This window comes from Crinia signifera, chromosome 5 (assembly GCF_055691185.1).
Source record: "Crinia signifera chromosome 5, ASM5569118v1, whole genome shotgun sequence".
Taxonomy (NCBI): domain Eukaryota; kingdom Metazoa; phylum Chordata; class Amphibia; order Anura; family Myobatrachidae; genus Crinia; species Crinia signifera.
The window spans coordinates 45988800-46060888 of record NC_139221.1 but is presented as its reverse complement, the minus strand read 5'-3'; the positions used below and the strand labels follow the sequence as shown (position 1 = coordinate 46060888).

Sequence of the window (72089 nt, the reverse complement as noted above, 5' to 3'; positions counted from 1 at the left end):
CCCCCCCTTTTTGGGGGTGCAGGGGTTTTCTATATATAAATAACTGTCAGTGCTGCTGCTGCAGTGTCATACAGTGATAGATAGTGATAGATAGTGATAGATAGTGAGAGGTAGAGAGATAGAGAGATTTGTGTCTGCTACCCCCCCTTTTTGGGGGTGCAGGGGTTTTATTTTATATATATAACTGTCAGTGCTGCTGCTGCAGTGTCATAGAGTGATAGATAGTGATAGATAGTGAGAGATAGAGAGATAGAGAGAGATAGTGACAGAGAGTGATAGAGAGTGTATATTTTGTGTCTGCTACCCCCCCTTTTTGGGGGTGCAGTTTTTTTTTATACATATAACTGTCAGTGCTGCTGCTGCAGTGTCCTAGAGTGATAGATAGTGAGAGATAGTGAGAGATAGAGAGATAGAGAGAGATAGTGACAGAGAGTGATAGAGAGTGTATATTTTGTGTCTGCTACCCCCCCTTTTGTGCTGTTCAGTATATCTGTGCTGATCAGCAACTTTTTGGGGGCGCAGAGGTTTTTTTTTTATATATATACCTGTCAGTTGCTGCCAGTTGCACTGTCAGTTGCACCAAAGGTTGTGCACCTGCTGTCCCTCACTGGTAATCAGTGTCGCATCACTGATCACCTTTTTTTTTTTTTGTGAGTGCTGTGGGGTCTTTTTTTAATTTTTTTTTTACACACACTGATTTTGTGGGTGTCCTGTGGCCACTGTGCGCCGATCAGTGACGTACATCACTGATCAGCTTTTTCGGCACAGGGTTGATCTATATTTTTTTTTTTTTGATCAGATTCCTGTTGCCTTTGAGCGCTGTTCAGTGACAGACGTTACTGACCAACATCTGTGCTCAATTTTTGGCGCAGGACCTTTTTTTTTTTTTTTTAACCCCTTCAATTTTTTATTTTTAACCCCTTCATTTTTTTTTTTTTTTATTGGTATAAAGTATTTTTTTTTTCTGCACTACATACACACTACACACTACATACCCCCCGGGTTGAAATAAAGTTTGTACCCCCCCCTACACTATACACGTGTTGAAACATTTCACTACCAGTAACACAAAAATAAAAATGGCATCCCAAATGTCCTCCCAAATGTCCTCCCAAATGTCCTCCCAAATGTCCTCCCAGTCATCCAGGAGAATGTATTCAGTGGAGGAGGCATATGCCATGCTTGCCTCTGACTCTGACACAAGCAGTGATGCAAGCGGGGAATTTGAAGGATTCGTCTTAAGCTCCTCTTCCTCCTCTGGTGATGAGGGACCCCCTCAAAGACGCCCCCGTAGATCAGCTGAGATTCCCCCCCCAATAATTGATCTAGTATGGACCCCACCACCAGACAATTTTGAGCCCCAGGTTCCTGAGTTTTTGGCCATGCCAGGAATCCAATTTGATTCCACAGGTCTCAGAGAAATTGACTTTTTCAAATTATTTTTCTCTGATGATTTTATAAATTTAATGGTGGACCAAACTAATTTATATGCCCAGCAGTTTATTGCTCAAAACCCCACGTCATCATTTGCTAGGTGGACCCCTGTAGATGCAGTAGAGATGATGACGTTTTGGGGTCTGGTGTTTCATATGGGCATAGTAAAAAAGCCAGAAATTAGGCAATATTGGAGTACAGATGTTCTGTACAGTACTCCATTTTACCGTATGGCCATGCCCCGGACTCGATTTGAGACAATTCTTAAATTTATACATTACACCGATAATGCACAGTGCCCACCCAGAGATGATCCCACCTTTGACCGGCTATTCAAAGTCAGGCCGGTCATTGATCATTTCAGTGCCAAATTTGAAGAGGTGTACATCCCTGAAAAATTTATTTGTATCGACGAGTCCCTTATACATTTTAAAGGAAGGGTTAAATTCCGCCAGTACCTTCCCAGTAAGAGGGCAAGGTATGGCATAAAAATGTATAAACTGTGTGAAAGCACCTCAGGGTACACCCACAGGTTTAGGGTTTATGAAGGGAAGGATTCAAGAATTCAACCGCCAGAATGCCCCCCCTCCCTCGTAGGTGTTAGTGGGAAAATTGTCTGGGATTTAGTGCACCCCTTCCTGGATAAAGGTTATCACCTCTATGTGGATAACTTTTACACTAGCATCCCCCTGTTTAAGGCCCTTGGTTCAAGAGGTACAGCAGCTTGCGGTACTGTGCGCAAGAACCAAAGAGGCCTCCCAAAAACGCACATTGCCCAAGTAATGAGAAGGGGTGAAAGCAGGGGAATATGCAACGAAAATATGTTGTTGGTCAAATATAAGGACAAGAGGGATGTCCTTATACTGACAACAATTCACGGAGACAGTACCACCTCCGTCCCTGTACGAGGTACCAGTACCCACACCTCAAAACCTAATTGTATCCTGGATTACAATAGGTACATGGGCGGAGTGGATCTTTCAGATCAGGTACTGAAGCCGTACAGTGCCCTGCGGAAAACAAAAATCTGGTACAAGAAGGTGGCCGTGTATATCATCCAGATGGCACTGTATAACGCTTACGTGCTATTCCGTTCTACCGGCCAGAGGGGGACATTTATGCACTTTCAAGAGGAAGTCATAAAGGGCCTAATATTTGGGAACCAGCAGGCAGAGGGCCCCAGTACTTCTAGTATTGGCCCCCGTATTGTACCAGGGCAGCATTTTCCTGATGAAATCCCCTCCACTGGAAAAAAGGGCAGGACACAAAAAAGGTGCAAAGTTTGGTATAAAAAGGGAATAAGAAAGCAAACTATTTTCCAGTGTGACACTTGCCCCGACAAACCCGGCCTATGTATAAAGGAGTGTTTTAAAATATACCACACATCTATGGAATATTAGGTTCATAATTTCACCGTGCTTCGGGGGTCTTGCTAATGCCACATAGCACCCACCATTCATTCCACCAGAATCTGAGCCGCAAAATCCAAAAATCACTCCTTCCCTTCTGAGTCCTGCCATGCACCCAACTGGTATTTTTTGGTCACATGTGAGGCATTGCCGTACTCGGGAGAAATTGGGGCACAGATTTTGGGGTGCTTTGTCTCCTTCATTCCTTGTGAAAATGAAAAATTTTGAGCCAGAACTGCATTTTTGTGTAAAAAAATGTAATTTTTCATGTTCACTGCCCAGTTTTATCAAAATTGGTGAAACCCCTGGGGGTTTGAAATGTACACTATACCCCTAGATGAATTCCCTGAGGGGTGTAGTTTGCAAAATGGGGTCACTTGTGGGGGGGTTCCACTGTATTGGTGCTTTGGGGGTCTTGCTAATGCGACATAGCACCCACCATCATTCCACCAGAATTTGTGCTGCAAAATCCAAATATCACTCCTTCCCTTCTGAGTCCTGCCACTTTTTGGTCACACATGAGGCATTGCCGTACTCGGGAGAAATTGGGGCACAGATTTTGGGGTGCTTTGTCTCCTTCATTCCTTCTGAAAATGAAAAATTTTGAGCCAGAACTGCATTTTTGTGTAAAAAAATGTAATTTTTCATTTTCACTGCCCACTTGTATCAAAATTGGTGAAACCCCTGGGGGTTTGAAATGTACACTATACCCCTAGATGAATTCCCTGAGGGGTGTAGTTTGCAAAATGGGGTGACTTGTGGGGGGGTTCCACTGTATTGGTGCAACATAGCACCCACCATTCATTCCACCAGAATCTGTGCTGCAAAATCCAAAAATCACTCCTTCCCTTCTGAGTCCTGCCATGCACCCAACTGGTATTTTTTGGTCACATGTGAGGCATTGCCGTACTCGGGAGAAATTGGGGCACAGATTTTGGGGTGCTTTTTCTCCTTCATACCTTCTGAAAATGAAAAATTTTGAGCCAGAACTGCATTTTTGTGTAAAAAATGTAATTTTTCATTTTCACTGCCCACTTGTATCAAAATTGGTGAAACCCCTGGGGGTTTTAAATGTACACTATACCCCTAGATGAATTCCCTGAGGGGTGTAGTTTGCAAAATGGGGTCACTTGTGGGGGGGTTCCACTGTATTGGTGCTTGGGGGGTCTTGCTAATGCGACATAGCACCCACCAAAATTCCACCAGAATCTGAGCTGCAAAATCCAAAAATCACTCCTTCCCTTTTGAGTCCTGCCATGCACCCAACTGGTATTTTTTGGTCACATGTGAGGCATTGCCGTACTCGGGAGAAATTGGGGCACAGATTTTGGGGTGCTTTTTCTCCTTCATACCTTCTGAAAATGAAAAATTTTGAGCCAGAACTGCATTTTTGTGTAAAAAATGTAATTTTTCATGTTCACTGCCCACTTGTATCAAAATTGGTGAAACCCCTGGGGGTTTGAAATGTACACTATACCCCTAGATGAATTCCCTGAGGGGTGTAGTTTGCAAAATGGGGTCACTTGTGGGGGGGTTCCACTGTATTGGTGCTTGGGGGGTCTTGCTAATGCGACATAGCACCCACCAAAATTCCACCAGAATCTGAGCTGCAAAATCCAAAAATCACTCCTTCCCTTCTGAGTCCTGCCATGCACCCAAATGGTATTTTTTGGTCACATGTGAGGCATTGCCGTACTCGGGAGAAATTGGGGCACAGATTTTGGGGTGCTTTGTCTCCTTCATACCTTCTGAAAATGAAAAATTTTGAGCCAGAACTGCATTTTTGTGTAAAAAAATGTAATTTTTCATTTTCACTGCCCACTTGTATCAAAATTGGTGAAACCCCTGGGGGTTTGAAATGTACACTATACCCCTAGATGAATTCCCTGAGGGGTGTACTTTGCAAAATGGGGTGACTTGTGGGGGGGTTCCACTGTATTGGTGCAACATAGCACCCACCATTCATTCCACCAAAATCTGTGCTGCAAAATCCAAAAATCACTCCTTCCGTTCTGAGTCCTGCCATGCACCCAACTGGTATTTTTTGGTCACATTTGAGGCATTTCCGTACTCGGGAGAAATTGGGGCACAGATTTTGGGGTGCTTTTTCTCCTTCATACCTTCTGAAAATGAAAAATTTTGAGCCAGAACTGCATTTTTGTGTAAAAAAATGTAATTTTTCATTTTCACTGCCCACTTGTATCAAAATTGGTGAAACCCCTGGGGGTTTGAAATGTACACTATACCCCTAGATGAATTCCCTGAGGGGTGTAGTTTTCAAAATGGGGTGACTTGTGGGGGGGTTCCACTGTATTGGTGCTTGGGGGGTCTTGCTAATGCGACATAGCACCCACCAAAATTCCACTAGAATCTGAGCTGCAAAATCCAAAAATCACTCCTTCCGTTCTGAGTCCTGCCATGCACCCAACTGGTATTTTTTGGTCACATGTGAGGCATTGCCGTACTCGGGAGAAATTGGGGCACAGATTTTGGGGTGCTTTTTCTCCTTCATACCTTCTGAAAATGAAAAATTTCGAGCCAGAACTGCATTTTTGTGTAAAAAATGTAATTTTTCATTTTCACTGCCCACTTGTATCAAAATTGGTGAAACCCCTGGGGGTTTGAAATGTACACTATACCCCTAGATGAATTCCCTGAGGGGTGTAGTTTTCAAAATGGGGTGACTTGTGGGGGGGTTCCACTGTATTGGTGCTTGGGGGGTCTTGCTAATGCGACATAGCACCCACCAAAATTCCACCAGAATCTGAGCCGCAAAATCCAAAAATCACTCCTTCCGTTCTGAGTCCTGCCATGCACCCAACTGGTATTTTTTGGTCACATGTGAGGCATTTCCGTACTCGGGAGAAATTGGGGCACATATTTTGGGGTGCTTTTTCTCCTTCATACCTTCTGAAAATGAAAAATTTTGAGCCAGAACTGCATTTTTGTGTAAAAAAATGTAATTTTTCATTTTCACTGCCCACTTGTATCAAAATTGGTGAAACCCCTGGGGGTTTGAAATGTACACTATACCCCTAGATGAATTCCCTGAGGGGTGTACTTTGCAAAATGGGGTGACTTGTGGGGGGGTTCCACTGTATTGGTGCAACATAGCACCCACCATTCATTCCACCAGAATCTGTGCTGCAAAATCCAAAAATCACTCCTTCCCTTCTGAGTCCTGCCATGCACCCAACTGGTATTTTTTGGTCACATGTGAGGCATTGCCGTACTCGGGAGAAATTGGGGCACAGATTTTGGGGTGCTTTTTCTCCTTCATACCTTCTGAAAATGAAAAATTTTGAGCCAGAACTGCATTTTTGTGTAAAAAAATGTAATTTTTCATTTTCACTGCCCACTTGTATCAAAATTGGTGAAACCCCTGGGGGTTTGAAATGTACACTATACCCCTAGATGAATTCCCTGAGGGGTGTACTTTGCAAAATGGGGTCACTTGTGGGGGGGTTCCACTGTATTGGTGCTTGGGGGGTCTTGCTAATGCGACATAGCACCCACCAAAATTCCACCAGAATCTGAGCTGCAAAATCCAAAAATCACTCCTTCCCTTCTGAGTCCTGCCATGCACCCAACTGGTATTTTTTGGTCACATGTGAGGCATTGCCGTACTCGGGAGAAATTGGGGCACAGATTTTGGGGTGCTTTGTCTCCTTCATACCTTCTGAAAATGACAAATTTGGAGCCAGAACTGTATTTTTGTGTAAAAAAAATAATTTTTCATTTTCACTGCCCAGTTGTACCACAATTGGTGAAACCCCTGGGGGTTTGAAATGTACACTATACCCCTAGATGAATTCCCTGAGGGGTGTAGTTTGCAAAATGGGGTCACTTGTGGGGGGGTTCCTAACTTTTAGCATCTTATGGTGCCTAGAAACCTACATGGTGCCTAAAAAATAATCTCATAAAAAGGAGGCTCCAAAATCAAGTAGGTGCTCCTTCTATTATGAAGCCTGTGGTTTGGTCACCGTGCACACTAGGGCCACATATAGGATATTTATGAAAACAAAAGAATTGGGGGAATCAATTTTCAGTCACATTTCTCTAGTAAAATGTACTGTGTTCCTTAGAAAAATGTATTAAAATTGCAAATCTGCAAAAAAAAAGAAATTTTGAAATTTCACCTACACTTTGTTTTAATTCCTGTGAAACACCTAAAGGGTTAACAAACTTCCAAAATGCTGTTTTGAATACTGTGAGGGGTGCAGTTTTTGAAATGGCATCATTTATGGGGGTGTCTCACATACAAGTCCCTCAAAGTCACATCAGAACTGAACTGGTCCCTAAAAAAATCAGTGTTTGAAATTTTCTTGAAAATTTGAGAATTTGCTATTCATATTGTAAGCCTCCTAGTGTCCCAAAAAATTAAAAGGAAGTTGAAATAATGATGTCAACATAAAGTAGACATATGGTCTATGTTAGTTATTCACTATTTTGAGTGGTAAGATTATTTGTCTCACAAGCAGAAAATTTAACATTTTGCAAATCGCTAAATTTTCCATTTTTTCACGATATTTTGGTATTTTTCACAAAAAAACACAGACTGTATCGACCCAAATTTACCACTAATTTGAAGTACAATGTGTCACGAAAAAACAATCTCAAAATCACTGGGATAAGTAAAAGCAAAAAAAAGTTATCCCCACTTAAGTGAGACATGTCAGATTTGAAAAAAAGGGCTCTGTCAGGAACGCAAAAACTGGCTCTGTCAGGAAGGGGTTAATACATCCCGCCCCTTATCACCCTTGCATTTATCTCTTGTTAAGGCTTAATACATCTGCCCCTTTATTTCATATAGAAACTGTCTTTTGACATCACTAGTTCATTGTGTCCTCTTCTGTTGACCTCTTAAACATAGAAGGTATATCATTTAGGGCCAGATGTATCAAGCTTCAAAAAGTGATAAAGCGGAGAGTGTTAAACAGCCAGCCAATCAGCTCCTACCTGTCATTTTTCAAACTCGGTATGTAACATGACAGCTAGTAGGTGATTGGCTGGTTGTTTATCACTCTCCACTTTATCACTTTTTGAAGCTTGATTCATCTGGCCCCTAGTGGAAATTTTTATTCCTACAAAAAGAAAACGGTCAAAATAAAACGGCTGAAAAAGTAGGTTTTCGTTGTTTTGATCAAACATTCAAGCGTTCACTTGAAAATCACTTGGTGAAATTATGTTTTTATCCACCACTGCCCCATTTTTTCTGTAACACGAAAACCAAACAAATTTATCACAGAACCTACTGTGCCTAAGTGCAGCAATACAAAAACACCAACAGAGGAATAGTTTGAATCATCCAAAGACATCCATACACAAAAAAAGTGGTGAAATTCTAATTGCGCACAGACAAAATATATCAAAGGGATGCAGTTATAATCCCGGCGGTCGGAAATCCCGGCGTTCAAAATCCCGACGCCGGAATCCCGACCGCAGAAATTCCAACACCCCTAGAGGGAGAATAAATAAGTGTGCCGAGCGCAGCAAGGCACCAGGCCCGCTGCGTGGTGAGCGCAGCGAGCCTGCAATGGGGGGTGATCCACGTCCCCCTTGTCAGGATTTTGGCGTCAGGATTCCGACCGCCGGGATTTCATATCAAACCCATATCAAAAATATGTATAGTTATGTATCAATATGCGGTGGGTTGAGATCAGAAAATTCTGTTTTTGCTCTATAATCCTCCAAGGTATTTCATACAAAAAAAGGAAAACAAATGCACATATAGTAGTGTAATACTGTTTACAATAAAGTAATGTTTTTTGATTATATTGTCCAAATGGAATAAATTACTCTTTAGTGGGGTCTGGTGATATTATTCCTATTAGGTTGAATTTAAGAGGACTATTCCACTTTTCTGTTGCATACGATATATAAATGTACATTTTCTATGTCATTGAGTACAATATGATAAATGTTTCTAACCACACCCAGGAAGGGAAGAATATCTTCCATTCTAGGTATAAAAGTAGCACCGAGCAGACCTAGAATTTACACCTTGAGAAAGACATCAATGTTGAAACGCATTGGTGTTTTTATCCACTTTTCAGGAGGCATTTCCCACTTTTGTAGTGAAGTTATCTGTGGTGAGTCAATGGTGGCGCCCCTTTGTTGCTCCTCAGTTTTTTGTGTTATTCACTCAATGTTCCATTTGTGGAGAAGTGCTTTCTGTTTTACTTTTTATACCAATAAATATCCATAAAACTTTTTAACCTGTTTGGTGCCGGCTACCTTTACATGTTTTCACTATCATTATGAATGTAAGCCTATTGTAAGCATCCATTTAGGAATACGGCACAAAGGTATAACCTGTTACATGAAAACATTCATATAAAACAGTTATATAAATAGTCGAATTATCCTGGAACACAAGGACTTCCGCCGGAAGTAGATCTCCGTGATTATTATACGTGTTCTACAAAGTAATAAAATGAATAAAAGGTATAATATGGACACCAAAAAGTGGAAGAGACACTATGGGGGTTATTCTGGTTGGTACGGTGAACCACAGTCCGCCCACAGAACAGCCGCACAGGGATGATCACAGACACCGACAATGGGAAGTGGCGTACACTTGAGCGTACGCCACCATGCACGGACGGACCTCGTCCATTTTCCCACCGTCACCTTCCGTATATCTGAGCGTACTGCACGGACGGGTCTCTTGCCTTTTTCAATGGAAAACTCAGCGTGTGTCACCGAACGTGAGAGGAAGCGTACGTCCGTGCACGGTGGCGTACCCTTCACATATACTGTATGGGCCTGCAAATATTCCCTTTGAAGCTTAATTGTGTCAATTACTTAATTTGTCCCAATTAAGCTCATGATTAATTTCTATCAACTAAATTGACTACCTTAATAAACACTGTGACAAAATAAAATTTTAACCCTCATAACATGTATATTTATTATGTTCTAATGTGGCACTTAACTCACTATCTATATGTCCCCACATTGTTTTAACTTTTAAATAAAGTCATGTTTGTGTTTGTGTGTATGTACTAAATTACCGTATGTCCATAATTAGAACAATGAGTTTCTCATGGAGTGGGTGAGGTAGGCAAACAAGGGGGAAAAGTGACATTTGTGTAGGAATGCATATGTGTTCTCCAAAAACAAACAGTGATGACTCCCCATAGTTCTTGGTACAGGTGTGTTAAAGATGTGCCAGTCGACCAAGCACGAAAAAATGGTTTGTGTGCAAACTTGTTCTAATATTGTTCAAAATAAGACTTTAGAGTGTGATAGGCAGATGTTGGGATCCTTTGTTAGAGATATGTGATTGCAATAATGTGCTTGGTGGCATCTTACATACAGAGTTCATAGCAGGTATGAAAGTGCATAATGTATGCTCTTGGGGAAAAAAATACAGATTGTGTGCAAAATAGTGGCCATGGCCTTAGGACGTTGCTCCACCATTGCAAGTAGAAATTGAGTCCATAAACATCATTGTTGCTCTTAGACGTGGTTTATGTGTCTTTTTCATAATAAAAAACTGGTATGTTTGTGTTACAGTAAAAAAAAAGTTCTCCTGTGAATTGAGTGTCCTGCTTTTTAAAGTAGAAAAAAACACTTTCTGAATGGGTGTAGATGGTTTGCAGGTAGTGAAATCATGGTATTCACTTAATAGCCTGCAGCATTACTTATTACATTCAGGTGTATGTGTTTGACTAGTAATCAGCGTTAATTAGCAGACCCAGGCGTCCGCTCTCATACGGTATCTCTAGGGGTGGTCTGGAGCACTCTTTGGCGTCCACCTGTTTTTGAGCCAAAATTCACGGTGCGTTCGCCGATCGAGGCGGTTGTGGCACCGTGCATTTTGTGTGCACACCCCCGTGTACACCCATGTTTACGCCCAGTTTTCCTCATTATTCCGGCCGCTCCCATAAAAACGCCCACATGCCACCCACAATGACTGAGCTCTTGCGGACAGGTATTTTCGCACGGAGAGACCCGTCTGTGAGCGGTGTGCGGTCGCCACACATGCGCATTGCGAAAGATACGCATGCGCAGATGATAAAAAAGCCAGATCCGACCGTATACAGTCCCACCATACCAAACAGAATAACCCCCAATGTGTGTCGACACCCTTTTTAATGTTGCAAATATGTTCCGCCATTCTTTCCTTCAGTTTCCTGGTGGTTCTTTCTATATATTGTTTACTACAAGAGCACTGTAATAAATAGAATATGCTCTTACTATGACACGTAATGAACTGCTCAATTTTGTACTCCTTTCCCCATTTTGTGGAAATCACTTCTGTTATCTTACTATTAGGGCAGTGTTCCCAAACTGTGTGCCGCGGCACCCTGGGGTGCCTCGGGACACTTACAGGGGTGCCTCGGGTTGGTGGTCCAGGACCAATTCAAATTATTTAAGATCAATTATTTATGGGCAAAACCAGTGCTGGTGGCTGGCAATCATAAAATATGTGTATAAATAGAAGCAAATCCTGCCCTTCACCCCATAACTGACCCTAAGAATCACATATAAACACAATCTACTTAATTTTATATTTATTTTTCTACACCTAGGGGTGCTGTGGAAAAATTCTGATACACTAGGGTGCCGTGATTCAAAAAAGATTGGGAACCCCTGTATTAGGGTATTTAAAGGTCCTACACATACTACATGGGCCACATCTGTAGAACCCTTTTGATTTTACAGTTCCCACGCTTTTGGAATCATTTATTACACTTTTCACCACATTATTCTTAATATTCTTGGCTTTTCGGTATATGAATTTAGGTTTTTCCTCTAACACTTTCTTTACGGTGTTGTCACGCAGAAGAATGTTGCAATGTCTTTTAATTATGGTTTCCATCTGTTTAAATTGACTTATATTTTGTAATGAATGGAATTGATTTATATCCTTTTTTTGTATCTTTATTTCTATTTTTTGTTAGTAAATCTGTCCTGTTACAGTTTCTATACTTTTCATATGTTTTTTCTACTGTATCTAATGTATAGCCCTTAGCGACATATAATGTATAGCCCTTAGCGAAACTTCAGGGTTTCTCCTTGTGCGTCATACTCGTCCATGCTGGTACAATTTCTTCTAATCCTGTTGAATTGGCTGTTAGGTACTGAGGTAAGCCAATTGCTGTGGCAATTACTATTAAATGTATTAATGAGTTGCAGTCCGACGGTTTGATATATGTCCTAGTTTTTATTTGCCTATTTTCCACAAAAATAAGGAGATCCAGAAAACTTACTGATATGAGAACGTAAGTTTAATATTCTTGGTATTGCTGTTAAGATTAGATACAGTAAAAAAACCATATGAAAAGTATAGAAACTGTAACAGGACAGATTTACTAACAAAAAATAAAAATAAAGATACGAAAAAAGGCTATAAATCAATTCCCTTCATTACAAAATACAGGTTGAGTATCCCGTATCCGAATATCCCTTATCCGAATTATTCCGAAAACCATACATTCCAGAAAGTGTTAAAAACTCACTGGGGACATTTGTAACAGCACTACTGGTGACATGATATGTAACTGGCACTATATATGTACAAGAAAATGATTGCATGGCATTCAAATTCAATATCTGAGATAGTACACAAACTTTTTTCATGTTTTGAAACCTTGTTTTTTTAACAAATAAAATATATTTGTGTGCATTTCATGTGTTTGATGTGTTTATACAACAGAAATGCAAGATACTTCAAAATACATCATTGAAATATTAAAATATTCTGAAATACGGAATAATCCGTTATCCAAAATTCTCCTGGTCCCGAGCATTTTGGATACGGGATACTCAACCTGTATAACAGTCAATTCAAACAAATGGAAACCATAATTAAAAGACATTGGAACATTCTTCTGCGTGACAACACCGTAAAGAATGCCCAGTGTGTATGGACAGCGATGATCGCATTCATCCGCTGAGGGAAAGCCGCTCAGTGCATACACACTGAGCGGCTTTCCCCCGGCCCGGCACCGACGGAGGAGGGAGGACGGCGTTGCATAGCGCAGCGCTATGCAAAGCTGTTCTGAAAGCTGCTCATCTGCTGGTATAACCAACAGATGAACGGCTTTCCCGGTGATGTTGCAGGAGCGCGCAGCAGCGCTCACCGCTCATCACCAGGGCATACACACTGGGCGGCTTTGAGCTGAAAGCCGCTCAAACATGCTGTTTTGAATGACTTTCAGCTCAAAATCACCCAGTACGTATGGGCCTTTAGAGGAAAAACCTAAATTCATATACAGAAAAGTCAAGAATATTAAGAAAAATGTGGTGAAAAGTGTAATAAATGATTCCAAAAGTGTGGTAACTGTAAAATCAAAAGGGTTCTACAGATGTGCATCATATAGTATGTGTAGGACCTGTAAATACCCTAATAGGAAGATAAAAGAAGTGATTTCCACAAAATGGGGAAAGGAGTACAAAATTTGAGTAGTTCATTACGTTTTATAGTAAGAACATAAGGGGGTCTGTCGATGGTTGATAATCGTCGAACATTCCATTCAGCTCGCCGGGTAAATGCGTTTTTTTGGTGCTTGTGTATTCAATCTGTGTTTATTCTCGATGGTCGAGTTTTTTTTCCACCTCCCTACTTTTCGTTTGGCTCGCCTGTCGAGATTATGTATTCTTGTGTTGTCGAGCAGTCCACACTGTTTTTTTGCTCGCCTGAGCGGGAAACCTATTCAATGTTGATGATTGTTTGTGTTGCTCGTCCGGGTTCAGGCATTTCATTCCCCTAGCCTCTATCATTAGGCGTGATGAATAAAATTTGTGGGCTACTCGTTGCAAATTGTTCATTTAAGTAATCTGCCAACCATGTAATGCTGATTGTTTATCACTAGCTATTATGAACCGGTTTCTCCGGCTCTTAACAGGTTTTTTTTTAATGTGTGAATGTAGCTGCATTATTGACTCGCGGCTCATCAATCTCTTGTGTGCATAAAATTGTGCTGTCAGCTTACTAACAGCAGGCAGAGACCTGCAGCAGTAATCAATCTATTTTTTTGGTTCCCAGCTTGTCATTTTGGTGAAAATACTGAGTCAAACCCCATGTCGACATGACTATGAAACAATGCCAATGTTGACATAACACTTGTGTTGACCAAAAGTCTTGTTGACTTATACCCTTGTGGACCTAGAACCAAATAGACCAGGGGGAATGCACATATACTGGAATTATACCTGATTAATGACTACTGAAAATACCTTGATGCAGGTTAATGTAATTGTTTTAGGATATTGCCATTACATTACAGGGCCATCACATAGATAAGTTGTCAGTCTACTATTCTTTTTTGATTGGAGTAGGTGTGGACCAATCAGTTCTCTTGGTTGCCCAGTATCAGGTTTTCCCAGCATACTTGTTTTCTTTTTCTCTGGAGTTGTTTATTTTACCCACAATGCACTGATTTTACCTCAGATCTCTTACTCCTGTTCTGAGACTTTAGGGAGCACACTGCATTTAGCAGTCGGCTGTATTGGAAACGTTTTTTTTTTTAAATTTGCGGTTTTATCTATAATATATCGTTTTTGAACATTGACTACAATAATGGAGCCTTTCTCAGACACCATAATCACTTTCCTGGTGGAGGTATTGTTGGTCCGGCGTCGCCATCGGCCACTACAGCATGCTGCTGGAAGTGTTCGTGAACAGATATTGGCTGCATTGGGTGAGTCAGTGCGGGTGTCAATTCCACGTCCATGACAGTATCGAACTAGGCGTGAACTGGAGACTCTCTCTGAGGCAGAAGTGATAGGAACCTATCGCTTGTCATCTCAGGCAATCTATTCTCTGTATGAGCAATTGGAACCTGACGTGGAGCCTCGGGTACGGTCAAACCATGCAATTTCTGGACTCCGGAAATTGCTTGGTACTTTACATTTTTTGGCGTCGGGCACATTCCAGCCCACTTTGTCTCAGAGCTGCTTTTTTTTCACAGGCAACTCAGTCACAGAGTATTACCCAGGTCATTGCAGCGTTCCGCAAATTAACGACCCAGTATATCAATTTCCCTGCCACTGACAGCGCATGGAGTGAGGTTAAATTCGGCTTTTCCAAAAAATGGCAGTTCCCCAATGTGCTTGGTGCGATCGACTGCACACATGTACACATCACACCACCCAGGGAATCGGAAGAATGTTCTGAGTGTGGGTGTTGCGGTACTTATGGGATGGAGTAGGAGAGTGGCGGACAGAGTGGAGTGGCGGTCCTCAGTAGCAGACAGCGGGTGCCGGGAGTAAGTAGCATGTGGAGGGTGCCAGAACTTAGAAGTAGGTACTGTATTTCTGGCATGTTATGCAGCACAGGGTGTAGAGTGTGCACCCTGTGTTCCCACAATAATTCAGGGAGTGTGCACGGGACTTCCCCCACTTCCCCCAGGACAGGGGGAGTGGCGGTGCTGGGCAAGGGGTGGATCGGTGCTGGTGGTGGCTGTGTTTCCTACCCCTGGCCTTCTGACTTGGGCTGGGGGCAGGGGCGGTGCTAGGGTGTGCGGTGCCCTCCTGCAAAATGTATAATTTGCATCCTCCCTCAGATGCTGTGGAGAGTTTGGGGGAACAGATGTTGGGTCGAGAGAATGGGGGTGCAGATGTGGGGAGAGGGGCAGATGCTGAACAGAAAGGGAATGGGGACAAATGACGGTCAGGGAGAGGGGGCCAGATGATGGGCAGGCTGAGGGGGTACAAATGCTGGGCAGAGAGAGAGGGGTGAGATATGATGGGCATGGAGTGGGGGGGGGGGGGGGCAGATGGTTGCCAGGGAGACGGAGGACAGATGGTGGGTAGGGAGATGGGGGGGGGAGATTGTGGGCAGGGAGAGGGGAGGACAGATGGTGGCCAGGGAGAGGGGGGACAGGTGGTGGGCAGGGAGAGTGCAGGACAGATGCTGGGTATAGTAGAGGACAGATGCTGGACAGGGAGGGGGTGAGAGAGTGAGAGAGACAGTGAAGCTGCAGGGAGAGGCTGGACACCCCGGAGCTACAGAGACAGTGTAGCCAGGGTACATAGTACATACCCATCAGACAGTCAGCCCAGCTGTGAGAATGATGATGTCCTCCGTGTTCCTGAGATCATAGAGATGCTCCTCCAATCAGGGGCACTTCTATTCAGCATGTGTCGAGCACGTCAAATCACAGCTCGGCACATGCTGTGACGGGCCTATGCTGAGATGAGGTGGGAGGGACTTGGCACAGCAGTAAATTACCCTGCTTCTGTTGCTGCTAAGCCTCTGATTTAAGTGCTCCCAACTACCATACCTCCTGCTGCTGCTCTCAGCAGTCTCTACCGTCTGCTGTCTATGCCGCTGCCTGTCATACATTGACTGGTGCAGCATCAGCCGGCAGCAGCACCGCACATGCCTGCAGAGTCGCAGAGCAGGGAGAGGCCTTGCGGGGCGATGTTTATAATGCTGGGCGTGTTCCTTACTTTTGGACTTTTCACTTGGGCGGGGGGCGGAGTGTGTATTAAACTCGGCGGTGCGCTCTTATATTCACCTGAAAAAGTTTGCAGCATAGTAAATGCTTGCTGTATCCTGCATAATATCTGTGTTGCAAACCATTTTCCGTTGAATATAGATGCAGGTATGTATACCTGCATGGGGACATTTTCTCTGCATTACCAGTGGGTGTGGATTAACGAGTGGAATCATGAACTCATCTGGTCAGGACATTTTTTGCATGTAAGATATTATTAAAACACAATTAAACTTATTCATATGGATAATAAAACATTAATATGCATTTTACAGTCAAACATTCTTTTAATTTAAGAGTTGGTATATTAGCCAGCATTCTTCGGTTGTCTTTCTGGCCAAGTAATCTTCCTGCGCTTCCCGTCAGTGCATGTCAGCTTAGGCAGCGTGCATTATTAGCTTAAAATTGTTCCCACAGAGGCACACAACCTCTGATTACGGGGAGCAGCAGCAGTGTCCAGGTTACTCACCACATAATGGCAGGAATTCAATGCTGTGGGCGAGTGGTGACAGCGAGCAGGGCTTCCTGCTCGCTGTCACCATTCACCCTGTCAGTATTCAACACAGCCCACTCATACGCCAATTTCCCCTCGCTCCATTTTTTGAGCGAGGGGGAATTGGCGTATGCGGCTGCAGAAGCAGCGAGACTTGCGGCTAAATACAGCGAGATTCCTGCATTAGCCGCGGGTCTCGCTGTTTTGGGGAATTCTCGCCGTCCTGTGACGGCAAGGATTTCCCTAGAACGTTGAATAGGGTGAGCGGCTGGCGCGGGGGTAAACAGCGAGGATCGCTGGTTTTCTGCAGTCCTCGCTGTTTAACCCCCTCGCCGGCCGCATTGAATTCCTGCCTTAGTGTGCATATTCCTTCTGTTCTAACCAGCGCTCCTAGGTGACCCCAGGGCCACATATATAGTCTTACCATCTTCCACATCAGTTTGCCCATTCAGTTTGGACATGTGAACAGGGCCGTCTTTTCGTATGGGCTTAATGGGCACTTGCCCAGGGGCTCCAGGTGTATAATATCCAACAGTCATATTTCTCAGATTCTCTATGACTTGGAGATTTTCTGAGAGTATATTCCAAAAGCTGGGACTCTTTCTTTTCTGAAGACACTAGCAGCTTGTCTCTACCATGCCCAGAACCAGAGATATCAGCCTTCAAGCAGCCGGTCCCTGCTCCAGCTCCAACGTCTGGTGTACAGTTTTATATTTTTGGGAATGGATTGCTCTGGCTCCTAATCTCTGATCCCCAAGTTCCCAGCATCTCCTGAAAGTTGGGAGAGTGTATACTATTTATACTATTGAAGGCTAAGAAATCTATTTCCAAGATAATGGCCATATCTGCAGTCAAACAAGCAGTCAAACAATCTGAAGTCAAACAAGGTGTATAAGGGCCCTATGCTGATAGCTGAGGATCCCCTTTTTCCAGGGATACCAGAATTTTGAAAATCGACCCTGGGGAACTGGAGATATCCAACTTCAAAGCAGCAGTCCACATCCGACCTGTTAATTGCACTTCCCAGTCATATTTCCCAGTCATATTTCTCAGGTTCTCTCTGACTTAGAGTTTTTCTGAGAGTATATTCCAAAATATTTCTCTTTCTGTTGACACTAGCGGCTTGTCTCTATCATGCCCAGAACCAGAGATATCAGCCGGTCCCTGCTCCAGCTCCAAATGTCTGGTGTACACAGCGGTGTAGCTAGGTGTCATGGTGCCCGGAGCAAGTGGCTAACATGTGTTGGCATGTTACATTTGAAAAGAAAAAACTTAAAAAACACTGTAACGGAACCTGCTGCACCATATAAGACTGTAACAGAATCTGCTGTGCTATATAAAACGCTGTAAAGGAATCTGCTGCGCTATATAAGACACTGTAACAGGATCTGCTGCGCTATATAAGATGCTGTAACGGAATCTGCTGCGATATATAAGACACTGTAACGGAATCTGCTGCGCTATATAAGACACTGTAACGGGATCTGCTGCGCTATATAAGATGCTGTAACGGAATCTGCTGCGATATATAAGACACTGTAACGGAATCTGCTGCGCTATATAAGACACTGTAACAGGATCTGCTGCGCTATATAAGACGCTGTAACTGAATCTGCTGCGCTATATAAGAACCTGTAACGGAATCTGCTTCGCTGTATAAGACACTGTAACTGAATCTGCTGCATTATATAAGACGCTGTAACGGAATCTGCTGCGCTATATAAGATGCTATAACGGAATCTGCTGCGCTATATAAGACACTGTAACGGAATCTGCTTCGCTGTATAAGACACTGTAACTGAATCTGCTGCATTATATAAGACGCTGTAACGGAATCTGCTGCGCTATATAAGACGCTGTAACGGAATCTGCTGCGCTATATAAGACGCTATAACGGAATCTGCTGCGCTATATAAGACGCTGTAACGGAATATGCTGCGCTATATAAGACGCTCTAACGGAATCTGCTGCGCTATATAAGACGCTGTAACGGAATCTGCTGCGCTGTATAAGACACTGTAATGGAATCTGCTGCGTATATAAGACGCTGTAACGGAATCTGCTGCGCTATATAAGACACTGTAACGGAATCTGCTGCGCTATATAAGACACTGTAATGGAATCTGCTGCGTATATAAGACACTGTAATGGAATCTGCAGCGCTATATAAGACACTGTAACGGAATCTACTGCGCTATATAAGACACTGTAACGGAATCTGCTGCGCTATATAAGACACTGTAACGGAATCTGCTGCGCTATATAAGACACTGTAACGGAATCTGCTGCACTATATAAGACACTGTAACGGAATCTGCTGCGCTATATAAGACACTGTAATGGAATCTGCTGCGTATATAAGACACTGTAATGGAATCTGCTGCGCTATATAAGACACTGTAACGGAATCTGCTGCGCTATATAAGACACTGTAACGGAATCTGCTGCGCTATATAAGAAACTAACGGAATCTGCTGCACTGTATAAGACGCTGTAACGGAATCTGCTGCGCTATATAAGACACTGTAACGGAATCTGCTGCACTATATAAGGCACTGTAACGGAATCTGCTGCGCTATATAAGACACTGTAACGGAATCTGCTGCGCTATATAAGACACTGTAACGGAATCTGCTGCGCTATATAAGAAACTGTAACGGAATCTGCTGCGCTGTATAAGAAACTGTAACGGAATCTGCGGCGCTATATAAGACACTAACGGAATCTGCTGCGCTATATAAGACACTGTAACGGAATCTGCTGCGTTATATAAGACACTGTAACTGAATCTGCTTCGCTGTATAAGACACTGTAACTGAATCTGCTGCATTATATAAGACGCTGTAACGGAATCTGCTGCGCTATATAAGACGCTGTAATGGAATCTGCTGCGCTATATAAGACGCTATAACGGAATCTGCTGCGCTATATAAGACGCTGTAACGGAATCTGCTGCGCTATATAAGACGCTATAACGGAATCTGCTGCGCTATATAAGACGCTGTAACGGAATCTGCTGCGCTATATAAGAAACTGTAACGGAATCTGCTTCGCTGTATAAGACACTGTAACTGAATCTGCTGCATTATATAAGACGCTGTAACGGAATCTGCTGCGCTATATAAGACGCTGTAACGGAATCTGCTGCGCTATATAAGACGCTATAACGGAATCTGCGGCGCTATATACGACGCTGTAACGGAATATGCTGCGCTATATAAGACGCTGTAACGGAATCTGCTGCGCTATATAAGACGCTGTAACGGAATCTGCTGCGCTGTATAAGACACTGTAATGGAATCTGCTGCGTATATAAGACGCTGTAACGGAATCTGCTGCGCTATATAAGACACTGTAACGGAATCTGCTCCGCTATATAAGACACTGTAATGGAATCTGCTGCGTATATAAGACACTGTAATGGAATCTGCAGCGCTATATAAGACACTGTAACGGAATCTACTGCGCTATATAAGACACTGTAACGGAATCTGCTGCGCTATATAGGACACTGTAACGGAATCTGCTGCGCTATATAAGACACTGTAACGGAATCTGCTGCACTATATAAGACACTGTAACGGAATCTGCTGCGTATATAAGACACTGTAATGGAATCTGCTGCGCTATATAAGACACTGTAACGGAATCTGCTGCGCTATATAAGACACTGTAACGGAATCTGCTGCGCTATATAAGAAACTAACGGAATCTGCTGCACTGTATAAGACGCTGTAACGGAATCTGCTGCGCTATATAAGACACTGTAACGGAATCTACTGCACTATATAAGACACTGTAACGGAATCTGCTGCGCTATATAAGACAATGTAACGGAATCTGCTGCGCTATATAAGACACTGTAACGGAATCTGCTGCGCTATATAAGAAACTGTAACGGAATCTGCTGCGCTGTATAAGAAACTGTAACGGAATCTGCGGCGCTATATAAGACACTAACGGAATCTGCTGCACTATATAAGACGCTGTAACGGAATCTGCTGCGCTATATAAGACGCTGTAACGGAATCTGCTGCGCTATATAAGACGCTGTAACGGAATATGCTGCGCTGCGTAGATGTATGAAGCAGGGATAAGGGAGGAGAAGTGGGCCATGACAACTAATCAGGGGCAATGAATAAATTATTATAAAGCAAATTAGAGAGGTTACTTGAGTGCTGAATGGTCGCTATGGGCCACTTCTCCTCTGGCTCACTTCTCCACCCCTATCACTGCTTCATACATCTACCACTGACTAATACTGTAGCTTGCAACTTTGAACCTTTTTAAACTATTTAAAAAAAACAAAGAATCTGATCAACATATATTTATGAAAACTTTAGGTAATATTGGATCATAAACAGAACTAAATTAACCCAAATAAAAAACTATTTCAAAAGCACTAACATATACAAACAAAATGACTCCAAACTATCTACAGTTTTCCAAACCCTTTCGTCCACTTCAAAATATTCTCCATCTTTTGCTTGTCTATCTCATTCCAAACACATTATCCTGTATGCTCTGTATTCTTTAAACTGTCCTCCTTAGTTCATAATGGTTTCTACACTGTTATAACCGGTACTTGCCATTATTTTAAACTCATTAGGTTTGCTACAACGGTTTGAATGTGCATTATTCGTACTGGGGTCATCTATAGGCCACCAGGCCAGGGGCAGGATTTGGACAGGAGCCTATTGCTTGATGTCACTAAAATGGCTTTAAAGGGAGAAGTCATAATCATGGGAGACTTTAATCTACCTGATGTGAATTGGGAGGAGTCTTTTGCAAGATCATCTACAAGTGGCAAATTTCTAAATTCCCTACAGGGAGCCTCACTCAAGCAATTGGTGAGGGGGCCTACTCGCAAAGACTCAATATTAGATTTAATACTCACAAATGGTGACAGGATATCAGACATATATGTGGGTGAGAACCTGGGATCCAGTGATCATCAAGCAGTATGGTTTAGTATCAAGGCAGGGTCCAACTCCAGTCACACAAAAACTAAGGTGTTGGATTTTAGGAAGGCTGACTTTGCAAAAATGGGGAGATGTTTAAGCGACTCATTAGCAGATTGGACGAACTTGAAAGGAGTGCAGGAGAGGTGGAGAAAATTAAAAAGTGCAATACTAAAGGCAACGGACCTTTGTATCAAAAGGGTTAAGAAAAGTACCAGGAAAAGGAAGCCAGTGTGGTTTACCAAAGAGGTATCAACTAGTGTAAAAGCAAAAAAGATGGCCTTTAGGACATACAAGCAGACTCAAAATAATAATGACAAAGAAGTGTATCTTGCCAGACGCAAAGAGGCTAAGAAAGTGATCAGGCGTGCCAAGGCACAAGCTGAGGAGAAAATGGCTCAGTCGGTAGATAAAGGAAACAAAACTTTTTTTAAGTATATAAATGAAAGGAGAAAATCAAATGGAGGAATAATAAGACTGCGGACAGACACTGAGAATTTGGTGGAGGGAGACAAGGCAATTGCAGATCATCTAAATAATTACTTTTGCTCTGTATTCACTATAGAAGGAGAAGGGAAGGGACCACAGTTAAGTTGCAAGGACATTCATAAAAACAAGGTAGATGGAGGTACATTTACTAGGGAGAAAGTCCTAACAGAACTTTCAAGACTGAAAGTGGATAAATCAATGGGGCCAGACGGAGTGCATCCAAGGATACTAAAAGAACTAAAAGATGTGTTGGTAGCGCCATTAACAGATTTATTCAGTCAGTCACTAGATACAGGTGCAGTTCCAGAGGACTGGAGAAAAGCAAATGTAGTTCCACTGCACAAAAGCGGAAGCAAAGAAGAAGCAAGTAACTACAGACCAGTGAGCCTTACATCAGTAGTAGGGAAAATAATGGAAACACTATTAAAAGAAAGAATAGTGGAATATCTTAAATTAAACAACTTACAGGATCCAAAACAGCATGGTTTTACTGCAGGGAGATCATGCCAAACAAGTCTCATTGACTTTTTTGACTCCGTGACCAAAATACTAGATGAAGGGGGGGCTGTAGATGTGGCATATCTAGACTTTAGTAAGGCATTTGACACTGTCCCACATCGCAGGCTGCTAAATAAACTTGAAAGTGTGGGATTGGATTATAAAACAATTAAATGGATAAGAACCTGGTTGCAGGATAGGAAACAGACAGTTTTCGTAAATGGAGTGCATTCTATGGAGGGACATGTTACCAGTGGAGTACCCCAGGGATCTGTACTTGGACCAGTGCTCTTTAATATCTTTGTTAGTGACATTGCAAATGGTATTGAAGGGAAAGTATGCCTTTTTGCAGAAGATACAAAGATATGCAACAGAGTAGACACACCAGGAGGGGTAAATCAAATGACTGATGATCTAAGTAAACTTGAGAATTGGTCAAGAGAATGGCAACTACAGTTTAATGCTAAAAAATGCAAAATTATGCACTTGGGACTCAAAAACCCAAAGGCTCAATATAGTATCAAGGGTACTATAATGGAAACTACTGAGGAGGAAAGAGATCTAGGAGTCACTATTTCAAGTGACTTAAAGGCAGGGAGGCAATGTAACAAAGCAATGAGGAAGGCTAGTCAGATGCTTGGTTGCATAGGGAGAGGAATCAGTAGCAGAAAAAAAGACATAATAATGCCACTTTATAGGTCATTGGTACGACCTCATCTGGAATACTGTGTCCAGTTCTGGAGGCCATATCTTCAGAAGGATATAAATACATTGGAGAGTGTACAAAGAAGGGCAACTAAAATAGTTCATGGCCTACATCACAAAACTTACCTGGATAGACTAAAAGATCTTAACATGTATAGTTTGGAGCAGAGAAGGGAAAGGGGGGACATGATAGAAATCTTCAAATATATCAAGGGTTTTAACATAGTACAGGTGGGAAATTTTCTTCAAAGGAAAACAAGTAATAAAACACGAGGACATGCACTGAAACTGGAGGGAGGTAGGTTCAGGGGAAATGTTAGAAAGAATTACTTCACAGAAAGGGTAGTGGATAAGTGGAATAGCCTCCCATCAGAGGTGGTAGAGGCTAAGACAGTAGAACAATTTAAACATGCTTGGGATAGGCATATGAATATCCTTACAAAGAAATAAGGATTAAAAAGGGTTGAGTTTACCTGAAGGGTAAAAAAGGGGCAGACTAGATGGGCCAAATGGTTCTTATCTGCCGTCAAATTCTATGTTTCTATGTTTCTATGTTCATGTGGTAAAAATTTGCAATTTACACATTATCTTAGTCCTCCTCACCAATTTTGTTTGCTTCGGGACTCTGACTTCTCTCTTCTTTTGGTTCAGCTTCTTCGGTTGCTGTTGCAGTAGCTGCTGCCCTTGGGTAAGTTGGGAAAAAGCGTCGGTATGCCTGATCTCTTTCGAAAGGGGTGTAAACTTTGAGTGGTGGATTGAAGCCTTGATGGGGTGGAAATTGAGGTTTCTGTGGGGTGGTTTGCTGGGTTCTACTTGGTTATCCGACCTATTTGTTCTACAATTAATTTTAGAGCTGTTGCCATGAGACCACTTGTACCTGCAGATTGTTGCAAATTAACTCGCATATCCAACATTGATTCTGACATGCGGGTTGTATTATGCACTACTTTGGCTAAAGCTTCTGCCATAATATTTATTGCTGATGTGTTTCTCTAGTGCTTTGCACATAGGTTTTCTAAATTCTGCTTAATTTTTGTATTCCGACAAACTAATTTCAAAGATTCTGCTATATTGTGGAAAGTATTATCCATAGATTGCAGCCTGTGGCTGAGAATCTCTCTAAACTTTTCCTGATCCTCACGTAAACAATTGACTACATTTTGCAAGTCAGGAAACTCTGCAGTTAAAGGAGCATGGCAATGACTTCCAGAGAGTTAGATTGCTCTGTAGTGTTTTTTGAAAAAATTGAAAATACATTTGAGCGTATTGAATTGGATTAAGTAGTGAATTTTTTTTTTTTTCCAGGTGTTCCAATTGCAATGACTATTTACCATTTTGCCTGAGATTCATCTGATCTTCACCATCTTGATCAGCATGGCCCTCCTGCTGCAGGTTTGGACAGGAAAATGGTGAGATTTCTGATGGTAATCGACAGCTGGATTTGGCCATGACATCTGTCAAAAAAAGATATTAGCCATGGTAAGGATTAGAAAATTTACAAGAAACGTTTACCTTTCTAAAAAATACCTTACCTAACTTACCATCTCTGTGTGAAGGCAGTTGATCTTCCTTGGACAATTGCTGCTTCTTCTCACATTGATTGTGTGGTCCTTTGCCACCAGATGTTTCAGAACGTGTAGTTTCGAAACCGCAAAAAGTTCCTCTGTTATGTCACTATCATTGAAGGCACTAGGTGGTTGAGAAGGATGAGTATAAATATTACCACTTATGAGAAAATGTAATGCATCATCTGTATAAAACAGCCATTGAAATATGGTTAAGAATACATGAAGTTTTGAAGAACTCTGGCCCAGAGAAATAGTACAGTAATGGTTTTAAATGAATGATTGAATTTCCTAACTCTTTACCACATTGTAAACAACCACTTTTTCAACAACTTATTTCAATAACTACATTTCTTTCTGCGATGTTACGATATTCATCCTTTATCAATCTAACCTTAGGTATTTTTCGTAAATTTCACACTCTCCTTTCGTGGCGTGTTGCAAGTCAAACTTGCAATCCTGATCTATATATGATTGTGAAGCTAGGCATCTAGCATCCAAAATGCCGGTCACACCATGCACCATTATTAGGTTCATTCGCCTGCGAACTACTTCCTCCCAGCTTTGCCACTTCATTTGGATTTCAGGTCCCCCACCAGTTCCCAACTCATGTTTACGTTGAGCGGACATCTTTTTTTGTTTGACGTCTACAGTCACTGTAACGCTTGAGGCAGTGCCTAGCATCTCTACGGTTTCCTGCAACGGCAGTCACTCTGTCTGCTATTTCCATCCAAATTTTACGTTTGGCTTTACTTGCGGTTATAGCAGATCTAGGCCCATATAACACATCATAAAATTTCTCAACCTCTTCAACCAACGCCAGGTTTTTGGATGCGGTTCACAAGAATCCGAATTTGTAAATGTCATACATTTGTATTTTAAATAAATGTTATTGAATTATTATTCTGTCAATTTGCTTGAAACCTGAGCACAAAATAAGGTGGTGGGAATTTCTACAGCGCCCTCTACATCTTTTCTTGTTGATTCCTTTATAACTATTTGAAATTGTAGTAAAAAACTTACTGACTCCATTTTTTTATGCCTCTTTTTTGCGGCAACACTTTTCTGCCATCTCTCGTACTCCACGCTCTTGCGCCAATCATCCTCACTATCACCAGATACATCAGATGAGCTTGTTTCTCCGGATTGCACCTTTTTTGTTCCAAAACGACTTGTCTATTCAAAAATTAGAAAGTCATTATTTCTCCTTTTAGAAAACACCTTGAACTTTTAAAAAATTTAGGTACTAGTGTATTAGCAGGGCGCCCGGCTACGCTACACTGACAAGGTACCTTAGGCTACGTTGTCATCAGAACCTAGCCGAGCGCCCTGCTTATATGTGTGTAGTGCTTTATACTTACCCAACGACCATCACAATCCCAGTATCGATGTCCCCGGCGCCTGCATTCCCCTCCTCCGGCACTCGCCTCCTCCATGACACCCCAGTGGCAGTATTCCACCATGCCGGCAGCGTTCTCCTCCACCAGGAGACACTCCCCAGGCGCCAGCAATGTACGTAATTCAGCGCCCTGCCGCTGGGGGAGCATCACATGGTTTCCCTGCTCCCCAGCGTTACTACTCAAATTGCGTACATTGCTGGCGCTGACTGCCGGAGGAGGGGAACGCTGCCGTCGGGTGTCATGGAGGAGGCAAGTGCCGGAGGAGGGGAACGCTGGTTCCGGGGACATCGATGCAGGGATCGTGATGGACCAGCCCAGAGGAGGTTACGTATAAAGCACTACACACACACACACTCACTCTCAACACACATTTCACCCACTAACACAATCCTATCTACACTATCCTCGTCATACCCCCAGTATCCACATTTGCACGGAGTCAATTTTATAAAGTGTGGCAAGCGCAAAGAGCCACCAAGCCTGAAGCATGGCAAGCGCAGCGTGCCCCGCGAGGGGACGCGAATAGGCGTCCCCTCGTGGGGCACGCTGCGTTTGCCATGCTTCGGGCTCGGTGGCTTGTTGTGCTCGCCACACTTTATAAAATTTACTCCACGCCCATCTAAATACTGGGGGTATGACGTGGATAGTGGGGATATGAAGCATTGTGTATTAGCACAGTTTCTGAAGAAGTTACGTAAGTTACGTAGTTTACGTAGCGGTTTATTGATATTCTAAATACACCACTACGCAAACTACGTAATGGGCGCCCTGCTAATACACAGGTACCACCATTTACTGAGAAAAAGGCAACCTACCTTGGAGGATTTATGTGCTTGTGGATTAAAGGTATTTTCCTCCAAATCATCCAAATCTTCATGTGAAGGCCAGTTTTCCTCTGATTCAGAAGTTGATGGTGTTGTCTACAGAGGGGTGAAAGAAATATTTTTCAAAAATATCATATTATCAACCAATTTATTTGTCAAAAAATATGGTTACCCAAACAATTTTTGTGGTGTTTTGCAGGATTTACAATGTTAAAAATTCCCGCCCCTTCTAAGGGATATACACATCTCCTGATGCCTTGTATCCTTTTACTTATTATTGTGAAGGGTAATTTTGGAAAAGATGTACTAGAATGTTGAACTAGAATGTTGATTTCATAAACCACTTGAGGTACACATAATACACACACCAGGTTTGTGTTTGGAAAGTTTGGTTATCTAGTGGAAGCTGGTATTAACTTTCATAAAGAATGATAAGCGCAGGTGTACTGCAGGCTTTCGTTTTCCTAAATTCTTGAAAACAGTATAAATATTGATGGTCAGATCTTTGTATTGATAAAGGTAAAAATGAAGCCATTAACATACCTTTTTTTTTTTTTTTTTTTCATTGTTAGATGTATATGTGGGTCGGTTGACCTTGCAATACTTTGATTTCCCACCTCCTCCTCACTATGGCCCTTATTCTGATCGGTGCGGATATTCCCGAATTCTTTCGGTGCGGTCCGCACGCCACGCTGTGCGGCGGCGTGCGTGCATCGTCCGTAGAAACGCCCACGTGTCCTCCGCATTCGGACGGACTCACTCTTTAAGAACAGGGCGTGTGTACGGACGACATACAAACCGTGCGTGTGCGGTGGAAACGTACAGATTCTTGCACGGTCTTCCCGCACAAGCACGGTCTTACCGCGTCAGAACGTACGGGAAGCTGTCCGTACGCCCCGATGCGGAGTATTTACGCACAATCCAACACTTTTGTACTGAGTACACACAGCGATCACATGACCCACTTAGGCTATTAGGCAACCTCCTGAAAAAGGGATTGTTAGCAATTTCAATCAATTAAATGCTCATCTATACTAACCCACATTCCTACTACATTCATGACACACATTAACCCTTACAGCATGTGACCCTAACATACATCTAGATACACTATGTACATTTTGCTTATTTTAAACATTTTAAACAAGTTACACATATACTTTAGCATGTTAGAAAAAAACACTGACAACTTTGAACTTTAAAGAACGATTTATTTATACAGGACGGTAAAAAAAAAAAAAAATCAAATTTCCCCATCAATTAATTCGTCCATTAGGACCAACATTTCCCTCATCAGGGCTCTGACTCTAAGAAGGGCCCCACGGCGACCCTCCACTGCTTGGGCAGGCTCATCTGTGGAGGAAATTCAAAATGAAAAATGACTAATGATATTCATGCATACATTTAACATAGTCAAACCTACATTTTAAACATGCATTCTGAGAGGTGTGTGTATATATATATATATATATATATATATATATATATCTATATATAACTATATATATATACACACATATCTACCTATATATATGAGACATACACCTAAACATACATGCATACATACTACATGGAAAGCCTGATTTTGGCCCTCTACCCTTTACTCTGTAGAACACCTCACAGTCATACTGCTCCTTCGCAATCCAAACCCACCCATGACTAAGCTCTGATAAGCATGCCACGCGCTGCACCAATCACAATTCTGCAAACAAAGTTCAGTGTCGGTTATATGATGGAGCCTGGCAGGGGAGTTACACAACTCTCAGGAATGCTCAGTACATTTGTGCAATCAAGCATGGCTTGGCTGCTGATGGTCTGCTCCAGAAATCATTGTCAGAATGCCAGTTAGGGGAAGCTGCAGCAATAACCCACTCCCATGCTCAAAAGCATTACTAAGACCAAATACACACACAATTATGGTGAAAAACATACATGCAGACCGCAGGGGGTGGTTAGCTAGTGGAGGGCCCAGGGGCACTCACCACTTGTTACTCCAGTCTAAGCCACGCCTGGCCATACTCCATTTATGCCATACTGAATCTAGTTTACACAGATCAATCACCAGTAAACTCTACTCACCTATATGAGGCTACAGATTGTATGCAAGCAGCAGGGACATGTAACCCTTACATGAGCAAGTCATCACTATCTTCCAGGATACAGATTAACTACACAGGTTCAGTGGCACTTAAAATCGACCTGACAGCCATCTGCACAACCTGTGTCATTAATATGTGTCCAGGATGAAAGGGATGGTTTGGCCACCCTATCTAACCCCTAAGTGTGTCTGTTGCTACCCAATTTGTTGTTTGCCTTTATAGTATTTTCAAACACATTTGAATCAACAGTGCTACATATCAAATAGTGGATGACAAAAGGAATAACGAATCTTTATGTATACATACCACTTTCGGCCGCCTGCTCCACCTCACAGGCCTCCTCATCCTCCCCCTCTTTCTGGGCCTCCTCGGCCGGCACGACCTCCTCCTCGGCTGCCACCTCTGCCTCCACTGGCCACTCAGCCTCCTCCACTCCCTCACTTTCCTCTGCCACCCCTTCATCAGTCTCTTCCTCCTCGGCCATCGCTGGCTCCGCCTCCTCCTGGGCCTGGGGCGCCTCTGCCTCCTCCTGGGCCTGGCCCGCCTCTGCCTCCTCCCGGGCCTGCGTTGCTCGTGCACGTGCTGTGTTTTGGAAAAATCAAAAAAGTGCCAATTAGTGGTAATTTGTATTAAGCCTTATCAACCTATAAATGCAAAGGTTAGAGGTACTGATACTTGTACATGCAAACAGCTCCTCAGTGGCCTTTACAAAACACAGCCTGTAACATGGCAGGTATGCTGTGACATTTGGGCATTGTAAGCATCACAAGCATTAATCCTCCCCAATAACATATTTTATGACCATTACAGGGTGTCAATCAGGAAGTAGCACTCATATATTGTATGCCATGTTTAACTCATGATCAGGCTGCTGACCTTAGTGGATTAAATAATGTCAGGTAAGCAATCATGTACAAATCCACATTTACTGTTGAAATACTCACATCTAGCAATGCTGGCCCTTATGGCTTGAAGCCTCTCTGGCTCCCTGCGCCGGAGGTCGGACCACCGCCGCTCAAGCTGTGCGATGGTCCGCCGCACATGGGTGCGGGCGTATATCCGCCGGCGGGCCACCGCATAGGCAGAGCGTTTCTGCCTATTTGTTATGAATGGGCCCGCACGACCCAGCCTGGTCTCCATAACGGAGACCAGTGTCCTCAGCTCGGCTGCAGAAAAGGGTGCTGCTCTGCCATAAGCCGCCATCTTAGCAATGGCACAAATCAAACAATCATGTGCTGTCATTGGTTGATCAGAGTGATATTTGGTATAACCTTTATTGTTCATTTGTACACTAACAGCGTGTATGCGCCCGAACAGACGGCTAACCCATTGCATCGCACACCCATCCTAAACAGTGTAAAATAAGATGGAAACACATTATATCTAATCTATAACATTGACCAAACATGGGTCTAAGCAACTGTTGAAATAGTGTGCATCTCTAGACACTTACACCTAACTCCACATGCTGCCATGTGTACACTTACCTTCTACTGGCCCCTACTACAGAGGTGGAATGAAAAGTAGCTAGCATCTAACCTGAATGTGGAGTGCTTTCACATGAGATTTGGATGCTAGCACTGATTACTTGTGGCTAAGTGGTGGACTGGATTGACATATGGAATGAGTAGTGTCAGTTGTACTACATAGCAAACAAGTGCACAGTACAGAAGTACATTCAAATATACATTGCATGTCTGACCACAGTTGTATTTGGTCATTGGTGTTGGAATCTGCATTTAGCAAATAAATCAGAGTTACTGAGTTTTCCATGTTTTTGGGAATTTTTTTCAACACCAAGGGGCGGGACGTATGCGCCGCACGGTTGATGCTGGCGTACGGGACGCGGCCGTACGGAACGCAGGTTGCAGCTGATTAACGCCAATTACAGAAATAGTATTTAAAGTTGTCCTAGAAAGGCAAACAGTTGTTGCAAACATGCCAGGCTCAGAGTCAGAAGAAGACCAGGTGGTGCAGAATCTCTTGGCACGCATGGAGGCCAACACCACCTATGTCCCCCTCAACCCAGAGGACCCAGATGGCCCATCAACATCAGGCCAATCAGCAGCTGGGCCATCCTCAGCTTCAGCAGAATCATTGGGAACACAGCAGGTGGCTTCCCAACAGAGTAGCCAGCCCAGCACTTCAGGTACAGCAACCGGTGGCCGTGGCCGTGGCAGTGCCCGTGGCCGCAGTGGGGCAACACGGGAACCAACAACACGAAACATGGCATATGAACCGCGGGAGCTTGACATCCTGGTGACCCGGGCACATGATTTAATTGAGTGTCCAGCGGTGAAGTTGACACACACAAGGAGATGGAAGATCTGGGAGGAGATAACGGCGGAGATTAATGCAGTGGCTCCACAAGTTCGTCAGACGGAGCACGTTAAAAAGAGGCAAGTACATGTGTGTAACATTTGAGTAGGACAAGTCCAGTAATGTTTACATTCAATATTAGATGGAGTTGGGCAATGGGTGTTCACGTTGCTTGGAGGCACAGACATGTTGGCCATGACATTGAATTGATAGTTATTGGAGGGTGACTGTTTTTGTATCTTATAAGGGTTGGTTTTAAAAATGAATATAATGTAAGTTTGGTGTCAGTAGGCACATGTTGTATTATGTTTCAGATTGCAATGGGTGCTACAGCAAACATGAGGAGTTACATGTATTAATATGTACACTTTGATTGCAGGTGGCACGACTTCAAAGGCAACCTCAAGAAGAAATTGACCGAGCGGTGGCAACACAGCCAGACCTCTGGGGCTGGCCCCATGCCATCCAAGCTGGAGCTCACTCCCCTGGAAGAGATGGCCCAGTGCTGTATTGCAGTGGAGGAGGTCCGGGGGGTGAGCACTATAGACAGCGAGTCCCCAGCGGAAGTGATGGCTTCTACTCTTGAAGGTAATTATTTGCCAGGCCATAAGTAGATGTTTTAAATTTTGCATGGAATGTGTGGTAATTGGAATTTTCTTGTTCAACAGCATCGCCACCGCTTGGTCAAGATTCTCTTGAGGAGGTTGTGGAGTCTGTGCCACCTGGCCCCAGTAGCAGGCCCGTGCAGCAGCCCCCGGGATTGTCTGCGGCTGAATTGTCCATGTGGGGCCGTGTGCTGGATAGTATTGTGCAGCAGGGAGAGTCGGCATTCGAGCGGGTGCGTAGGGCCGAGGAGGTGCTGCAGGGTTTGACCACCAGCCAGCAGAGTATTGCTGAGAGCCTGCAGGCTATGAGTGCCAGCCAGCAAGCTATGGCTGGCAGCCACCAAGCTATTGCTGGTAGCCTGCAGGTGCTGGCTGATCAAGCCCTGCGGCAAAACGACCTCCTCCTCTGCCATAATGAACTTATGGTGGAGCTAGTTAACAGCAATAGGGCCCTAATGTCACCCGCTTCGGGTGCATTACCAACCTCATCACTCCCTGCTGCCAGAGGGGGAAGAAGATCCACCCCCTCACCAGCATGTGCTCCACATGAGCCGCCATCGGACTCTGGCCGTGGACGAGGCCGAAGAGCTGCTGCACGTGGCAAGGAGCCTGCCAGGGGCAAACGTGCTCGCAAATGAACTTGTGTCCCCATTAATCTCCTCCGTTATGTCTTCCCAAATCTTCCATTGAGCTGTGTGTGTCAGCATCCTGTGTCCAAATCCGTGCCCAGGGTCACCACTTTTGCCCGCAGTTCAAATGTCATGTTTGGTTCACCTGTTGCCCTGTTTCGGCTACCATTACTGTGTGCTGTACTTGAAGTGTTGGTGCTGTACTTTTGTTGTGAAGCCACCTGATGTGTTCCCAATGATTCTGCTGTGGCTATTTATTATATATTATGTCATTTTTGTCCTGGTATGGTACCATTTGTTTTGTTATGGTTTTGAAATTTGTACCAAAGTTTGTTTAATAAATTTTATGTTGGCACCCCAAATGTCTGTATTAATTGATACATGCAGAAGTGCCATGTGTATTAGTATTATTAATATTAAGTTGTGTTGATTATTTGCAGTGTAAAAGTGTGTGACAAGTGCAGCATGTAATGTTCCCTTTAAGCTGCAATGCTTCCAATTGTAGCAGTGAGAAGCGTGTAATTAACAAGTAATGGGTAAAGTATGTGATTGTATTGTGTTCAGGTGACATTGATTGAGGTGCGTTCGTCCTGATTAGGCGTTCCGATTGCCTAGCGCATGACCGAGTGGTGTCCGCAAAGCAAGAGTAACCTTTTGTACACCGCACATTTCTTCCCTTTTTGCTCGCGTGCATTCGGCGTGCTGTCCGAATGCACGCCTACCAAAATGTGTGTACTCCCCCGTGTCCGCCCATGTTTCCGCCCAGTTTAGCCAACTTTGAAACTACGCCCCTGTGTCATTCCGCATGACGCCCATAACACACCCATATTGGCCGAATGATTGCGGTGCACATTTCTGTACTGTATTAGTGAGAACAAGTACGGAGACCATGCGTGGCACATGCGCGTAGCGTTCTCCACGCATGCGCAGACGGCTAAAAACGCCATCCGAAAGAATTCGGAAAAGTCTGCACCGATCAGAATAAGGGCCTATCTTCTGATGAAGATGAGATGTGTACTTCAGAAGGATATAAATACATTAGAGACTGTACAAAGAAGGGCAACTAAAATGGTGCATGGCCTACATACATCAACAAACTTACCTGGAAAGACTAAAAGATCTTAACATGTATAGTTATATAACATGTAGGGCAGCACAGATGTGTAATGGTTAGCATTACTGCCTCACACTGCTGAGGTCATGGATACGATACCCACCATATCCCTAACTGTGCAGAGGTTGTATATTCTCCCCGTGCTTGTGTGGGTTTCCTCCGGGTACTCCGGTTTCCTACCACAATCCAAAAATATACTGGTAGGTCAATTGGCTTCCAACAAAAATTAACTAACCCTAGAATGTCTGTGTATGTGTGTGTACATGTGGTAGGGAATACAGATTGTAAGCTCCACTGGAGCAGGGACTGATGTAAATGGGCAATTATACTTTGTAAAGCGCTGCGGAATATGTGCATGCTATGTAAGAAACCGTTAATAAATAATACATAAATAAACATGCTTGGGATAGGCATATGAATATTATTACAAAGAAATAAGGATCAGAAAGGGTTGAGATTACATGAAGGGTAAAAAAAGGGGCAGACTAGATGGGCCAAATGGTTCTTCCGTTAAATTCTATGTTTCTATGTTTCTATGTTTCTATGTTACTACATTCTTGAAAATTTGAGCTTAAACCTGATTATATATTTTAATGGAACCTGCAATGATGCATCGGTGGCCTGACAAGGCGGCGCCACCTGCAATGCTGCACAGGGATCACAGGCAAGCAAGAGGGACCCACTGGCTGGCCTGTGGTGCATAGGGATCATCCTGGCAGGCTTGCAATGTGTACACCCTCGATGGTGCTGCACCATCGGTGGCCTGACAAGGCGGCGCCACCTGCAATGCTGCACAGACTAAAAACACCACAGAAGCCAGGATCACATGGCACAAGCATTAAAAGTACAGTTTTGAAGCTTGGCACACACCCAAAAGACACCCCACATACTACGCAGCAGCCCCACTCCAAACAGCATCACAGGACAACATGTCAAGTCTTGTTAAAAAAAACAACGCAGAACCCGGGATCACATGGCACAAGCATTAAAAGTACAGTTTTGAAGCTTGGCACCCGTCCACACATACTGCGCTGCAGCCCCACCCCAAACAGCATCACAAGACAGTTTTGAAGCTTGGCACACACCCAAAAGGCATCCCACATACTGTGCGGCAGCCCCTCCCCAAACAGCATTAAGACATGTTAAAAAAAAAAACCCACAGAAGCCAGGATCACTTGGCACAAGAATTAAAAGTACAGTTATAGGGCGAGATGTATCAAATGGTTTTACCGCATTTTCCAATGTATCAAAAATGATACCGTATTGAAGGGTATCGCCACCTTTGGGTGGCGATACCCTATAGAAGCCTATGGGCTTCTTTTCACCGCCGCCGACGCAAGCCCGCCGCTTTGCCGACCCCCCCTCCGGCTTACCTTCCTGAAGGGTCCTCCTGGACCCCGGAAGGTAAACCCCTCCTCTCCCTAGTGAAGCAGTCGGACATCCTTCCGGTTGCAGGGGGGAGGAGGAGGTGCCGGGGACAGCCTGCTTAGCTGTCCCCGGCGTGAGGGGAGAGCCAGGCAGCAGGGAGGTGACGGAGAACCCCCCCCCCCCGCACACCAGAGTACAGGTATCGCAGGGGGGCTCCGTCACTGCACCGTGATGCCAGCCGCATATGTTAGTACATATGTGCTGGCATAGTGGCGGGGGGGCGCGAAGGGCGGCAATGTATTTTAATACATCTCGCCCTTGAAGCTTGGCACACACCCCAAAGGCACCCCACATCATACTTGCCTACTTTTGAAAACTAGTTTCAGGGAGATTAGTTGGTAGTAAAATTTTGCACGGCGCCCCATTGAGGGGCATGTCATCCTCCACCCAAAGGGCATGTCTAGTTCCATATATGGAGAGATTGTGAAAAGAGATTGGGAATATGGCACCTAGAAGCGTGGGTGTGTACCGCTACATCTGAGAGGAATCTTTTAAATTACTTATATACAAATGTAGATGAGCCCCAAAGTGCTGGGAAATGGCGCTGATGATTCAATGTAAATGTATCTTTCTCCCATTCCTTTTTTCCCCAAAAAATTTTACAGTGAAATGTGGGCTAGGTGAAATGAGGGAGATTGTTAGAATTAATGAGGAAGATTGATGCTATTTCAGGGAGTCTCCTGCAGAATGCAGGAGGATAGGCAACTATGCCTCACATGACAAGAAAAGGATGTGGGTATTGTGGAGTTTATGGCTCCTACAATACTCACAAGTCCCGGCGCTAGTTTGAAAAAATATTTTAGATTAGGTCATTTAAGATGATTAATCCACTGCTGCCGCAGGTGTTTAATGAGTCTGCTGGGGACTCACTAGGAAACAGAAAAATTGTGTGGGTAAACACTTTGCGCTGCTAAGTGGATAATTAATTAATTGTGTGAACTGTGCTGAACAAAAATGAGTACTGGACACACTTTAAATTATTTATACTTTATATAAAACAAATGAACATACATACATAGCACAATATAAATCAATTTATATATAAAATATATTAAAAATAGTAAGCAAGCAAGATGGCATTAATGTAGCAATCAAGATTAATGGATGATGTGGCGATTTCCGTGTTAATGAGGATAAGTTAGTCAGGGGTTAATTCCGGTTGCTGGTAGGATGGTAGTGACAGACACGTGATTGGGGGGTGATAGATGAGTTATGGAGGCACACGAAAGCCAGTTAGCGAGTAGATGGTAAACGCACAAAGTTCAGGCACATATGTGTCTCCAATGGTAAATAGCAATATTATATCTCACCCTCTGCTCTGTATGATAGATTTGTTGGAGATGAGCGGGGAGCCGGATACTTCCACGGCTCTACCCGTAAGTAGGAGGTAGTAGCGTCCTCAAATTGGAGTCCCCCAAGTCTGTTCAGTCCCAGTGTACAGGGATAACCAGCAAGATAGCTTGGCTGTCAGCTTTAGAAATGGTAGCCTTTGTGGGAAGAAATCATCTCCAAGTGCAGGAGCGCAGCATGACAGCTGTATTGCAAAGCTCCGGGAATCAGCCACTGGCGGAAATGACGTCAACACATTTCGTCTCTATGCCCCACATACTGCGCTGCAGCACCACCCCAAACAGCATCACAAGACACTGCCCCACATACTGCGCTGCAGCCCCACCCCAAACAGCATCATAAGACACTCCCGGACATCTGTATTGAGGTTACATATTCATTTCCAGCATTGCCCTAACAGACATAGCAGTCTATTTGGGAACCCCGGCAGATCTTGGAGAAACGGTCCAGCTGGTCCATTTCAAACAACACAGAGCTGTCAATAAATTTATTAAACTTATTAAGGTGTATCTATTTGTGAAAATTGAGAGGCTCTTACGCTGATCTATGAGTGAAAAGCGATAGAGTACCTTTGAACAAATTCTTTACAAGGACCTAACAAATAAACCAACTCATTGTAGACACTCCCCCTACGAAAATCATTGGAATGGATTATAATGACATCCGCAAACCCCTGATGAAGTCCCACGTAGGGACGAAACGCGTTGGAATCGTTTGTTTGCTATCCTGAAATAAAATAAATGTCGTGTTGAACCTTTTAATAGTCTGGAAAAGCCACCTACATTGTTGTGAATAAGAGACTTTTTAATAAATGTTTATAAACTTTGGACTTTACTTTACTTGTTTTAAAGTTTGACTACAAGGCATTATTGACCCAATTGCTCAGGTCATAATAAGGGTGCCACCTTACAATTGTTACCCATACTCTTCCTACTTATCCCTATCCAACAAGTTATTTTGTAAGTCAGGCAGCCCTAACATAGCAACCGTAAAACCTGTGGCGCGAAACAAGAGTCTGTTCTCCATATATATATATGTGTATATATGTGTATATACACACACATACACATACTGTAGTTCTGTGTTTTTTGAAGACTAATACTTTTTAGGGTATCATAATTCATGAATGAAAGGGTTAAAACTCAGTATTCTCCCAAGTTAGTTGTCTTTGTTTTACATTGTTTAACAGGTTTATAACTTGTCCTCTATTGGTTCAGCTGCTGATTTATTGGTAACTACATGTGATATATTTTTTTTTATGCAAATGTTTTATATTTTATTAGAATCTCCTGGCTTCATATTGTGTATACAAATGCAATTAACTCAGAGGGGCAGATGTATTAAGCTTGGAGAAGAGATAAACTGGAGATAAAGCGGAGAAAAGGTAAAATGAGATAAAGCACCAGCCAATCAGCTGTGTTTGAAAAAGACAGTTGGGAGTTGATTGGCTGGTGCTTTATCTCCTTTTACCTTTTCTCCGCTTTATCTCCAGTTTATCTCTTCTCCAAGCTTAATAAATCTGCCCCTAAATGAACCGATTGGATGAATTCCTAATGATCCTTAGCCCTGCAGAGAAATCAGTACAGTTATGAACAAATCACTGAGACATTGGCAGGAATATTGGTTTTCAGTGTCAAATCTCGTCTGTCACTAGAACACAGACAGTCCTGTTTTGAAACAAGGTATAAAAAAAGATGACCCAATGTAAATATGACTAGATTATGATTTGCTACATGTGCAGGTTTTCAAATCTGTAAATATACATTTTGGGGAGTATTACCCACTTTCGCTATGGACGTTGCTATGACTCCTAAAATTACACATTTGCTGTTTTGAATGAAATCTATTTAATCAGCACCCTTACCCCAAGAATGTCCCTTTGTGTAGGCTTAAACACCAAGTCGGTGTGTTATATCACTAAAGTTCCGTTAAGCTGGTGAATGTAATGGGATCTTTAGAGATGGCCGTACTGTAACTTGAATTGTCAGTCCATAGCAATATTAGGAAAGGCCCCTCCAAAAGATATAGATGGAGGCATCTGCAAAAAGAGAGGTCCTCAATAACAAGTCAAGTCAAGGGTGTAATTTCGGTACTTATGTAGTTTCACGGCGGCCGGGAAATCTCAGTACGGATGGTGTAATGGTTAGCATTACTGCCTCACAGCACTGAGGTCATGGGTTCAATACCCACCATGGCCCTAACTGTGCGGAGTTTGTATATTCTCCCCGTACTTGCGTGGGTTTCCTCCGGGTACTCCGGTTTCCTCCCACAATCCAAAAATATACTGGTAGGTTAATTGGCTCCCAAAAAAAAAAAAAAAAAAAAAAATTAACCCTAGAATGTCTGTGTGTGTAAATGTGGTAGGGAATATAGATTGTAAGCTCCTCTGGGGCAGGGACTGATGTGAATGGTCAAATATTCTCTGTAAAGCGCTGCGGAATCTGTGTGCGCTATATAAGAAACTGATAATAAATAAAATAAATAAATAAATGGCATCGCATACTTTTGTAGTTTAACTTTCTTGATCGGAGAGCATGCGATCCGATGTGATTTCCCTGCCGCCATGAAACTACACAAGTACCGTAAATTTCAATTCCCTCGTTTAAACCTGCTGGATATAACATATTCAATGTGTATATCCAGTAGGATTCTCTTTTTAATAATAAAACATCCCTATTTCCCCCTCTAATATCCAGGGTTAAATGTTAATTTCCCAGAAAACACATACCTGCTTGGTTGCTATTCTGGCAAGTTTTAAAGTGGTGCGGCACGCTATAGTTAACCACTTTATATTTTATATTTCTGTAATTTATTTATTAACAGTTTCTTATATAGCGCATACATATTCCGCAGCGCTTTTACATCGAATAGTTGAACATTCACATCAGTCCCTGCCCCAGTGGAGCTTACAATCTACATTCCCTACCACATGTACATGCACACACAGACATTCTAGGTTTAATTTTGTGGGGAGCCAATTAGCCTACCAGTATATTTTTGGATTATGGGAGGAAACCAGAGTACCCCGAGTAAACCCACGCAAGCGAGTAAACTATACAAACTCCACACAGTGAGAGCCATGGTGGGATTTGAACCCATGACCTCAGCGCTGTGAGGCAGTAATGCTACCCATTACACCGTCCGTGCTGCTGTAATGCTCCAATATGCAAACCTTTGAACCCCTCTGCTCTGTAAATAATGTGTGTGCTCTCTGTTTGGTGGCTGGACACCAAACAGAGAGCACACACATTATTTGCAGAGTAGAGGAGTTGGAGAATAAAATCTATTCCATAAATTGGTATATAAAGCCCTACAGAATGATATTCTAAGGAGGTATTATCTTCTTCATAAAAATCGTCTATTTTTTATAAATCTATTGTTATAAAGGTTTGTCTTAATTGAAAAATGAGAGCAAAAAAGAGGGGGTGTTTTCAAGTTTTGTGCGCTTAATAAAACAAAAGCTGCTTAGTACACCATACAATGAGTGTCATCCAGTTACACCCAATGAAGCAAGTAGAAAAGGCAAAAAACGTAGTAGGTGTATCCAGCGCTAAAGCAGTTCCCATCCACTAATCACACCTGATGTGAAATGGTAAGTAAAAACAGTCACCATATACCAGTCCAATTTTCAAAGGTCAATCAAAGGCAATGATGTAGGGAGCAGCGTCCTCAATTAATCCAAAGATCATGCAAAAAAACAAGCAGAGGATAGTGCAAATAACGTTTTTACAATGAACACGATTTAATAACAATTTTGCACTTACAATAAAAAGACATCAACAAGCATGAAAGGGATATCCTTAAGGCAAGGCAGCATACACAGTTGGTAATCACAAAGTTCCTTAGTGGCACTAGGTCCGGACCAGTAACCACTCGGTACCTTGTTGGGGAAGCCGTCCTGCCCAGGGGAATCCAGTCCAGGGGTCCACACTTAACGCGTTTCGGTACAAATACCTTCGTCAGAAGTGTGGGGATGCATACAACTGCGGCGTTTAAATAACAGCCGAGTGTCACCAGTGTGACGTTGAATAGCGGTGTCCGGGAGCGCTAGGCCGGAAGCAGTATGGCCGTGCGTTCCAGACGCTCAAAAATGCGTTCCACTACATTAGTGGACAGCGGCGGTTGGTAAATTTACCCAAACAGATTGTCTTAGATGCGTCTGCAGTAATGGGGACATCCGTAATGTGGAGGCATAGATAGATCCTGTTACCAAGTATGATTTTAAACTAGGGTATAATCAGCCATACAAATACGAAAAAAACCAAGATGGCCGTGCGTGTCAATCACAGATACGCCACTGATTAGCGTTCCACTGCGGATTTATAATCATTACGGGTTATTGAGTGTTCCTAATTAATGGAACGGAGGTACCACATTATACAGAATGCATCAAGGGGTAGTAGGAGAACAATAAAAAAATACATTAAAAATTCCATAAACTAAACATCTTGACAATAAATACAGAATAAATCTAAAATTTCATATACCTAAGAACATAACAAAAAATGATAAAACCAGCAGTAATGTGTTGCTATAAAAAATGCCTGAGTTCGAATTCAACGTTTAACCCATTGGGAACAATGGTTTTCAAACGGTGAACCCAGCGCATCTCTGCTTGCGAGAGACGTTTATCTAAGTCCCTTGTGCGCCAAACTGGGGTTATGAGTTGTATCCCCAAGAAATTAACTAAAAAGCATTCTTTAGAGTTATGGATTTTTTTAAAATGCATGGAGACATTATGAGTTACTAATCCCTTTCGAATATTGTAAATGTGTTCTGCTATGCGGACTTTTAATTGACGGGAGGTTTTACCTACATAGAAAAGGCCACATGCACACTCCAATAAATATATGACATTCTTGGAGTGGCATGTGATGAAATTCTCGATCTTATATTCATCTCCTTTGACCTTAAACTTTGTGATCTTCCGGTCCTTTGATTTTACAGTTTTGCACGCCAAGCAGCTCCCACATCTATGAAAACCCTTCGTCCTTTCACTTTGTCTAGGCTGATTATCTAAGGAGCTCTTAACTAGGTGGTCCTTTAATGATCGAGCCTTCCTATATATAAAGGAAGGGTTTGGGGGTAGTAAATTACCCAAAATGGGGTCTTGTTTTAGTATAAACCAGTTCTGCTTGAAAACTTTCTCTATTTTTGTATGTTGATTAGTGAAATTTGAGATAAAGGACCATTGATGTTTGTTAGTAGCTTCGACATTTGGAGTTTTTTCTTTTAAAAGATCCACCCTATCTTTTTGATCTATTCTAACTTTAGCTTTTTTCAGGAGGTCTTCAGGGTAACCCTTAGCAGACAGACGTTCAGATACTTCTTGTATTTGTTGATCGCATACTCCTATGTCTGAACAGTTTCTCTTCATGCGGACAAATTGGCCATAGGGGATGCCATTTAACCAATTGCGATGGTGTGCACTGGTGATGTCAATAAAGCTGTTGGAGTCAGTTAGTTTTCTATAGGTTTTCGTATTACAAGCTCCATTGTTAATAAAAATTGTCAAATCTAAAAAATGTATTTCTTCATTGCTTTCAGTAAAAGTGAGATTAATGTTAAAATCATTGATATTGAGGTTGGCACAAAAACCTTTTAGATCCTCATCACTTCCCCGCCAAATGAATAAAATGTCATCGATAAAACGATGCCAGGACACCAGACCTACCCCCAGCCTACCCTCTTGCCAAATGGAGAGGTCCTCCCAATAGGCCATGTAGAGGTTGGCATAACTGGGGGCAAATCTGGTGCCCATGGCAGTGCCCACACACTGTAAGTAAAAAGACCCATCATAAAAAAAGTAGTTGTTAGATAATATAAAATCAATGCTTTTTAAAATGAATTGTTGCAGATCAGCTTTATATGAAGAAGATGACAAAAAATAGTTAACTGCTTCCAGGCCTTTTTCTTTGTTAATTATAGTATAAAGTGTGCTTACGTCTGCCGTACATAGAATATCATCTTTTTGCCACGTATAGTTAGACAATTTACGGAGCATATCCCCAGTGTCCTTTAAAAAAGCTTTAGTGGTGACCACTAGGGGTTGTAAGAAATGATCTACCATTGCAGATAAGTTACTGGTTAAACTGTTGCATCCAGAAATTATTGGTCTTCCTGGGGGGGCAATAGGGTCTTTGTGGACTTTGGGTAAAATATAGATGGTGGGTATTGATGGCTCTTTAATATTTATAAAATCAAACTCGTTTTTATTGATAATTTTATCTTGTAGAGCAGTTGTGGTGAAGTCCAAAAGGGATTTTGAAATTCTACTGGTGGGATCCACTTTTAACTTTTTGTAAGTGTTCCCTAATTTTAGTTGTTTATCAATCTCATTTTTATAGTAGTCTTTTGTCATCAAGACAACCCCCCCGCCTTTATCGGCGGGTTTAATAACTATGGTTTGGTCTTCTCGGAGGGTCTTAAGAGTTTGAAAATCTTTTTTACTTAAATTAACTTTCTGGTGGGGATTTCTTACATTTTTGGTGATTTTTTCTATTTCTTCACTTACTATTTTGTTAAAACATTCTAGGAAACTTCCCCTACAGTGCGTTGGGTAGAATGATGACTGTGGTTTAAATTTGGATATAGGAGTTTCCGTATTGGTATCCTCGTCACTTAGTTTTTCTTTCGTTTCAAAAAATCTTTTAATAGTAAGTTTGCGAATATACTTTTGGATATCGACGAATAAGTCGAATGAATTAGGTTTGCAAGTGGGCGCAAATTTGAGGCCTTTCTGGAGTATCCTTATTTCGGACTCATTTAGATCTCTTCCTGTAAGATTAAATATTTTTCCTTTTGATTGGTCCTCAAGTGTATTAGTATTTTTGGCTAATTTTTTGGAAGTGTTTTTTTTCTTTTTCTTTTTTCTATTTTGACCAGCACGGGTACCTCGTTTGGTTTTTTTACTCATTGTCGTCTTGTCGGGGTTCGCTGGTCCCACTCTAAAAAAGACTGGCTTTCTGTTCTAATATTACCATCGTACCTATCTAAATTAGAGAAACGATTTCTGAGTCTAATAGGATGATTTTCTTGTGATGTATAATCAGGTCTGAATGATCTTTTAGGTGTTTCCCATAGATCATCTCTAGAGTGATCTTCTTTGGGATTTCTCCAGTGGTTCGGTCTCATGGGGCGTCTATATTGTGGTCTATTAGTGAAATTACCTTTTTTTAGGGTTTCTATATACTGGTATTTGTGACCGATCTTCTAATCTATTATTGAATTTTTTTCTTAAAGTATGAGGTTTCCTAAAGGGGGGTATATATGTATTTCTTTGTTGAGTTGGTACAGTATTCAATGGGGTTGGTACCGTATTTTCAATTTCCTTAGTGGGATTGGTGTCTCTTAAGAATTTTTTACCCTTTCTTTCCCTCAATTCCCGTGTGTTCTTACTTAGTTTATCTAACAGAGCTTCTTCGTACATAGAGAAATCGTCCAAATCTTTGAATGGACGTACCATATTTTGGAGTGATACGATTTCTTCATTTAGTTCTTTAAGGGTTTTTGCCCTATCTTTTAGAATGAGACTCATAAGGGAATATGAGCAGGTGTCAAGAATTACGTCCCATTCTTGTCTAAATGATTCATCTGATGTGTTGAAGGAGGGTGGTTTGAGAATTTTTAGCCCTTTTGGTATAATCTTAGAAGCCATATAATGTTCAAGGGTCACCATCTCCCACCAGATTTTATTTTCTCTTATCATCACAGATTCCAGTTTGAAAAAGACGGAACCTAGATTCTCATTACTGATATCGATGTTCTCGTCCTGTGATGTGAACGTATTTTTAACCAATTGGTCACGTAAATCTCTAAAGGCGAACATATTAGCAGCACTAACACAGAAAACAAAGGATGTATAGTACAGAGAGCAAAAAAGAGGGGGTGTTTTCAAGTTTTGTGCGCTTAATAAAACAAAAGCTGCTTAGTACACCATACAATGAGTGTCATCCAGTTACACCCAATGAAGCAAGTAGAAAAGGCAAAAAACGTAGTAGGTGTATCCAGCGCTAAAGCAGTTCCCATCCACTAATCACACCTGATGTGAAATGGTAAGTAAAAACAGTCACCATATACCAGTCCAATTTTCAAAGGTCAATCAAAGGCAATGATGTAGGGAGCAGCGTCCTCAATTAATCCAAAGATCATGCAAAAAAACAAGCAGAGGATAGTGCAAATAACGTTTTTACAATGAACACGATTTAATAACAATTTTGCACTTACAATAAAAAGACATCAACAAGCATGAAAGGGATATCCTTAAGGCAAGGCAGCATACACAGTTGGTAATCACAAAGTTCCTTAGTGGCACTAGGTCCGGACCAGTAACCACTCGGTACCTTGTTGGGGAAGCCGTCCTGCCCAGGGGAATCCAGTCCAGGGGTCCACACTTAACGCGTTTCGGTACAAATACCTTCGTCAGAAGTGTGGGGATGCATACAACTGCGGCGTTTAAATAACAGCCGAGTGTCACCAGTGTGACGTTGAATAGCGGTGTCCGGGAGCGCTAGGCCGGAAGCAGTATGGCCGTGCGTTCCAGACGCTCAAAAATGCGTTCCACTACATTAGTGGACAGCGGCGGTTGGTAAATTTACCCAAACAGATTGTCTTAGATGCGTCTGCAGTAATGGGGACATCCGTAATGTGGAGGCATAGATAGATCCTGTTACCAAGTATGATTTTAAACTAGGGTATAATCAGCCATACAAATACGAAAAAAACCAAGATGGCCGTGCGTGTCAATCACAGATACGCCACTGATTAGCGTTCCACTGCGGATTTATAATCATTACGGGTTATTGAGTGTTCCTAATTAATGGAACGGAGGTACCACATTATACAGAATGCATCAAGGGGTAGTAGGAGAACAATAAAAAAATACATTAAAAATTCCATAAACTAAACATCTTGACAATAAATACAGAATAAATCTAAAATTTCATATACCTAAGAACATAACAAAAAATGATAAAACCAGCAGTAATGTGTTGCTATAAAAAATGCCTGAGTTCGAATTCAACGTTTAACCCATTGGGAACAATGGTTTTCAAACGGTGAACCCAGCGCATCTCTGCTTGCGAGAAACGTTTATCTAAGTCCCTTGTGCGCCAAACTGGGGTTATGAGTTGTATCCCCAAGAAATTAACTAAAAAGCATTCTTTAGAGTTATGGATTTTTTTAAAATGCATGGAGACATTATGAGTTACTAATCCCTTTCGAATATTGTAAATGTGTTCTGCTATGCGGACTTTTAATTGACGGGAGGTTTTACCTACATAGAAAAGGCCACATGCACACTCCAATAAATATATGACATTCTTGGAGTGGCATGTGATGAAATTCTCGATCTTATATTCATCTCCTTTGACCTTAAACTTTGTGATCTTCCGGTCCTTTGATTTTACAGTTTTGCACGCCAAGCAGCTCCCACATCTATGAAAACCCTTCGTCCTTTCACTTTGTCTAGGCTGATTATCTAAGGAGCTCTTAACTAGGTGGTCCTTTAATGATCGAGCCTTCCTATATATAAAGGAAGGGTTTGGGGGTAGTAAATTACCCAAAATGGGGTCTTGTTTTAGTATAAACCAGTTCTGCTTGAAAACTTTCTCTATTTTTGTATGTTGATTAGTGAAATTTGAGATAAAGGACCATTGATGTTTGTTAGTAGCTTCGACATTTGGAGTTTTTTCTTTTAAAAGATCCACCCTATCTTTTTGATCTATTCTAACTTTAGCTTTTTTCAGGAGGTCTTCAGGGTAACCCTTAGCAGACAGACGTTCAGATACTTCTTGTATTTGTTGATCGCATACTCCTATGTCTGAACAGTTTCTCTTCATGCGGACAAATTGGCCATAGGGGATGCCATTTAACCAATTGCGATGGTGTGCACTGGTGATGTCAATAAAGCTGTTGGAGTCAGTTAGTTTTCTATAGGTTTTCGTATTACAAGCTCCATTGTTAATAAAAATTGTCAAATCTAAAAAATGTATTTCTTCATTGCTTTCAGTAAAAGTGAGATTAATGTTAAAATCATTGATATTGAGGTTGGCACAAAAACCTTTTAGATCCTCATCACTTCCCCGCCAAATGAATAAAATGTCATCGATAAAACGATGCCAGGACACCAGACCTACCCCCAGCCTACCCTCTTGCCAAATGGAGAGGTCCTCCCAATAGGCCATGTAGAGGTTGGCATAACTGGGGGCAAATCTGGTGCCCATGGCAGTGCCCACACACTGTAAGTAAAAAGACCCATCATAAAAAAAGTAGTTGTTAGATAATATAAAATCAATGCTTTTTAAAATGAATTGTTGCAGATCAGCTTTATATGAAGAAGATGACAAAAAATAGTTAACTGCTTCCAGGCCTTTTTCTTTGTTAATTATAGTATAAAGTGTGCTTACGTCTGCCGTACATAGAATATCATCTTTTTGCCACGTATAGTTAGACAATTTACGGAGCATATCCCCAGTTTCCTTTAAAAAAGCTTTAGTGGTGACCACTAGGGGTTGTAAGAAATGATCTACCATTGCAGATAAGTTACTGGTTAAACTGTTGCATCCAGAAATTATTGGTCTTCCTGGGGGGGCAATAGGGTCTTTGTGGACTTTGGGTAAAATATAGATGGTGGGTATTGATGGCTCTTTAATATCTATAAAATCAAACTCGTTTTTATTGATAATTTTATCTTGTAGAGCAGTTGTGGTGAAGTCCAAAAGGGATTTTGAAATTCTACTGGTGGGATCCACTTTTAACTTTTTGTAAGTGTTCCCTAATTTTAGTTGTTTATCAATCTCATTTTTATAGTAGTCTTTTGTCATCAAGACAACCCCCCCGCCTTTATCGGCGGGTTTAATAACTATGGTTTGGTCTTCTCGGAGGGTCTTAAGAGTTTGAAAATCTTTTTTACTTAAATTAACTTTCTGGTGGGGATTTCTTACATTTTTGGTGATTTTTTCTATTTCTTCACTTACTATTTTGTTAAAACATTCTAGGAAACTTCCCCTACAGTGCGTTGGGTAGAATGATGACTGTGGTTTAAATTTGGATATAGGAGTTTCCGTATTGGTATCCTCATCACTTAGTTTTTCTTTCGTTTCAAAAAATCTTTTAATAGTAAGTTTGAAAGGACGAAGGGTTTTCATAGATGTGGGAGCTGCTTGGCGTGCAAAACTGTAAAATCAAAGGACCGGAAGATCACAAAGTTTAAGGTCAAAGGAGATGAATATAAGATCGAGAATTTCATCACATGCCACTCCAAGAATGTCATATATTTATTGGAGTGTGCATGTGGCCTTTTCTATGTAGGTAAAACCTCCCGTCAATTAAAAGTCCGCATAGCAGAACACATTTACAATATTCGAAAGGGATTAGTAACTCATAATGTCTCCATGCATTTTAAAAAAATCCATAACTCTAAAGAATGCTTTTTAGTTAATTTCTTGGGGATACAACTCATAACCCCAGTTTGGCGCACAAGGGACTTAGATAAACGTCTCTCGCAAGCAGAGATGCGCTGGGTTCACCGTTTGAAAACCATTGTTCCCAATGGGTTAAACGTTGAATTCGAACTCAGGCATTTTTTATAGCAACACATTACTGCTGGTTTTATCATTTTTTGTTATGTTCTTAGGTATATGAAATTTTAGATTTATTCTGTATTTATTGTCAAGATGTTTAGTTTATGGAATTTTAAATGTATTTTTTTATTGTTCTCCTACTACCCCTTGATGCATTCTGTATAATGTGGTACCTCCGTTCCATTAATTAGGAACACTCAATAACCCGTAATGATTATAAATCCGCAGTGGAACGCTAATCAGTGGCGTATCTGTGATTGACACGCACGGCCATCTTGGTTTTTTTCGTATTTGTATGGCTGATTATACCCTAGTTTAAAATCATACTTGGTAACAGGATCTATCTATGCCTCCACATTACGGATGTCCCCATTACTGCAGACGCATCTAAGACAATCTGTTTGGGTAAATTTACCAACCGCCGCTGTCCACTAATGTAGTGGAACGCATTTTTGAGCGTCTGGAACGCACGGCCATACTGCTTCCGGCCTAGCGCTCCCGGACACCGCTATTCAACGTCACACTGGTGACACTCGACTGTTATTTAAACGCCGCAGTTGTATGCATCCCCACACTTCTGACGAAGGTATTTGTACCGAAACGCGTTAAGTGTGGACCCCTGGACTGGATTCCCCTGGGCAGGACGGCTTCCCCAACAAGGTACCGAGTGGTTACTGGTCCGGACCTAGTGCCACTAAGGAACTTTGTGATTACCAACTGTGTATGCTGCCTTGCCTTAAGGATATCCCTTTCATGCTTGTTGATGTCTTTTTATTGTAAGTGCAAAATTGTTATTAAATCGTGTTCATTGTAAAAACGTTATTTGCACTATCCTCTGCTTGTTTTTTTGCATGATCTTTGGATTAATTGAGGACGCTGCTCCCTACATCATTGCCTTTGATTGACCTTTGAAAATTGGACTGGTATATGGTGACTGTTTTTACTTACCATTTCACATCAGGTGTGATTAGTGGATGGGAACTGCTTTAGCGCTGGATACACCTACTACGTTTTTTGCCTTAATTGAAAAATGACCTCACCAAAGAAGTGATTAATGGTTCACTATACAACACAAGCTTTACCATCAAGGTAAACAAAATGTAGGCTGCGCTGTACTGGTGACAGGAAGAAAGTATTAAGTAAAAGGGTGTACATTTATTAATACATAAACACATTAGATAAAATACTTAATAATAAAATTAATTATGTATGCTGTATGTGAAATTAAAATTGCTGCATCCGGAAAAATATTGTGGGTAACGTCAACTTAATTTGAGAGAAATGCTCAGTCCTGCTTTATGGGCCCAAAAGCTTAGATATGGGTACAATGTTATGCTTCCTCCAGTTAGGTGGTGGGGGTAGCGTGCCTCCCGTCCTATTGGAATATCTGAAGCAGCGTGGGTATCCACTTTCTGTGGCCAGTCTTTAAAGAGGTGGCTTTCCTCCAGAAAATGATGCCGTGCCTTGGTGAAGCTGGAAAGTTGCTGAAGGGGCTGTTATGTCCCATTTTGTAATAAAGAGCACTTATTGGTGACCCAAATGATGTCCGGAATGGCAGCAAGTGCTAAAAGTAATGGTAGTATGCCACAACCGATGCGTTTCGCTGCCTATAGCAGCTTTTTCAAAGCTGCTATAGGCAGTGAAACGCGTCGGATGGAGGCATACTACTTCTTTCTTATAATCATACCTATATTAGGCGTATTAACTAAGAAGATCAATTGTTTTTTCCCCTGATGAAGTTTCTTGATGAAACGAAACGTGTTGGGTAACCGCCACAAACTGTGAAGGAAAAATCATTGCTGTATGAACTACTCCAGCTACAAGGAGTCGTATAAAATGAAGTATTAATCATTAATTGTTTTAATTGTTTTATGATATTTTTATTAAATATATTTTACTAGGTGATTCATCGTGCCCTCCGGGCGCTCTTCACACTGTCGTAAAGGGCTGCGCCCCCTTAATTTGTGAACGTTTGAGAAATATGGTTAGAATTGGATGAAAGATGCCCTGTATTGCAACTTGAGTTATAGGTGAAATGTGTTAAATAGAGAGCATATGATTTGGAAGGGGGTGTGTATTGTTTTGTTTAATTAAAAAGCGGTTACAGAGTAAGATGTACATTGATAGTGTGGAGGGTATAGTGACATTTGTTGGTGTGGGAGGGTGTGCGTGTGTGTTGTTTAGGTGTGTGTGCAATAGTATAGTAGGGTGTTTTTGAGTCAGCGGCTCCCCACTGGTGGAGGTCACGACACAGGAAAACAGGAGGCTGGGTAGTGATAGGGGTGTGTGGGCATAAGGGGGACTAAAGAGGAGGGTGGGGGACACTGTGCAGCTTCTGCCAGTGGGTGAGGGTCCAGCTTAGCAGCACAGGAGTACAGGACGTTGGGCCTGAGTCAGTGTCTCTTCCTACTGGGTGGGAGTTAGGGTGCATGAGAGCAGGAGGCTGGACTATAAGGCATGATAGGGGTATGTGGGCAACACAGCGTCAGCGACTCCCCAGTGGTGGAAGTTACAGTTCAGGAAAGCAGGAAGCTGGTAGTGATAGGGGTGTGTGGGCATACGGGGGACTAAAGAGGAGGGTGGGGGACACTGTGCAGCTTCTGCCAGTGGCTGAGGGTCCAGCGTGGCAGCACAGGACGGTGCCCCTGAGTCAGTGTCTCCTCCTACTGGGTGGGAGTTAGGGTGCATGAGAGCAGGAGACTGGGTGGTAAAGCATGATAGGGGAATGTGGGCAACACAGGGTGAGCGGGTCCCCACTGGCGGAAGTTACGGGGCAGGAGACCAGGAGGCAGGGCAGTGATAGAAGTGTGTGGGCATGAGGGGTAGTAAAGGTTTTTGGCTGTTGCTGAGTAGGGATAGGCATTGGTGCAGACGCCATTGATGGTTGGCATTGATGGCGATTTTGCACCCTGCCATCGATAGTAGTAACATATTACTTGGATAACCATCGATTGTTGTAGCTATCGATGGTCATCCATTATATCTGACTGAATAGGCCGTGGGTCAATCAGAACTTGGTGGTAGGACTTCCGGGTGTGGGGGGCGGGGCTATGCTCCGTGTCCCGGCACCTTAAAAAATTTTGAAACTTGATCAGTTCTCCTTTGCCATCGATGTAGGGAAACCATCTGGTCCTCCCACATCGATGGCAAAAGTATTCAACATCGGCCATAAACCATCGATTATTTGAAATCATTGATGGTCGATGGACATCCCTAGAACTGGAGGAGGGTGGGGGACAGTATGCAGCTCCCGGCAGTCGGTGAGCGTCTCCTCCCACTGGGAGGTAGTGAGCGTGCATGAGTGCAGGAGGCTGTATAATAGTGGTATGTGGGGGTCCCGTGAATCGCAGGAGGGGGGAGGTCACAGGGGTCCCGCGAATCGCAGGAGGGGGGGTCGCGGGGGACCCGTGAATCGCGGGAGGGGGGTCGCGGGGGTCCTGCGAATCGCGGGAGGGGGTCGCGGGGGTCCGGGGGGGGGGGGGGGTGCTGGCAGAGGGGGGGAGGTGCAGGAGTAATGGTGGGTGGTGGCTGTGGAGTAATGGTGGATGGTGGGCGTGTACGGTAGCCCTGGCTGGGCGGGGGAGGTGAGGTATTACACATAAAACACTGGTCTTTTCCCTAGGGGACGGGAACGTTAGCTACACAGGGGATGAGTGACAGATCTGCCTAAATATATAAGAGATGTACGTATAAATGTTCCTTTTTATGAGAAAATTGTATATTAACACACTGGGCGCTTAGAAAACACTATTGGTTTTGGAGATTTTTGTGTAGTTATTACTAGTAGGGGACTTAGGGTTGGAAGCGACCACCATTGGAATTTAGCGCAATTTTAGAGATATTGTTGTTGATTATATATATATATATATATATATATATATATATGTACTTTGAATGAGTGGCGTCACCTATACGCTGATATCTTTATACATCTACCCATATATATATATATATATATATATATATATAGATAGATATAGATATATATATATATATATATATATATATATATATATACATACATACTACTTATAGCTATTGCACATTTTATTTCAGAGAAAAAATGAAGTTGGAAAAAACTGCTGAATCCTATACATTACTTTTGTACACAGTCTATATTGTTTTTTATTGCCCAATATTCCACGTAAGCACTTGCAGATAGAGTTCACAGGTTTCAGATAGCCATCTGTGATGGTCAAGGTCAAATGCAAGCATGTTCAGTTTACTATGTTTCCAGGTATTCCAACTGATAGCTCACACTGATGTCAAACCTATTTTCACTCAGTTCTGTTTGTAAACCTGGGACTGCCAATATCAATAACCTTCCCCTGTGAAACTTAACTTACATAGATGAAATCAAGATTGAAGATCATATGATCATAGTAACTGTATACAGTATAATGTCATCATTCCAACAGCCCATATTCAAAAGATATGCATCTGATATAATAAGATAGGAGATGGTATAATGGCCCTACACACAGGGAGTTTTGCTGAGCGTTCTGACCAATGTAGATGGCTCAGAACGCTCAGCAAGATCGCTCAGCGCACAGTGATGTGTCAGTCGGCCCTGACCTGCGATAATACTAGATTTATCCAGCCTGCTGGATATTAATATCCGGGCAATAGGGGCGCATGGGATGTTTTAATAATTCCCTTTGGGATACTGTCTACTAAGTTTTGTCTCCTGCTCATCATAAGGTATGTTTTTAAACGTTTTTCTGCAATGTAAAGTTAATTGTTTGCACACAGGTGCACATGTTTTACCTATTATCCAAGGTATATATACCCCTACCCCTGCCTGTCTTTAACCACCTTGAAAAAGCTGCTTATAGCGGCGAAACGCATTGGCCCAGGCACCCACACTGCCCATCTACCCTGCTGCCATCCAGCTATCACCATCTACAACCTAAAAACCTACAGGAGATCCAGCCTTGCATTGACCATCAGCCCATCGACCGGAGTGAGGTACAAACCATCTGAAGGCAAGCCAGCCTATCTAAACACCCACCCGGGGTCACCCACCGGACTCGTCATTACCACTTCTGATATTCCAACTGGGAGGAATGCCACCCCCATTATAAAATTGGAGGAAGTACCATCGAAATACCGCTTTGGCCAGGTCTAGAGGTCAATCTTTCCAACCATCTCCTAGTCTCACATTGAACTGTGGACTTTCAAAGGTGACATTACAATAAGTGGATGCAGCTTTTATATCCCCCCTTCCCTTCCCATACCATTGTGTACCATATTTTATTTTTTGCTCATTTTTAGTGTGTTTTTGTACAATTAAATTGCTTTTTAATTGACCTTACTCTGTCATCAATTCAAGCGCAGTCTCTACCCTTTCCAATATACCTTTGGGATTAGGGAAGGTTATAGTTAAAAAAAAAACTATGACGAATAAAGCAAACAAACAAAAAAGTTTCACTTTAGAGACTCATTTTAAGTTTTTAATTAAATTCACTAGATGGCAGCACTTGTAGGACTCGATAAATGCACAAACAACTGGTAGGCAGATTTTAATTGAAAATGGTGTACAGAAAGCTTATTGTGTTTTGGAATTTGCTAAATGTGAGTCCACTGTGACAGTACCGTGGAAAATTCATACAAAGTACAAAATTGAAGCACCTACAGACAAGACAATTCTTCATGCGTGGTACAAAATGAAATAACTGGATACCTGTGTCATGGGACACATGGTTGGCAGGGACTGTAAATGATGTGCAAGAAGCATTTTTGAGGAACCCTACTAGGTCATCTTGTCACAAAAGTCGTAAATTGTAGATGTAACTGTGTGGCGTATTGAACCATAGCGAGTGCAACTGTTGCAAGTGCTGAGTCGGCATGATTGTAATCTTTATTTTCAATTTTTAATGATTTCCAACAGAAGCTTTCATTTGTGCTTTTACTGAGTCCTACAAGTACTGCCATCCAGCGAAATCCATTAATGTATTAGTTTTAGTGATTCTGTATATTGATATGAAACTTCTTTTGCTGTATTTTTAAACTATAACCTTCCCAAAAGGTAAAGAAGGAGATTGACTCACTGATACTCATTTCATACCAGCCTAAATTCCCGGTTTGGGCCCGGGAACAACCGGCAACTAGCACTGGTGTGAAAGGTTCCCGGGTAATATTGCTAGGATTTCAACCCTGCTAGCCAGCAGGGATGTTCCTGTGACCAGCCCGAGTTACTGGCTAATGAGAAATGGCCCAATCCGGCTTAACAGCTTGTGGGGTAAGGCGGGCTTGCCGCCGGGGCTCTCCATCTCCGGGGACTTCATATCCAGGACGGCGGTGATGGGGATCATCCTCCCCGAAAGGGTCTCCAGCCCCACATCCCCCACTCCTGGGCTGCTGTCACCCGTGCCCGCTCCATCACTCTGCAGGCACATCATCAGGTGCTTCTTGGAGCTCCGCCAGTGGTCCCGGGCAGCGGCATGTAGGAGACTCACATTACCGCTCTGCAAAGAACACAGCTGCTGCTGCTGTCGGGGTGTACATTGGGTCTTCAGCCGCACATCTCCTGGTGCTGCCGTGCCGTGTCTGACAGCTTTTATAGCACAGTGTTGGGGAAGGAGCCGCCGACACCTGATTTTGCTGCTTGGGGAAGCTGCTGGGTGACTACTTGGTATAGTTCCACCCTGAGCCAATCCCCAGATGGCCCCACCAGCATCTTCCCCCGCCGCCTGCCCCCTCATACCAGAAAATGCAGGGATTAGGCTGGTGTGAAAGGGACCAACCTTATGTCCCTGCATAATCCACGGACTATATTCCCGGGTAACTCCCAGCATTGTCTGGTGTGAAAGGATCTCTCCCGGATTTCCGGGATTCTCCCGGATCTTGTGGCAACCCTCAAGGAGGCTTTTTCAGTTTCCTGTGCCGCTGCTGCCCGTGCCTTTGTGCTCCCGCCGCCACAGTGTGTACAGGGTTAAGCGACCATGTTTAAAGATGGCTGTGCGCTCCTCTTGTACACAGTGTGACACGCATCTCTTAATATGCTGGGTTACACTGTTTAGTATGGAAGAGTTATGCGGCTGCAACTTCCGCCTCCTCTGATCGTTGTTGATTGTACTCTGTGGAAGGCGGAGTGTACGCCGAATCTCTGCTCTGACGCTACTTCTGGTTCCGGGCTCTGGTGATGCATTCCACAGCAGTGGAACGCACGCCAGGCTTGGGTGCCGTGGCATGGACTTCTAAAGATTATGGCTGGCATGTGCAGATGGTTACTGATGCTTGGCTGCTCCTTAAATAGGGTACTATTATAGGTAGATGCTTTTTGGGTTTGTAGGAACAGTTAGAGGAAGTTCCGGTCTTAATTGATGTGATCTAATCATCCATTCGCAGCCTGTGCGGGCGAACCCACACTTCGAGGGGGGCACTGGTGGGCGCTCATTCGCCGGGCTTGCTTTGGCAGCCTTGCAAATCAACCAGAATGACCCTCTTAGATTCTTAGATAGTGTGGAGGCCACGCCAACTTTTCCAAGTAGGACACGCCCATTTCATAAGGCCGCAACCGCTTTCCCATTACTTACTAGAGGGGGATCTCCAGGAATCGATGATGAGCAAAGTGGCAACCCTAGGTATAATTGACTCACACTGTGGGGGTAAGATACTTCTAGCACCCCTAGTGGTTGGACGGCAGCACAAAGTATATCAGGACATGCATGATATGTCAGGGACAACTAGGCTGCATGTGACAGGGGCAGTGACATGATGTGAGAAGGGTAATGGAGGTAGCACAAACCCACACGCTGAGAGCACAGCAGGGGGCAGGGCTACAAAGACACGATTCATGTAATTTGCTCCCACGACCCCCCTACCAAGGGGGGGTTCGGGAGACTGGCCACATCCCGGGGAAACTTACCCCCCTTTCCGGGGGCCAGGAGGGGGACCTGATTTCCGGGACCCTCCCAGCCATTCCGGGAGGGTAGGCAACCCTGCACTTATATGAAACCATGTGTACAACACAATACAGGAACAAGCTCTGAAACGTACTGTATCAGTGTATTTTCTTCATCAAGTGCAGTAGATCTTACTAACTGCTTTGGGATCTACATTTGGATGTAAAGGCCTATACACACTAGACGCCGATATGGTAGATTCTACCAGTTATCCTTGTAGGAGATAGAACACCCAGGAGGAGACATAGGGCAGTATTCAATGTGAATACTGGTGATGTGCAGCGAATCCTGTTTAGGATTCGCTGCACATTCGCCACTGCTCGCTGCGTTCCGGAGCCTCGCCGGCTCCGGTATTCAACGAGTCAGGGGCTCGCTGCCCCTGACCGGCGAATTTGAGCTCCTGCGGCGGACGCCGCAGGGAGCCTGAGGACGGTGGCAGGCAGGGAGATGGAAGTCTCCCTGCCTGCCCCAGAACGTTTGTGGGGGAGAGGTGGGCTCCCCGGGTGCCAGGCAGCACAGGCTGCCCCCCAGGGGTGCCAGCAGGGGACCGGGTATATTCACTACACCCGATCATGCATATGTAATGATCGGGTGAAGTGAATATATGAATATCTAATGAGCAGCTCGGCTCCGGCCCCCTGCTGGCTGGTCTGTGTAAAAAAAGAAATCTATATATTTTTTGCACGAGTTTTCAATCAAGACATCAAACGCCCCTGATGAAGTCACGTGGTTGACGAAACGCGTTGGGCCTTTCTTCAGATTGTAAAACTTATTGTGATACCATAGTGTAACTTTGCATGACATTTACCTTTAGCCATTGTTTGGCATTTTATATTAAATATTTGTACCTTTGAATCATTATCAGTTGTATGATTTACCTTAGCGCACCCTGATTCTTTGTATTTCTATCGGTTCCAGCTAACAGGGGACCTTCAGAGGTGCTGCTTTGGGCTATTAGGGCGCGGTGTTAGGTACCTTTTGCCTTTTTCATATATATATATATATATATATATATATATATATATAAATTCCACTGCTGGTCGGCACTCATTTAAATGAATAAGTCCAGGTGCACTCCGCATCAATCAATAGGAATCCAAAGAAGGAGGCACTCCAGTATAAGTAAGCAAAAACGGCTGTATTTATAGCGCCAAGCGCTTTCGGAGATGAAAGCCCCTTCCTCAGGGCACAACAGCAACAGTTGCTGTAGTGCCTCCCTCTTTGGATTCCTATATATGTATATATATATATATATATATAAGCGTTAGAGATAGGCCTGGCACTCCTCCAACAAGGTACAGGACCCAGGTGCCCTCCGGATCAGTAGTATAGAGGTTTTGATAGAAGAAAACAAACGCGGCACTCTGGGAATTTGAGCATAAACGTGTATTGTAGCAAAAGTAGCTTCCAACGTTTCGGGGTCTGTATCACCCCTTTGTCAAGGAATATTGTGCAATAAAACATACATCAATGTGCTTACCTTTATCAAATAAGTGAGAGGGTGAGCAGGTCACGTCTGCGGGCGTGCTGGGATCAAACAGGAAACATCGGAAGACGGATCACTCATCAAACAGTGATAGCGAGTTTAATGTTGAATCTGATACCCCTGAACAACCGATCCCTTTGGGGAACTCCGAGGTAGTGTCAACTCCCACTACCTCCAAAAGAAGAGGAGGTGGAAGGCCACCCGCAGGGGCAGCCAGTGTTCGCGCATCCACAAGAAAAACCAGCAACCGCTAGAGTCTCTTGTGTATAATTTGTCAAGCCGTCATTTTACTGGAGAAGAATTGAGTGTCCTTAACCATGGACTTTCTTTTGTCCCCACCACCTCCTTTGATAACCTCACCTGGAAGATAGACCTTTACCGCCACTCGAGAAATTTGAGGCTCAAAGAGTTCTTTCAGGGCAAACCCCCGATGCCCAGCACAGAGCAACATGCACAATTCATTAAAGCTAAATCTAAGTCCTCATTCGACCCTCCTTCCCAGAATCCAGCTATATTGACATACACTCGCCTGTTAGATACAGCCATCAATAAATTTGATGGAGCGAACCAGACCTGTCATTCAAATTTATCCAAAAAAGAACAGAGGGCACTCTCTAACTTAAGCGGATACCGCGATGTTGTCTTTAGAGCGGCCGACAAAGGCGGTGGCCTTGTCATTCAAGACTTAACGAAATATACCGCGGAGTGTGAAAGGCAGTTACAAGATTCATCCGTGTATGAAAAATTATCAAGTCACCCCACTATGAGATTCAAAGCTGAAGTTGACACCTTGCTCACCAAGGCAGTATCCTCTGGACATATTACATCTAAGTTACAGAAAGCACTTGAGCAATCGCATCCCACTGTCCCAATATTTTTCACGCTGCCCAAGATCCACAAGAATCTTCAAGATCCACCCGGGCGTCCAATAATATCAGCCCGCAATTCAATTTTCCAGCCTATCTCCCAGTTCCTGGATGGGATACTACAGCCCCTCATCAAAAGCCAGCCGACTTATATACAAGATACGACAGACTTCCTGAATACTCTCAACAAGTTCCAGTCCGTACCACCTAATACACTACTGTGCGTCATGGACGTCAGTAGTCTGTATACTTGTATTCCCCATGACGAAGGACTTCAAGCCATGAAATCCTTCCTCAGATCTACTGAGATGCAAGATCTTAATCATGAGTTGTTTTTGGACTTGTTGAAATTAACTCTTACCAAAAATTACTTCCTTTTCAATGGTGACTTTTATAAACAACTATCTGGGTGTTCTATGGGAAGAAATGTCTCCCCTTCCTTCGCAAATGTATATATGTTTCAGGAGACCAAATCGATGTTTATTGACAACCCGGAAGCGTTTGGTAAGATCATCCTAATCACACGCTACATAGATGACTTGTTCATGCTATGGGGGGGCAGCATCGATGAATTCGATCTCTTGATGGAGAACATCAACAGAAGGGACTCCCCAGTGAAGTTCACCCACCAGTCATCATTGAGCACGATTAATTACTTGGATGTTCAAATCAGGATTGCTGAAGGGTGTATCAGCACGAGTCTGTTCACGAAACCAACTGATAAAAATAATGTACTCAGAGGTAATAGCTTCCATCCTAATTCTCTAAAAAAAGCGCTGCCGAGATCCCAAATGATGAGAGCTGCAAGGATCGTCAGCAGTACTGAAGAATTACCTACTGTACTAGATGGCATGATAACCAGATTCGAGGCAAGAGGCTACAAAAGTGATACCCTGCAAACCCAGAAACGGGAGGTACTGAAGATGTCCAGAAAGTCCCTACTGTCAACCAATCTTAATAAAACCCGACGTGATAATGCATTACCATTTGTGACAAGATATAATACAGCATCATATGTTCTCCCAAGAGCGTCTAGGGCACTGTGGCCTATCATAAAGAGTGATACAAGCCTTACTAGTTTGCGCGATAAGACACCTCTTATATGTCACACAAGGGGCACCAACATCAGCGATAAGATTGTCCACAGAGACATTACTGGTTTTTCCAAGAGCATTACAGCTTCTGAGTCCGGCTTCTTACAACGACCAAGTGGATGTTACAAATGTCTGCATTGTACCACCTGTCAGCATATGATGACTGGATCTAAGTTCCATCATCCAATAGATGGAAGATCTTTTCCTATCAGGCATGTAGTCACTTGCACTACCACTCACTTGATCTATGTCATCCAATGTCCGTGTAAACTCCTGTACGTTGGGAAAACCGTCAGAACATTACGCACTAGAATGGCCCTCCACAGGTCCTCAATTAACAAAGCTCTTATTGGCAAGGAAAACGAACAGCCCGTTGCCAAGCACTTCGCCCAGATGGGGCATACTCTCAGTGATATGAAGCATATGATCGTTGATCACATTCCTGAAACGTTACGCCGGGGTGACAGAGATGGACTCTTATTGAAGAGAGAGGCGATGTGGATACATAAATTGAACAGTGTGAAACCTAATGGACTTAATGATAAATTCAGCTATGCAATCTTTTTGTGATTAATCCTAAAGAGATACCTGATATTAAGCTTCCTCCATCGTTAAGTTGCCTCCATTACCATAGGATTGATATACACCACCTTACCTCCATGATGATATTAGTGTGCTTTTCCTTCTCTCCGCTTATCTTACTATCACTTTCCCCATTCCGATTATGTATGGTTTATCCCTGTTAGATATTTTTGGTTATTCCTTCCAGAGACTACTTCAAAAGTGCTACTTAATGTCGACTTAGTGGGTGATAACACATCCTGCCCGTTAACCATTCCAGGACCATAATTGTCCTCATTTGTGTGCTTTTTCTTCATCTCTGCTTTACTTGCTGTCCCTGCACCCTTTTCCGATTTGTTGATTTCTCCCTACATTTTTTCTTGGTTTTTCCCTAGAGAGACTGACATCCATTTGTAGTGGGTACATTGGCCCTTATTCTGATCTGATCGTAGTACAAATTGGTTCTCAAAATGGGCAAAACCATGTGCACTGCAGGGGGGGGGGGCAGATGTAACTTGTGCAGAGAGAACTAGATTTGGGTGGGTTATTTTGTTTCTGTACAGGGTAAATACCGTCTGCTTTATTTCTACACTGCAATATAGATCTCACTTTGAAGTAAAACCCCACCAAATCTAACGCTCTCTGTGCATGTAACATCTTCCCCACCTGCAGTGCACATGGTTTTGTCCATCTAAGAAGGAATTTGTCAGAAAGAGTGAACCAAAATAACCCCCTTAGAGACGACACAGTGTGCTTTTTTTCATCTCCGGCTTGTCTCACTATTCTGCTCCCATTCATTATATTTTTTGTCCCACATTCAATATTTATGTTTGGACCTATACATCTACATAAACTGACCAAGGACATACCTTGAGATATAATTGACCTTATTATGATAAAATTCGTATAGATTACGCTTGTAAAATTATTTTCTCACTATAAGTCTCTTTGACTGCATGTGATTTACTATTGTCACTTCAATAAGCTCCACTATTCTGACTTAGTGTTGCACACATCATGTCCTGGACGACATGTTTAATTAAACAAAGTGTGTTGAAGCTCACATAGTGTACTTTATTTCATCTCCTACTTATCTTACTATACTGCTCCTCTCATTACATTGATTTGTCCCCCGTTTTCAATTTAATTTTGGACACATACAACTTGCTGGATTTATAGATTAATCGTAAAGAGAGAGTCTCTTCAAATCGTGTGCCTTTCTTTCTTCTCTGACTTATCTATCTATACTGTCCCTCTCGTTACAATCATTTGTCCCTCTTTTATAATTTCTGTTTGGACCTACATAACATGCCAACATTAGCCCTTTAAAAGGTGATTATCCACAGTGATATTTATTTCCATAATATCCGATTACATTGGAATTACCTATGATGATTGATGACACAAACTGTGTCGACTAATATGTATTACATCCAAACTGAGTGTTCTCAGTAAATATATTCTTCAATATGATATTGATTATACAATAGTTGACTGATGCCACTAATTAGTCCTTTCCCCCATGTATCGTTATGTGTATTCTTTGATAAATTAACACTTGCTTTTGTTTTGTGATTTTACACTTACTTTGCATCACGTTGTGTGATGCATCTTATTTTCCACTGTTTGCGTTAATATCATATGTATATACACATTTTATATCTTACTGCATGTATTACAGGGTGAACCAGTCACGTCGGGGGAAACCTGGGATCGTAACAACGTATGCGCGTCAGGGGCTCGCTCATAGCGATCTCCATAGCAACCCACCGCTTGCGCTCCACACTGCGTGTCATAGGCAGGACATCCGCCGCCTATCACCGCTGCTCCATTTCCTGTTTGATCCCAGCACGCCCGCAGACATGACCTGCTCACCCTCTCACTTATTTGATAAAGGTAAGCACATTGATGTATGTTTTATTGCACAATATTCCTTGACAAAGGGGTGATACAGACCCCGAAACGTTGGAAGCTACTTTTGCTACAATACACGTTTATGCTCAAATTCCCAGAGTGCCGCGTTTGTTTTCTTCTATCAAAACCTCTATATATATATATATATATATATATATATATATATATATATATATATATATATATATATATATATATATATATACATACACACACACACACACACACACACACACACACACACACACAGCACTTACCCCTGATAAAACTAGGAAGGAATCCGGTAGAAACGGCTGTCGGGTCAGCCTAATGTCATTTCAACTCACCATGCTGTAAATCTTCAATACAATTTGTTTCTTTGCAACAATCCTGTGTGCTGGTCTGTTCCAATTCCGGGATTGGTCATTTTTCAGTCCCGAATTCAGGGATTGAAAAAATGCCACGGGATTGGCATCCCTAGTACCAACCAACAAGCTCCTGACATTTTTCAAACACAGGGCCAGATGCACTAAGCTTCAAAAGTGATAAAATGGAGAGTGATAAACAGCCAGCCAATCAGCTCCTGTCTGACATTTTTCAAACACAGTCTGTGACATGGAAGATAGGAGCTGATTGGCTGGCTGTTTATCACTCTCAATTTTATCACTTTTGAAGCTTAGTGCATCTGGCCCATAGCCTGTAACAATGTCAGTTAGGAGCTGATTATGTGTAACTTTTATCTATATCCACTTTATCTCTCTCCAATGCTTAGTACATAGACCTCAAAGTCAATCAAATATTTAGAACATGACCTTCTCATTTATGAAAAAGATTTAATTATCATGTTAACTTTAGAGTGCTAAGTCTGACATCAGAGTTACTGTCAAGTTTTGAATTGAAGTTGTGTCGGAATTTGGTATTTGGATGTCTCCGGACCTGTGTTGGTGTTACCTGTGAAAGTAGCGCTGTGCTGGAAGATAGCAGGTCTGATGTAGTAACTTCTCATTTGAGTATTCTCATTTTTAGTATTAGTTATAACGGTACTTGTTTCCTAGCACGGCGCCCGTCGTACTCGATCGCATGCCTTAAGTTAAGGTACTTAAGGCATGCGATCGACGCGATGGATGCGATTTTCTGTCAATTACCAGCTTTAATTGCCGGTAATGAGAAAATCGCGTTGATCGCGTCTATCGCATGCCATTATAATGGCATGCAATGCGACTGACACGATCAATGCGATTTTCCCATAGAGAACAATGTTAAATGAGTTTTGAAAGTTAAAATCGCGTTGATCGCGTCGATCGCATGCCATTATAATGGCATGCGATCGACGCGATCAACGCGATTTTACATAGGGAACAATGGGACATGGGCCAATATGGGCAATTTCTCATTGTATATGCCCCCTAATGGGTATTAAGTGTGGTTAATGCCCCCCCCCCATTGTTAACGCCACCCCACTATTGACGCCAACATGAAGCATGGCGAGCGGCGGCGGTTTGCGTCCTCCGACCTTTTCATACCCCCACTATCCATGTCGGCGTGGAGTTGATTTTATAAATTGTGGTGAGCGTAGCGAGCCACCGAGCCCGAAGCGTGGCGAGCGCACGCGTATACCTGTGAAGTAATGCACGTCCGCTCGCCACGCTTCGGGCTCGGTGGCTCGCCACACTTTATAACATCAACTCCATGCCGATGTGGATACTGGGGGTATGAAAAGGTCGGAGGACGCGTATCGCCGCCGCTCGCCACGCTTCGGGTTGGTGGCAATAGTGGGGTGGCGTTAACAATGGGGGGGCATTTCAACCATGAGGGGGGGTGTTTGCTATTAAAATTAGGGTTTTTGGTGCTTATTACATTGAAATCAATGTAAAATTGGGTCACAGGGACCATTTTACATTGATTCCAATGTAAAAATCGCGTTGATCGCATCGATCGCATCGCATGTGATTTGGTTGCATGCGATGCGATCGATGCGATTTCTTTTTCCGCGATCAATACAATCAAAATCGCGGGCGCCGTGCTAGGAAACAAGTACCGTTATAACAATATTGGTGATCCCATATGGGTGTTACTAGTAGGTGTCCTATATAATTAAGAAATGGGATTTTGTAACGATAACCAGACTTCACTGCTTTAAGTAAACTATTCCTTTAACACTCTATACTGATATTTAAACAAACTTTAACCTAACGTTGTCCTGTAGCTTGGAGCTGTGCCAAGAATTCATCATTGTTTCATCATGTATCTCATTATGTATGTAAAAGGTTTCAACTTAAATAAGTGTTAATCCTACATTTTTATATGTAAAGAGTAATGTCAGATTTTTCATTAACTGTACCCAGGGTTGCCAACCCTCCCGGAATGGCCGGGAGGATCCCGAAAATCGGGTCCCCCTCCCGGTCCCCCGGAAAGGGGGGCAACCCTCCCAGATTCCGGCTGTCCCCTTCCTCCCTCATGTACTTTGTGGTGGCCGTAGCGTTAAAATGCCGCGATTCGCGGCATTTCGACAGAAGGGGCGGGGCTAAATAGGAAAATCGCGTATATTTAGCCCCGCCACCTCACCGTAGACCCGCGTATTGCGGTATTTGCATTACTGGGGGCAGGGACTGATGATGTCTCCACCAGGCCCCGCCCCCAGAAGTGATGTAGACAGTCTCCTCTCCGGGGTTCTCCTGGAGAGGAGATTGTAAAAGTCGGCAACCCTGACTGTACCTTTGTTGTTCCCTGGGGGGTTTGTGTATTATTAGCATTTTGGGCGGGATGTATCAATATTCACTTTTCTGTAGTGAAGTGGACTCCGTTTTTTTGCGCTTTTTTCGCGATTGTTTTGCGATGATTTTCGCGTTATTTACGATGATTTTATGCATATCTTTGGTCCGCGCTAATGTGGACCTCTCCCGAAATCTTTTCGTTTTTTTTTTTTTTGTGCGCATGCGCAGATGCGTCCTGCTGCTGGCTGGGTTTCCCCGGCTCGCAGCGCTCAGCTTGACTTGCTGACGAACTGCAGTTGTGACAGTTCAATTATTAAAGTATAATGTATTTTTACAGTGTGTTATTTACCTTATGAAAACAGGTTGTGCTGTGGGATGTATTTTACTTGTTGTATGGGAGGCAAGATTGGTTCTTTTTTGGAAGGTGTGAGGCACAGATCATCAGGGCTAGGCAAGAGGCAGTGAGGTGTGAGGCACACTGCCTCTTGCCTAGCCCTGATGATCTGTGCCTCACACCTTCCAAAAAAAAACCAATCTTGCCTCCCATACAACAAGTAAAATACATCCCACAGCACAACCTGTTTTCATAAGGTAAATAACACACTGTAAAAATACATTATACTTTAATAATTGAACTGTCACAACTGCAGTTCGCCAGCAATATAAGGCGAATTATATAGAAGAGAAGCTGAGCGCTGCGAGTGTTAATACATCACACAGCGCTTCAGCTACAATGCTGTCCAATGGGAGGATGTTTCGCGCCGGAAACTCCGCGATACTTCAACCCGGCGGAGTTTTTTCAACAATAGAAAACGAAAACTTTATTAATACATGAAGCGAACAAGGGACCAACGCGAAAACGGGATGTCAACGCCACGGTAAGCGTTGATACATCCCGCCCTTTATCTGTGTATTATATCAATGAAATATAAATTTATCATGCATAATACAGAATGCGCCCTGTAGGATTTGTGTGGTGTGCAACTGCATTCCAAGTAAAGGCAGGAAGTATGGTCATCTTCAGTGACGGCTTTTACCTATGGGCTGCAGGACTGCATGCCACACACACCCCCCCTCCCCCCCCCTGGCAGCAACTTCTATTGGAATTTCAAGCTGCCAGTTACCCGCGGTAAGGCAGTCTCATTGGGAGGTTTTCTCTCCCTTTGGGACTGCCAGTCAGAGTTGCTATAGGCAGAGAACTGGCTTTCTGTAGAAAGCCACTCCCTGCCTTGCCATGCAGCCCAATTTTGCTTCTATGTGTTGCAGCCAGTGCAGGTTGTGCTAAATGCATTTTGTTGCATCTGGGCCCACCATTCTCTACTGCATCCACTGCCTCAAAATGCCAGATGTCCAAGTACACAAAACTGTCACAGTGAAGCCCAAGGCTGTTGTAAACTTCTGGAAAGTTGGTGGATATGATCTTGTGTGTTTTCAGAAAACCGAGGGCTGTTTAAGCAAGAGGTGACATAAACCACCGAAGAGATCTGAGATGCTGGCACTTTAAGTAGCAAGTTGCCAGGGTGTTCTGACAAGGATAGGAATAGCCAATTAGGGATCAGGGGAGGAGTTCTATGTGTTAGGCGTAGGCAGGAAGTCAGGTGATCTTCCTCTTTGGAACAAATTTCTCCAAGGATAAGGTAGTGACCCAGACTTGCTCTCTATAATACTGTAATTTCCTCTCTTTTATTCTAACCTGCCTCTCTCCTTGCTTTTCTTTCCTCCTGTTTCTTAGCTGCCTGCCTGTGTGCTCCCCTGTCAGGGTTTGGATTAGTGGCTGCATGCATATAATCTCCCTAGTGTTGTTCGGCCTAAGTATGCCGCGCCCACGCTGTGTCACTATGCCCCGCCCGATTCCTTGATCCAGGGTACCTGGGTCACGGGTCCCCAGCTCTGGCTGGCTCCCCGCCATCTGGCACTGCTAACCACGGGCATGGCGGCGGGCGTGGGGAGGCTCCCAGGATCCGGCATGCAGGCCTCGGCAGGAGAGGCGCAGTGACGGCCGGAGGGGCTGTAGCTATCAGGGGTGGTAGGGGCAGGGGTGTGGGTCATGAGGGAGACAGGGTGGCCAGAGTGCTGTGGGGTGCCACAGGCCATGCAGTGGTTACCCAGGGATCTGCAGTTGCTGGGCATGCACCCTCTTACAGTTCTGGCTTCCCGGGGGGTGAGACGATTCTGGCAAGGAGGGGCACGCCGGTGGGCAGCGCTGTACCTGCAGCCTCTTTACCTCCCATGCAAGATGTGGGGTTGTGGCCTGTCACCCCCTCATGGACACCTGGGGTGCCCGTTATGTCACCGCTGCGCAGGGCTAGCTGAGTAGAGCGAGGCTATTGCCTCAGCGCGTTGCAACAGGTGGGGGTGTGGCGGTTCCCCCTCCCCCAGCGGTGGCGCCAGTGTTACCCCCTCAGGTTCAGGCAGCACAGCAAGGGGCCACTGCTCTGGCAGTGCAACAGTTGGTGGCTATTTTGGCACCATTGTTAGGACGGGCAGCTCTTCCAGGGGCTGGGGCAAGTGCAGCGGCACAGAAGAATGTAGGAGCGTCCCCTTCAGGGTCTCTGAATTTGGGAGCAGTGTCCGCACAGGTCTTGGCAGCCCTAGGTATTCCACCACCTGCTGATCCCGCCGGACCCGGAGTGGCTACTCCTCCTTTGGCACCGGCTGTGGTGCCGGCCATTCCACCTCTACCTGTCTCCACGGATGCCGTTCCGGTCGTCCCGCCGGGGGAGGTGGCCAGGCCCTCCGACGAGGTGGGAGTGCCCTCTGCAGCCGCAGTCACAGGTGGGTCCACACCTATTCGCAGGAAGCGCAGGCGCAGGTCCTCTCGCACATCGCCCTCCTCTGGGTCAGAGGTGGTGACCTCTGGCGAGGAAGGGGGGCACAGGTCTAGCATAGGCGCTCTAGGAGGCATCACTGGCGTTCCAGGTCCACTAGTGGTAGCTCTGGCTCTCCGCTATTCCCTAAAGGTGAGGTAGTTCACTGTAAATACACAGCTGTACATAAAGGGTTAAGGCGTAGCGTGCGGGATAGGATAAAGGAGAGGAAGTACGTCAACTTTTTTTATGATGACAGCGCAGGTGGAAAAGGATTACCGTGCTGCCAAGCGACGTGGGGGAATAGGTGAGGAGGCTTACTGTACGTATCAGAGGTGGCAAACAGGGTTGTTCATGTTCGCGGCATGCTACCTGGAGACGAGGCCACAGGAGCATATGAACATGGTGCATTTTATGCATATGATGCATGCAATGTTTGTGGCCAATGGGGGCATGTCGTGGCGGTCATATGATGAGGAATTCGATCACAAGCAGTCAGGTTCTCACATCATGGACTTCGGGTGCAAAGACGTGGAGTTATGGATGAGTCTGAAGCCGTCGGCTTCGTCCACTCCTGCTGATGTGCCAGCAGCCCCTGCCATGCCTGCCACTCCCCTTGTTTGCTCCCCTTGCATCCCGATTAGTTCAGGTACATGGCATTCAGGTTGCCAACAGGGGTCTATGTCGACAGATGTTTGCCCATGGGCTGTTCGTGTCCTGCGGCGTACTTTGAATGCTTTAGTAGCTTCTTGCTTTGGTGCGTCACGCAGTGCTCGGGTGAAACAGGGGTCACTCACTATTTGGACGACTTCCTGTCTGTGGGCTTGGCTGATTCCCTGTGGTGCGGGGCTCTGCTGGGCAAGATGAAACACACATACATACATACATACATTCATACAGTACATACAAAGTACATACATACACTGTCTCCCTCATACATACATACATACATACATACATACATACATACATACATACATACTGTACATACATACATTCATACTGTACACTGTCTCCCTCATATACATATACATACATACACATATTACATCCTATAGATTGTAAGCTTGCGAGCAGGGCCCTCCTACATTTTGACTGTCTGTAAATACCCTGTTTGTTGTATCCCTGTCTCCTTTGTAAAGCGGAACGGAATATGCTGCGCTATATAAGAAACTGGTAATAAATAAATAAATAAATGGTACTTGTTTCCTAGCACGGCACCAGCGATTTAAATTGCATTGATCGGGACCTAAAAAATCGCGTCGATCGCATCACATGCAACCAAATCGCATGCGATGCAATTGACGCGATCGTGGCGAGCGCAGCGAGCCCCGTGAGGGGACGCGCATTACTTCACAGGTATTACGCGGCCCCTCGCGGGGCTCGCCACGCTTCGGGTTGGCGTCAATAGTGGGGTGGCGTTAACAATGTGGGGCCATTTCACATACTTAATACCCAAAAATCGGGCCCATTGGGCCATTTCATATTGTTCCATACATGTATGTAAAATTGCGTCGGTCGCATTGCATGCCATTATAATGGCATGCGATGGACGCGATGAACGAGATTTTATCCATGCCGGCAATAAAGGCTAAAAATAGCCTAATATTGCGTCGGTCGCGTCAATCGCATACCTTAACTTACCTAAACTTAAGGTATGCGATTAACCACAACGGGACCCGTGCTAGAAAACAAGTACCAAATAAATAAACTGTCTCCCTCATACATACATACATACATACATATATACATCCATACATACATACATACATACACTGTCTCTCTCATACATACATACATACATACAGTATATACGTACATCCATACATATATTCAATGTCTCCCTGTACATGCATGATATGATCTCCCTATATAGTGCTGCAATGTCTGGGGAACACATGGGCAGAATTCCATGGGTGGCAGACAGTACCCCCCCCCCCTCCATTAGGGTCCATGGCAGTAGCCCCACTCCCTGATCCCCCCCCCCCCCCAACAGGCTCCATGGCACTAACACCACTCCCCCAGGAGGCTCCATTGCAGACAGTAGCCCCCCCCCCCCCCCCAGCTAGGGGTGCGCTGTAGTTGCCGGCGCTGCTTTTCATAGGACCCCGTGCTCCTGTCCCTTATTTGCAGGTGGGCGGAGCGGTGGTAAGCAGTCAGCACCGTGGATGTGACTGTGTGTATCTTCCGGTGCTGCTGCTGCCGACCCGCCGGCGGAGAGACAGGGATGGGAGGGAGCCACAAAAGACACGGCAGTGCTTCTCTTAGCAAGGAGTACTGCTAACACCCGGCTACACCGCGGTGGTGGATAAAAAAAAAAACTTGATGCAGGGGGTTCCTTGCTGTGCCCACGGCCACGGGCCCCCTTAAATGGTAGGTGCACCCCCTGCACATTCTATAGTTACACCACTGGCTGCTGCCTAGAAAAGAGAACCCGCCCCGTGCAAGCCTGCAAATTAATTATCAAAACTACCGCAAAACGCTATTTTCCATAAACATCTAAAGGATTTTGCCATATGCAAATGTGAGAAACTCTGAGGCTTCAGAGTGCTGATGTCTCAGAGTGATGATGTCACAATGTACTACTGATCACATGGTCTGAGCTGTTTGGCTCTGGGCTCATATCTTCACGGAAACTGGATGAAGGAAGACGTTATCTGTGAAGATGGGCTGTTATCAGACCAAGTGTTGTGATGACGATGCTGATGTGCAGTGCGCTGCACATGTGAAATCCCAGAATGCCGATGTCTGTGATAGAGACGGCGATTTCCCAACTGAAGATCAGAGATATTTGTTATGGAAGTGGAAGATAATTACCACACCACCGGCATTTAGCAGCAGAAGGAGCAGATGGCTCAAGCGCCATAGGTTTACCACCAGAAAGAGCAGAAGGCACAAGCTCCCCAGGTTTACACCTACACTGACCCCCATAGAGGAGGAGGAGGAGCCTGAGATACTGTTGGCCCGGGTATTGGCAACTTGGCGCCTGGCATCGGGCTACCAGAAGTGGAGGGATTTGTACCCTATAACATCATTATATTGATGCTTATGCTGAACTGCCTAATCAGACTGTATATATATATCCGTACTGCTGCTGGTCGGTGGTGACATGGACAGTATATACCTTTGTGTATATTTGTATATATGTAAATTTGTAAATATTGTACATAGTTATAGATAGATCTATCTATCTATCTATCTATCTATCTATCTATCTATAGATAACCAATGTACAATAAAACTCTGTACAATAACAGTCCGTGAGTGTGTGTGATGTGTGTGACACAACCCTGGTGCACGCGCTGCTGGCGCATACCTACACATATCCGACATCACACTAAGACCAGTCACTACCTTTGCTGTGCAGTGCTTCTCAGTGTCAGTAGTGGCGCAGAAGGGGGTGTGGGGGGGGGGGGGGGAGTGGTACTTTCTACCTGGGCCTGTTGGAGAGTCCTGCTCCTCCTCCTTCATTGCAGGTTTAGAGAGAACCAACTGTCACAGCAACTGCCTCTCTCCCCAGCTCAGCACATGCTGCTTAGTACTATGTCCTGAGCTGGGGAGAAAGGCTGCTGCAGCACCCCTGAGTGTCAGTCCTCATGGTCCCAGCAGTGCATGTTTTCCTCAAAGCCTAGCCAGCATACTTACGTACCATCTCGGAATGTCTGGGAGGGTCCCAAAAATCAGGTCCCACTCCCGGAGGGTGAGGCTAAAATGACGCAAATTGCATAATTTATTACCACCCCCTCCTCGAAGAGCGAATCACGGCATTTACGGCACGGCATCTGCCCCCCAGACAAGCTGCAGAGAGTCTCATCTCCGGGCTTTTCCCAGAGAGGAAACAGCTGTGGTAGGCAAGTATGCTAGCCAGTACACAGGTGCAGTCATTACTAACTTACACCATATTCTGGGGAAGATGTATGAAGCAGTGATAAGGGGGGAGAAGTGAGCCAGAGGAGAAGTGGCCCATGGCAACCAATCAGCACTTAAGTCACATCTTTTATTTGCATAATATGAAATTATACAGAGCAGCTGATTGGTTGTCATGGGCTACTTCTCCTCTGGCTTATCTTATCTCCCTTATCACTGCTTCATACACCTACCCCAATATGTGCTGCATTCATTCCTTACTGACATACTGTAAAGATCCACAAGTGGTCTGTAGATCATTATGGGGCAGATGTACTAACCAGAGTTAAGTGCAGAAATGCACGTTTTCCATAATGTATTACTAGCGCACCTAATGTGCGCTGGTGACAGCCCGCCGAGTTACGCTCAGCGTGGCTGTCCCCTGAAATCCCCCCCAGTGATTAGCGGCCGGGGCGATGTATTAACAGCCGCTTCGCCAGCTCAGGGCTAGCGCTGTCCTATTCCCCACTGCGGGGACAACGCTAGCCCTGCTGCTG

The 72089-nt window shown here is 43.6% G+C and overlaps 1 protein-coding gene across 1 annotated transcript; it reads right to left on the bottom strand.

The window, feature by feature from the left end:
- Window positions 1-24738: 24738 nt before the first annotated feature.
- LOC146079438 (uncharacterized) lies at window positions 24739-71185 on the bottom strand. The gene is made up of 5 exons (XM_083186218.1): window positions 71121-71185; window positions 27224-27328; window positions 26032-26184; window positions 24985-25132; window positions 24739-24897 (listed from the first exon to the last, which is right to left on the bottom strand). Exons 2-5 carry the CDS (start codon window positions 27283-27285, stop codon window positions 24790-24792), a joined length of 471 nt encoding a protein of 156 aa, XP_083042344.1. The 5' UTR covers window positions 27286-27328; window positions 71121-71185; the 3' UTR covers window positions 24739-24789.
- Window positions 71186-72089: the final 904 nt, after the last annotated feature.

What these genes read in the sequence shown, in the direction of transcription:
- LOC146079438 (XM_083186218.1), bottom strand. Translation starts at nt 27,285, where the DNA reads ATGAAGATTTGGATGATTTGGAGGAAAATACCTTTAATCCACAAGCAC. An exon ending in AAGCACATAAATCCTCCAAG is followed by an intron (nt 26,185 to 27,223) that starts GTAGGTTGCCTT and finishes ATTTTTGAATAG; the next exon opens with ACAAGTCGTTTTGGAACAAA. An exon ending in GGCATAAAAAAATGGAGTCA is followed by an intron (nt 25,133 to 26,031) that starts GTAAGTTTTTTA and finishes TCAACCACCTAG; the next exon opens with TGCCTTCAATGATAGTGACA.